Here is a 58,238-nt window from a genome sequence, read left to right as displayed (position 1 = left end):
CTTATTTAAGAACCAGCCACTTAAATTAAATGTCATTTTCATTCGTTGCAGCAGGCACACCTCCTAGCCAACTGCAGATGTAATCAGCAACAGATGAGGTGCACATGCCATTGGCTCATGTCCACAGCAATAGAACTACGCACCTTCACCTGGCCGAGTTGACACCTGAACCTAACTACTACAGCTCTTATGCAGGTACTTGTATTAAACAACTACTTACAATGTAAAAACCCTCCTAGCTTGAGGCCAAAAATCAGGCCATACTTTGTCATCCCCAGTCCTAGTGTTTCTCAGGAACATGCTCCCCATTGTTCCTTCATGGATCCGTCAAGGGAATATGCTGGTGTTTTAAAACCCACATCACCACATGACAGTGGACACATTTATCCCCACAGGCGTAACCCTTTAGGGTTTCTGGGAACAGACTCTCTCTCACAGATCCTGATCCACATCATCTTCCAGGCCTTTAGCTTTTTCTAAAAAAAAATACTTTTAATATTTTGATATAATTATTTTTAATAATTTTAATATTTTATACCAGTCCATACATGGTATACAATGGCTCACAATATCATATAGTTCTGTATTCATCACCATGATCATTTTTAGAACATTTGCATCACTCCAGAAAAATAAAGAATAAAACAAAAAACTCATACATCCCATATCCCTTACCTCTCCCTCTCATTGATGGTATATTTCAATCAATCCAATTTTTTACCCTTTATCCCCCTCCCCCACTATTTTTTATCCTTATTTTTTTATTCATCTGTCCATACCCTAGATAAAAGGAGCAGCAAGACATAAGGTTTTCACAATCACACAGTCACACTGTAAAAGCTGTATTGCTATACCATCGTCTTCAAGAATCAAGGTTATTGGAACACAGCTCAAGAGTTTCAGTATTTCCCTCCAGTCACTCCAATACACCATAAACTAAAAAGGGACACCTATATAATGCATAAGAATAACCTTCAGGATAACCTCTCAACTATTTGAAATCTCTCAGCCACTGAAACTTTGTCTCATTTCTCTCTTCCCCCTTTTGGTCAAGAAGGCTTTCTCAATCCCATGATGCTGGGTCCCAGCTCACCCCAGGAGTACTGTCCCATGTTGCCAGGAAATTTACACTCCTGGGTGTCATGTCCCACACAGGGGGGAGGGCAGTGAGTTCACCTGCTGAGTTGGCTTAGAGAGGCCACATCTGAGCAAAAGAGGTTTTCTGGGGGTGACTCTTAGGCCTAATTATAAGTAAACTTAGCCTATCCTTTGCAAGAATAAGTTTCATTGGGGCAAACCCCAAGATCAAGGGCTCAGCCAGGCCTATAGCTTTGCTCTACCTCATGTTTGGCCAATTTGTAATTTACCCTTTCAGATTCAAATACCTACACCCAATCGCACTTTGTAATGTGTCTAAAAAACAATTTATAATGTTTGCACATTCAAGTAATCATTTACTAGATTTCACAGCTGAGTGGCAACTTAAACTAAGGTCCTCATTAAATAGATTATACCAAGACTCATAACTGAAGAAAAGTTGAGTACATACATATAACCAAGAAATCAGGATTTAAGGGATGATTTTGATTGCTGAATCATTATATAGCTATTCCCTTTTGCTCTCTTGTATACTGGAGTAGACAGAGGGAAATACCTGAACTCTCTAAATTGTAATCCAGTTGCCTTGAACTCTGATTGATTGTATAGCCCTTATCTTCTGCCCCTGGGATTGTAAAAACCTTGTGACTAACCTTCATTTGTACCCATTTACCCAGTTTTTCAACTTTAGAGTCTTGTAATCACTAGACAGCCCCTAATGTTTATAATGAAGGGTCGTGGGTCAGACCAGACCGAACCCACCTCAAAATTATCTTGATGATGGAGACTGGATCTAACCAAAGTGGGCCCACCTGACATGTGCAGTAGCTTAGACTAACCTACAAGTCACCTCTACCTCATTCTGCCATTTTCTTACATATCTTCTCTAAGCATGTAATCAATCTGCACATGCTCAATAATTAGATCACCACTAATTACATCATCTGGGGCCACTTGTGGTCATTATCCTAAACTCTGCCCATATTTTCACTAATAAAACTATCAGAATTAGGGAATTCTGTTCAGGGAAACAGATTTTAGAAACCTGTTCTACTACACACCTAGCAATAAACTTTCTCTCTTTGAAAACCCGTGGTCTCAGGAATTGGTTATTGAGCGCGTCAGGCAAAAGAATCCACAGCCTTTGTCTGGTAACACAGAGCTGAAGTTAAAATTTTATTTATGACCAGAGTGACATAAAATTTGTTTTCCATGCTTCAAAAAGGAAAAAAAAATAAAAGGGAGGGGGGTCTGCAGTAGTTCTCTGGCTTCTCTCTCACTCCCATCCATAAATTTCCTGGACTTTCCCTAAACCTGTGGGGAGCTTTGGTGCCATCAGTGGTGAGTGTCATAAGTCTTGGCAAGAAATGGCACCTAAGTAACAGCCTCTGAACCGGACACAGGCAGGCTTGATTCTCCCAAAGGGAATCCCCATTTAACATCCTGTGACATTTAAGAAGGGAACTTTCTGTTGTGTCAGAGACACTCCACAGGCAGAAGCACTGAGCTCCTGCACTGTTCTTTCTACCATGGGTAAATCCTGAAAACATTTATTAAAGTGTGGCAGGCTCTTGAAAAGTTCTGTCTGCCTCACTCAGTGCAAATCTCCTTAATTAGAGCCATGAGAAGAGAATCTTTAAGAGATAAGATCAGCTTTTTTTGTTTTTTTTGTTTTTTTTTCCTGACATGGGCAGGCTCCAAGAATTGAACCCAGGTCTCTGGCATGGCAGGCAAGAATACTGCCACTGAGCCACTGCTGCAGCGCCCAAGATCAGATTTAAGAAAACAGTAAGTCTAGACCTTACACTACAAAATAACGGCTTGTAAAACTTGGAACCTATACTGTAACTAAAAGTTTAAAACTTGGTCTTCTCCCCCCACTGTAATTTCTCAATTAACAGTCACAAAATGGACTTGTGCAACACTGAACTGGACTTTTTAAAAGGCCCTCTGGCTCTCTGTGAATTCATGCTTCTTATCAAGTTACACCTGTCATTTCTTTGGAACTGAAGTTACTAAAATTATATAATTCCAAAGAAATCCTATTTATCTAATAATACGTTTTAAAAGCAGGCCATTCTCACTAGCTGATTCAGTGGCTTGAGTATCCATTCATTCTTTACTTTTTAATAATGTAACAAACATACCTTTTAAGTTTTTTCTATAGTAACAGATGTTCCACACAAAAATAATAAAATGTATCTAATTTCTTATTTTCTCTCTGGCAACTTCTGTTGCTTGGAGAATCTTCACTCTCCCCCTTTTATCAGGAAGCAACCTTGACTAAAGGGGGAGTGTCACATGGAACTCAGGAATGCCGCATGGATCCCTTTCCCCTGACTTTGGTCCCTGAGGTAGTCGTCGTCCACAGTCCTTACAAAGTCTACCTGAAATGTGTGTGTTTCAGCACACAGAGTGGAGCTCTTCCACCCAGCCTCAGAGGGCCACACTCCCACATGGCTCTTTTGGGGTACGTGACAGTTCAGAATTGGGAGGTCCCATGGGGGGTTCTCAGTACATTCCTCAGTTTGTGTATGGCACTGTGGTTACAGAAGGCTGGTTTTCAAGTTGCAGGTTTTACTGGTTTTAAAGATTTCAAGACCCTCCAGCATGATCTGTTTAAACAAAAGAAAGGTTAAAGTTACACATTAAAGTTCAGCTATAAAGTATTCACACTAGGATTTCTACTTCAGAAACTGCTTTATATTTTTTCTTCTGCACTAGAGACTTTGAGTCCCATTCATAATGGAAACAGTAGCCATTGTTGAGAAAGGGCCCTGAGATACTAAAAAACACCATCAGGGGCAAAGAAAATTGTGAGATAGGGTTTGCAAAGAACCATGAGGATCTCAACCCATGAATCTGAATGCTCTTTCCACCCCTCTGCAGACTGGGAGAGGCAAAATATATCATCGGGGAAGGGCAGTTCAACATATACACCTTGGGAGCCCACTGGAAGCACCACAAGGGAAGGCTCAGGATACTCTTACAAAGGACTGCCCTGCAGAGGGGGGCCTGCCCAGCTCTACGCTCTGGTGTCTGCAGGTATGGCCGGCAAAACCAAAAAAGTGCACACAGTCCTCTCTCACCCCACGCAGAGCAGGTCAAGGCTTTGCTCAAAGCAAACACGGCTGCCGGGGAGAAGCAGGGCTGTGGTGGGTGCAGGTTTTGACCTCCAGAACTAACACTCCCAACTGGCACTGAAGGCGATTCCGACCTAATGGCTGACCTGCCCACTGCTCCCCAGCAAAAAGCCCGGTTTCCTGATAGCCAGCATGCCAGGATGGCCAGGCTTCCTCCTTGGGGCTGGCCCCTAGGGACTAAAGCCCTATGTATACACAGCAGCAGCAGGGGAAACCCCCATTGACAGCCTAGAATAATCACCTGGCCCTTCCTTCTCAGGTACTGGTAGACAGCTGAGGAGCACCAGACCTAAGGAAAACTACAGCAGGAAAGAGGCTAAATGAAAAAGAACCACTTGCCCTGGAAGAAACAAGTCAAAGAACGTATGTTTTCTTTGTTTTTGAGTTACAGGGGTCCCTACTAGTCGAAATCACAATCCAAATATTTGCTAAACTAGCAAAGATATATATCCAAAGCACTATTAAAACTGATTTCTCCCTCTAAAGATTCCATGTCTTCTCTCCCCAAAGCATTTTAATATGCGCAAAATCTAAGCTAGAGGCTGTAGGGTCTGCTGCAGTGTATCTCAGCTAATGTCCCAAAAGAATTACCAGCTCACTCTCTCCCCTTCACCCATCCCTGAATAAGAGAGACTGCAGTCACATCTGTCCTCTCCTTGCCACCAATCCTAACTTAGCAACAATTTGCTCTGTAAGGAATCATTTTTAAACTGTTTTATTTTAGTTAAATAAATGCTATTTGTAGTCATTATGAATCTTTGTGTTATCAACAGATAAATTCAACAGTACATGCTCCTGGTGGTATCAAAGAAAAATGTACCACACCCTACAACCCAAAATACCCACTAAGGATATTAATTAATTTAGATGTTAAAAAGATCAAGAACTGATATGCTAGATGCTTCAGAGCTCTCAGAAATCCTTGGTGGATAGTTACATAGGCATTTAGTATTATTTAAAGTAATCAAAAATAAACTACTGCTATTTGAAAGCTCTCTATCCCAAATGTTTTCAGGAATGCATTAGTCAGATGGCCAACAGGATGCTACAAGAGAGGATAAATCAGAAAACAAGAGCTCTCAGAATTTAAGATAACATTGTCAAACTAAAAATTTAACCCAAAAGTTAGAACATAATTTTGAGAATCTCATAGAAAGTTTTTTAAGCTCGAGACAGAAAATGAAAATTAAGAGACATCAGAGAAAATTAAGAGACATTAGAAATCAACCAGGAGGTCCCAACTAGTATGAGTATCAGGAAGAGGGAACAGAGGAAATAGAAAGAAATAAGGTAATAAATTATTCCAGAACTAAAGAACCAAAGGAAAAAACTGATCAATGTAAACAAAAAATATTTCCACCTAAATACATCCTCTTGAAATTTCTAAACATCAAGAAAAAGATCCCAAAAGCTTCTACAAAGGAAAGCAACAGGTTACCCATAAATCAAAGAAAATTAAATTGCCCTCAGATCCTCAGGATACTGAAGAAAGTGGTGTTCTGAGAGAAAATAACTCCCCAAGAAAGCTACACTCCAGTTATCACAGGCGAGCGTGAGGTCCAAGGCAAGATACATCCAGACACCAGGCTCTCGGGAAGACTATCATCCACGCCTGGTGTCAGCTGGACGTGTCTAAGGATGTTCTCCACCAGAATGAATGGGGAGCAGGAACAAGAAGACTTGGGCAATAACCAAGGAGAGAAAGGAAGTTCCAGGATGACAAATACACAGCAGTCCAGAATGGAGCAGGAGGTTAGAAGATATCTCAGAAAAAAATGAGGGATCGTATGATTGAGAAACTGTGTAAATTTGAGATTATTGTGAAACATGGTATCCTTTGGACATCAAGAGGAGAAGAGAAATTTGAAATTCCTCAAAAAATAAAAAGGAACACAAGTGTTGTAAAGTCCCAATAGGACATGCAAAATAATAAGCATGTCATGGGATGTAAGAAAAAAACACATCCGACCTCAATACCAAAAACGTGTCCTTCAAGCAGCACAGTAGTCGTGACACTAGACCTTTAACACAACACAGAGGCCGGCTCTCCAGGAAAAAGTATTTCCATTGTTTTCATAATGAAAGTGCTTTTTTGTTTTTCAACTTTTAGAATCAGCCTATTAACAGACTGAAGGTCTTACTTCCTTTGGCTCTGCACCCCTGGCTGTTAACACTGATGATGTAAAAGCTGGAGGGCAGGCTGAGGGGAGGGAGATGAGGAACCGGTAGGAAGAAGGGTCAGGGCCCATCACAGCCTCATCTTCCCAGGGGTAAGTCAGAGGTTTAAGTGCAATGTTTAAAGTTATGGAAAACTAGCAATAATCTGTCAGAATCTGGTTGGAGGAGGAGAAGGAAAGCAGAGGCAGGGGCAGTATGAGCGCATAGATGATCTTTCCTGGAGTCAGCAGAGATCATCTGACTTGTTAGTCAGTGACAGAGAGGTAACAAAAGCAAATGAGTGGGAGTGGCTTTCTCTGGAGATTAAGGTAACAGAAGTCAGAACAGTGATCGTCCTTGGTTGGTAATGTTCCATCTCTTAAACTGGGAGTGGTTATATGGGGGTGCTCCCTTTGTAAAAATTCATCACACTGACCTTATGATTTGTGCACTTTCCCTAGGTAGGTTTTTCTTTAATATAGTTACTTAAACAGAAATTTGTAAAAGTGGGTACCTCTGGGCAGCTGGAATGTGGGGTGAGGTGGGGTGGAAGATCTGGCTCCAACAGAAACCCTTCTGTACTCTGATTTTGACACAAAGTATCTACCAAGGGGCAAAGGGCATTAAACAAAAGCACCATAACTGAAAACACACACAAAGTAAGACAGATTTGAAATATGTTCTCAATAAAAAGAAAGAAAATAATACCAGTATCTGATTGTCTGAGTTTTTTTGAAACTTCTATTCCATTCTCTTCTAACTTCCTTTTTGCACAGTCTTGACATGCATTACCTAAAAGATAAAAGCTTCATATTAAAAAGTGGATCTACTCTAGGTATGTTTTCTAGGCCTGAATCTAGTCTCCATCCTGCAAAGTTTGTTAATGTGACCCTACTGAAGCACTGGCCAGATAATCCCTGCCATACATTACAGATTATATCTATCAAGTTAATGCTTTTTTCATAAGAAAAGGATGGTTTGGGGAGTTACAGCCACATGAGAAAGCAACTATAATAAATGAACCGTTGCACATGGAAACAGGGTTGAAAATAAAAGCAGAGAGCAACTGTTTGTAATTCCTAAACTGAAGCACAACCACACAAAATGGGTGACGTTCACAGGACCCACAGCGATGGGTCAGGCTGGGCCAAACAAGGCAAGGAAGACCAGGGCACACTCAGACCTGCTTCCCCAGCCAGAGCCCTCTGAACCCAACTGACTCAGGAAGTGGAAAAACGTGGTGCCAGATTCGCCCACGGAGAACTCTAAGGCTCCTAATCTCAGACATATTTTGTTAATTTAAAAATATGCAGAACTGACCCAACAAGAAGAGGGTTCACATTTCAAACCAGTTATTAGAGAAAAAAGTATTATATAAAAGATTAGAACTTTGCAGTTAAATTTTCTAAAGGGGATGGGTAACGTAAAGTTATTACATTTTACAGCAAGTAGTATATAATGTGAGTTGAATTTTATTCCAATCCCACCATAACTCTTGGTTCTAGAGCAAGAAATGATTCTCAGTTGCCAGCAGAGGGCCCATGTTTGCTTTTCATGTTTCCGAGTTCTTCCTCATGGCAGGGCATAATGAAGGCAGTGCTGTTTACTATCTCTAGTGCTGCTGTGCTTTAATTCAGGCTGAGTTTTTAATGTGAGAAACATACTTTTTGATTTTACAAGTCAAAGTGTAGCAGGAATATAATGGAATGTGTAAGCAAAAATAGATAGCCTTTACCCAATAATGTGGTGCTATCCACTCGATCAGCATCTGGAAAAGAGAAAGAGAAGCCAATCAAGCCTTCCTGTGCTCCTGCTCTTCCGGCCTGCAGTGGGGTCACCAACCCAGCTCCAACTCTGAGAGCTCCTGCCCCCAGTAACCAGGGGCAGGGACAGATGCCCAACACCTGCCCTCTCCTGGCCGCCTCTTCTCACTTCTCTTGCACTGAATGAATGGCGCCCCGGCCGGCCCAGCACACGGTGAGCACACCCCATTCATTAAACCTCCCTTCTCTGATCAAGGAAGGCACACTACAGATGCAAAGTACAAGTGTCCTTAATAACATTCACTGGTTCAAAGTCTCAACATTCTTTCAGCTCTCTGGGAAACTGCCACACCCACTCAGCTGCCAGGGCCTGGAAATGGGAAGCCCCTGCAGCCCACAGGCACCAGAGGGAGCCCAAGCTTGGCTTGAGGTTCAGGAGGTAAGCAATAGAGAAGAGAAACCGCTGCCTCCTCTCCAAATCCACACACACGTGCCCATCCTAGGACACACTAATGCGTGTTAGGATTCCATCCCAGCTTCAATTACTAACATTAACTGGGAAGTTATTAACCTCTTTGAGTTGTCTCATCATCATAAAATCATCTATTTAGCAGCATCTGCTGCTGCTACTAAACATTAAATAAGGTCAAGAATGTAAATTTCTTAGCAGTAGTATGGCACAGAGTAGTACATTGTGTTAGTTCCCTTCTTCTTTTAGTAAGAAACTTAACCACTAGCCTAATTATTATTTTATTAATGATAATGCAACTTAAATCAACCCATTTTGCTAATTATTAGCAATTCTTAGAAAAAAATTAAAAAACAACTAAGCTGCTGGGTTTTCTGTGTGTTCAGTTACCCATGACCTCAGTACTCTCTAGTCTTCAAAGTTCGCAGCTGGTGACACCCAGCCAATTGCCCTGTGGCTAACCTAATTCTGCCGTGAGGGAGTGTCTGGGTTTCCTATTACAATGAAATGATAGTCAATACAGACCTTTCCCAAGTTTGCCATCATCAATGTTTTATGATACCAAACCCAAAGCCATAAACTACCCCGAGGTCAGGATGACCATGTTCAAGAATTTCTCCATTATCTGGGCCATTCCTGGCAGATGAACAATTCCCCAAAAGAAAGTCAAAGGAGAATTCCTTTAAAGGCGTGCTGTATTCAGCAGAACACAAGCAAAAGATGTTATTTAGAAAAAGAAATTTAAAACTTTATAAAATCATTTTGTGCTTTTGAAGGGTTAATGTCTAAAATGTAGTGACAGGACCAAAGTGAGATACCTGCATTTTTCAGATTTTAAGTACACAACTGACAAAGCTAGCTTGGTAGTTTTCTTGCTTGGTTAAGGTAATCTGAAACATAGCAAGCAATCTGAAACATGACTAAGTTTTTACAACTATATGCTCAGCTAATATAAGTCTATAAATGTGAGGCTCTATTTATAGACTTTTACTGTCACCCTAATTATCCCAATCTACTATTTTCCAAGTTCAGAGGCATTAAGAAAAAAAGAGAACTAGAAGATTAGTGAATTTTATGGTTTGAGAGTTATATCTAAAAAAACAAAAAACAAAAAGAATCCGTGTACCTGGGCTTCTCTGTTTGCAGATCTGAGTGGTAAGGTCTTGGACATATCCTGGGAAATAATCAAAACAGCCCCCATAGGATACGACTTTAATTCCGTGCAAAAGCATGTCTGCTTGATGCTTAAAGAAATGATCTTCATTTTCCTTGAGCACAACCATGTAGTGTTCTAAATCCACCTTATTCGGCACAGAGTAAAGGAAGAGAGCTTGGAATATCTGATCACGAAGGGTCTCTCCACAGCCCACAAACAGAAAAGATTTGGTGCGGTATAAGTTCTGGAGAACTTCCTGTGAAAAAGCCAATGAAGAAATCTGAGTATTCACCTGCAGGACAGCATGACTGTATGACCACCACAAAGTGGCACAGCTGTGCTCTGAAGTCACTGCTTTCTCAGGAGACTTCTCCAAGAGCCACTCTTAGGAACAAAGTTAAACAGAGAGGGCAATCACCTAACATAGTTCTCAGATCAATCTAGAGCCAAAATGTTTGGAAACAAAGGCAGAAGCTGAGCTGGCAATCTACCTCCTAGCAATGGCAGGGAGGCTCTCCCCACCTGAGCCAGGCTGACGTCCGATGTAGACACACCTTAAAGTACGGATTCCTGGGCAGGCCATGGTGGCTCAGCAGGCAAAATGCTTGCCTGACATTCCAGAGGACCGGGATTCGATTCCAGGTGCTTGCCCATGTAAAGTAGGGATTCCATATCACTACCCCACCCCTCGCCCACCAAATCCTGTCAGTTCTGCCTCCCAACTTAAATCATCTAGAATTAGGTAAAATGTTTAAATATTAAAACATAAAATAGGAATTTAAAAATTTTTTCAGTTCCAAACTGTGTACATGCAAACATCCTGAAGTTATCATCTCCCTCCATTGATCATGTAAGTGAACTCTGCAGGGGATGAGGTCTCTGGAAAATAGGGTTTTGGGGGTGAGGGCAGGAGAGCTGAGGGGGGGAAAAGTGACTAATCCAAGGGAGTGGGTGCAGGGGAAAGAGATCACATGGGATCACGCAGGCAGTAGAGAGTAGGCAGGGAATCACCAACTCAATATCCAAACACCTCACGTTCAATATCAGCCCAGGTGTGTGTGTCTTATCACCAGCCAACATGTGTGTCTTATCACCAGCCAACAGCACTGACAGTGCAACTCTAAAGACTCACCCAATCATTCATGCAACTGGCACCCATATGCCAGTATCACTCAGGGCCCAGGGGTTACCAATGAGTGATACAGTCCCTGACATGCACTTACAAGTGAACTGATGAAGAGATGGTCATATCTAAGTGCTAAAACAGAACACTTTATAATGTGCTGGGAAGTACATTTTTCCATACCTCACTCTGTCCAGGGCATCAAGAAAATCTCTCAGAGAAAGAAGTATTAAAACCAGGCTTTAACCCCACTGCTCGTGAAGTATATATCCTGGAGGAGCTGAGTGTGGAGACAGGAATGGACATTTGCACACTGGTGACTGGCAGCAGTATTAGTGATCCACAATGAATGGAGGTAGCCTAAGTGTACAATGACTGAGGAATGGAAGAGGGACTACTGAGTTGCCACAAGAAGGAATAAAGTTGTGAGGCTTGCAACTAGGTGAATGAACCTTTGAGAGCTATATGCTGAATGAAATATCAGGAACAAAAAGACAAATATTATCATGCCTCAGTCATATGGATTAACTATAATATAAAAATTTGGTGAACTAAAGTCGAGAGCATGGGATATTAAGTTGGGGCATATTGTAAAGGGTCCTAGGTTGTAAGCTCTTACAATAGTCATATATATTCAGGAGGTGTAACTGTTAATTCTAAATTCTCAGATACTGAAATGTTTGTATATAACATGGCCTTTCCCAGAAACTTTGGGTATTTATATGATACCTGAGTTAGAGCTCTGAAGCTATGAAAGTCAGCAGTACCCCATACAGGAACTGTTTAAAAAGTTGAAAAAGTGAACGTACATTGAGTAGAGATATGAAGGAAGCTGTTCTGGATATCAGAAGACTAGGTAAAGGATGATATCATCTGTATTTTAAAACTTCAACTTCTGTGTGAGACTAAAGGGAGAAATGTCTATTTGGTGCAAAATTTATATTTTGGCCAGTCCATTTCCTAATTTAACTTGTACGGTCAGTTTAATTGAATACCATAAGTACATGGAATCTTGAATGGGGCATGAGATTTTGTTGGTTTGTCCAGGTCAGTGTGATGCCCTGAAAAATCCCAGAGTGATTTGGACAGTGAATAAAGAAGTTTTACAAATTCCCTTTGGGGAATGGGGAGAAAGGAGGAAATACCCAACTTCCCCATTTGGAGAATTTCTGATATTCTCGCAAGCAGTGGGTACAAACCAAATCAATAGGCTGAGCCCTCAATCTTGGGGTTTGCCCTTATGAAACTTATCCCTGCAAAGGATAGGCTAAACCTATCCTATTTAAAATTAGGCCTACGTGTCATCCCCAGAGAACCTCTTTTGTTGCTCAGATGTGGCCACTCTCTAAGCCAACTAGGCAGGTGAACTCACTGCTCTCCTGTATAGGGACACGACTCCCACGGGTGTAAATCTCCCTGGCAACATGGGACAGAAATTCTGGGATGAGCAAGAACCCAGTATCAAGGGATTGAAAAAACCTTCTCGACCAAAAGGGGGAAGAGAGAAATGAGACAAAATAATGTGTCAGTAGCTGAGAGATTTCAAACAGATTTAAGAGGTTATCCTGGAGGTTATTCTTATGCATTATATAGATATCCCCTTTTTAGTTTATGGTGTATTGGAGTGGCTGGAGGGAAGTACCTGAAACTGTAGAACTGTGTTCCAGTAGCCATGTTTCTTGAAGATGACTATAATGATATAGTTTTAACAAAATGACTGTGTGATTGTGAAAACCTGTGTCTGATGCGCCTTTTATCTAGGGTATAGACAGATGAGTAAAAAATATGGATAAAAATAAACAATAAGGGCAACAAAGATTAAAATAAATTGAGTAGATTGAAATACTAGTAGTCAATGAGACAGAGGAGAAAGGGGTATGGTATGTATAGTTTTTTCTTTTTTATTTTTGTTGGAATGAGGCAGATGTTCCAAAAAAATGATCATGGTGATGAACACACAACACAGGTGATGATATTGTGAACCACTGACTGTACACCATGTATGGAATATTTGTATGTCAAAAATGTATGTTTGTTAAGTTTTACAATAAAAATATTTAAAAAAAAACAAAACAGGTTTTGGAAGCTAAACACTGTTCAGTAGAGGAAGGGGGAGGTAGAGAACTCTGACTGGAAGATGCCTGGATGGACACTGAGAAATGAACATTCAAGATGTGAATAAGAATAGGGATGAGTGGCAGGAGAAAAACATTCACAATCCTGCAGGACCCTGTGTGTCACCTGCATCCTTGGACAACAGGGAATCAATGAATGGTCGGGGCCAAGTAATGCACAGAGTGAGAGCAGGTCTAGGCTTTTAAAGGAAATCATGCTGCCCCTCTGTGAACAACCATTTACTGAGCATCTATTCAATGTGCCAGGCCCTGGAGAGTCAACAGAGACAGAACAGACATGTTCCTATCCTCTGGCAGCAGTGTGGAGGGCAGGCCTCAAGGGCAGGACTGCCTGGAAGCTGGGAAACCATTCCAGTCACATGATAAGACTTCCAAAGTTATGAGTCAATGCCTTATTAAAAATGAAATGTACCATTACTTCTGGGTCTTGAGTAACATCTTTATATCCTGATGGATCTAATACCATCCCACAAGGATCTGTGTATAAGCCATGGATATGAAGAACTCCATATTTTATGTGTCCTCTTGCCCACTGAAGGACCTATCAAAATCAAGCCAAGATGGGGGGAAAAATTGTTATTATTTAAAACAGATAAAAGGAAAATATCTAAATCAGATTCATGGTTTTTCAAACCTAACTTAGTAAATTAAGAGAGATGTTTTCAATTTCTAATTATACCTTCAAAACATAAGAGAAACTCAACTATTGTTAGAGCTAATTATTCCTGGGATATTATATCAGAAAGAACTTTAAAGACAGGAAAGTGATAAAAGAAATATCTTTAACATCTGAGACTACACCTAACTGTTAAGAGCAATTACTTTAAGGGAGTTCTTGGGCCTTTCACTTCAAAGTTACATGTTATATTATAATTACTGCTATTTACGTATTTTTTTAATAATAAGTGTATATATATGTATGTATATATAGATAAGGAATGTATATACATATAAGGAATTTATCAAAAGGCCAACTGTATTCATTTCAGTTCAAGAAGTAGAATAAAAGACCTTAAGCTTCACATCATGTATATTTACTTTATGCAAGGGGTTTTTGCATCTATACACAGTACTCACACAGACACACACCAAAGCTCTACTGATATAGTTAGCAGAATAACTAACTAGCATCTCTGTTACATGTAATTTGCAGTTTAGTTCTAGAGTTTATTTCCAAGATTTACAATACTGAGCAAGCCTAAGACTTGGGACTACCTTGCTCAGAAATGTACACAGTGTTCACAGATGGTTCAAGAGAGGGAAATACATGGCCACCGAGGTCTGAGGGTGCTAATTATGATTTCAAAGCTACTCTTTTCACAAAGTCTGGGCCCATGTATACGCTCACCTCCATCAGTCTCTCATTACCAAGAATAAAAAAGCTGTAACAATAAACATGTTGGGGTGGGCCACGGTGGCTCAGCAGGCAAGAATGTTTGCCTGCCATTCCAGAGGACCCAGGTTCGATTCCCAGTGCCTACCCGTGTAAAAAAAAATATGTGGGATTTTGAGCCAAAAGACCTGGGCATGTGCCCAGCCTCCACGTCACTCAACTGCCTTGTATAAGACACCATCGCCATGTGCTCCAGCTTCCCTGTGCACAGAAAGGGAGTAACGCTCTCCCTCACAGACCGCACCAGGTGATATGGGTAGCATTACTTATTAGTAATAACCTAAAACCTCGGAGCAAATACACAAAGGATATGTACAAACCCTTCACAGAAGAAATACAAATAGCCAATACAATGAAACTATATTCAACCTACAGATAAAGGAAATAAAAACTTTATAATTTCACGTATCAAATGGGTAAAGTGTATTTTGTTTTGTTTTTTAAGGTAACATCATGTGTTGACAAAATATGAGAAACAGGTACTCCCACCACAGCTGGGGGGAGTGCAAGCCAGGAGTCTTTCTGGGACACACTTTGGTAGCTTATCTCATCAGTCTTTAAACTTTATCCATGTTTCAACCCTGAAACTCTTCTAGGAATTTATCCTAAAGAAATAAACAGAGGGACAAAAAAGTATAGGATTTTTGTTGCAGCATTATTTACAATAGCAAAAATATGCTAATCGCATCAGAGGAAAAGTATCAATTATAATTTAGATTTTAAATTATATTGCCATGGATGGGGTATACGGTGTTTGAATATATCTCAATAAAACTATTTTTAAAAAGAAGTTTAAGGGCAACAGTGGCTCAGTGGCAGAATTCTCACCTGCCATGCCGGAGACCTGGGTTCATTTCCCAGTGCCTGCCCATGTTAAAAAAAAAAAAAAAAAGAAGTTTAAAAACTATATTATCATTTAAAATCATGCTTTAAAAACAGTTTAATGACAGAGAAATACTCACAGTATAATATTAAGGGAAAACTCAGGATAAAAATGTTATATATAATGTAATTCCAGTTAGTTAAAAAAAGACAAAAAAACAAATTAACCAAAACTTAACAGCAATAGGATTTTGTGCAATTTGGCTTCTTGTTGTTACTTGTTTCACTTCCACATTTTCTACAATGAATGTAATGAGTGAATACAGATGGAAAAGCCTTGCAAACCTATAGGAGAGAATGCAAAGAGAAAATGAGAGAAGGCAATAAGAAAAGTCTTGAGAAAAGACAGCGTTACCCTACCAGTTCCCAGCTGCTCTGAGGAGCTTATGGCCGAACAGCTTCGAACTGTCCAGTATCTCTGACTGTGGAGAGGAGCACCCAAGAGCAGACAGATGAGGACCTTTCCTCTCTACTAATTTCCCCTGCTGAAAATCCACAGCATTATAGACCCACTCCAACAACTTCTCCTTTACACCCACCTCCTGCCCCTCGACCCTACAGTCCACACCTTAGTCTTATCCTTCAAATCCAAAGATTCCATCGGCTTTTTCTGTTGCTGGCCAAAGATCTCCAGCAGGTTGTCATAGTTGGTGGTCAGCACCATCGTGCCCCTCTCCATCAAGCTGAGGATTGACTGCAGCACCAAGGGGTTCTGGATGTGCTGCTCCAGGTTGTCAAAAATCTCCATCAGGCAGTCCTGGAAGAAGTTGGGCTTCGTGTCCCCTGTGCGCTACAGAATGGTGGAACAGGAGTTACAAAAACATCACCTCTCAATAAGTGCTGAGCAACTAAGCAGGTAATACTCTGGTTGCAGCAGTAAAACAAAAAAACAAACAACAACAACAAAAAAACAAATCCCTGATCTCATGGAGTGATTAACACTCTAAGAGGAGGGCGGCTAATAAGAGCAGGTACAGTGGATGGGGACAGATGATATGGGAAAATCAGGTAGCGTAAGCGGGCTGGGTAGTGCTGGGCTGAGGGCCAGATGGATAGGAGGGCATTTGGGGAGGACCTCTCTGAGGGGAAGGAGCTTCCAGAGAGAGGGCTCTAAGCAGAGGAGAAAGCTAAGAGGGAACGTGAAAGGGAAGAGTACAGCTGGGGGGCCCACGTGGCAGGAGAGAACTGAGGGAAAGTCACAGGAGGTGAGGTCGGGGGCACCTGCAACCACATTGGGGACAGCCTCCTGACTGAGAGCTACAGCTGTCTTTCTCTTTCTTGGTGGTATATGAAATGGTGTGCTTTAATCATGGCACCTTAAATTAGAAGACAGACAGTGCTTTATATCCTGCTGATAGATTAAAGATCAGAGCTCAGATTTGGCCTCTGACAGGAGGTGTGCCAGTGGAGCAGTGGGGGTTAAGCCTGCTGGATCAGGGGAGAAGAGAAAAGAGAAAAGCAGAAAGGAATGGCGACAACAAATATACTCTTCTGAGGAGTTCTTCTGGAAAGGGGATTAGAGAAATGGAGGTGGTAGCTGGGAGCAGGCGGGCAGGCACATAAAGGTCAAGACTTCATGTGTCCCCAAGACCACTTGGTGCCCAGCCTCTGCTCTGCAGGGGACAGGATGGTGATGGAACCTGAGGGGTGCATTCACTCAAAATACCTATACCCACCCTGCCCCACTCACAGCCTCACTGGTACCTGTGCCCTGGCAGCCATCCATCAGAACCCACCAACACCCATCAAAAGCCATCAAAATCCATCCCATCATGCCCTGTGGCCCATTTATATCAGTTACACAGAAGTCCCAGACTCCTGAAACATCCTTCATTCCATAGGCTCTGGAACCCCCTCTTCTGACACTCTCCCACTCTCTGTGAATCCAAAACCTTCTGCTGTTCCTAAGGCAGGGGCTCAAGATCTGTTAGCAGAACCCCCACATCCACATCCTCTCCCGTGAATGCCCACTTCCTCCCCAACTCAAATCCATCCCCCCACATGCCTCTCCCGCAGGGGATCCCCACACTCCTGTTCCTCCAAACCTACCATGGGATCCTTCCATCCTTCCCCTTAGTTCCACAGGGACTGCCACCCCCTCACTGCAGTCACACATCTTCAGGCCACTCCCCTCCTTTCTTTGGGACTTGAGCTCCTAGCTCACTGTTATGTCTCTCCTGTGTACTTGTCATAATTCAAGGTGGTTTTCCTCTCTACTGCAAGGATCCTTCTGGTATCATGGTTCTAAATCTCTTTTCACAGCTACTAGCTCCGCCTTCCCTCTCCAACTACTCCTTCTTCTGTACCCAACTCTCCAGAACTCAGCTCCCTGGAAAAGGTCATCCGCATCAAAGCCAGTAACCTCCTGTGTTTTCACAGTCTTCCACTCCGATGTCCTCACTTCTCCCTTTACCAGCTTAACTTCATAATTTATCATTATAATTACTCCCTTGAATACACTTTCACCTCCATCATCCTTCTCTTGTTTTGTTGGAATTCCCTGGCAAAGTTCCAGCCCTTGTAAGTCCAACTACCCACCTGTTCCACACCTGAACTCAAACTGCTGTCCGTGGCTGGGGAAAACAACCATGCTAACAGACTGACTGGCCTTACTTCATCTCTTTTTTGCAGAAGTTTCCAAAAATATACAAAAGCAGAGAAACTAGTAGAACGAAGCTCTAAATACCTCCCAAATTACATGGTTATCAACCTCTCTGGCCTTTCTTCAAGTGACCTTGCCTCAAAGGGGCCCCGGGGCTGCCTATTCTTCCTGTGACAGGCTGACAAACTTGAGAAGGGGCTAGAGAGTAAATATTTTAGGCTTTGTGGACCATATAAATAGCAACTACTCAACTCTGCCACAGAACAAGAAAGCAACCACAGACAGCATATAAACAGATGGGCGGCTGGGCGCCAACAGAACTTTATAAAAACTGGCAGCGAGGGCAAGCCACAGTGAAAGGCAGAATTCTTGCCTGCCATGCCAGAGACCCGGGTTTGATTCCCAGTGCCTGCCCATGCAAAGAAAAAAAAAAACTGGCAGCGGGCCACATCTGGCCCTCATGCCAAAGTTTGCCAGCCTCCGCCGTATGATAATGGCTGCCCCCTACATAATAGGACACCACATTTGGCAGTCACCCAGCTAAAAGCATTTCCCAGACTCTGGTAAGTTGGCACAGCCATGTGTAAAACTGGCCAATGAGATAAAGACAGAAGTGGCATAGGCGACTCCAGCGGAAGGCTCTTACAGGGATGAGGCGTGACGCCCCTAACCCCCATTTCCTCTCTTCGCTCCCCACTGGCAGGAACATGTGTGTTATGGAAGAAGCTGGAGCAGCCAGCTTAGCTCATGAGCAACACTACTGAAGCCTGGGCCCCTGGCACGGTTAAGCTGCCATGCTCTCCTTGGACTACCCAGAATTTTATGTAAGAAACAGAAGCATAATCATGTTTAGGTCTCTTTTTATGGCAGCCTCACTCTCCCACTCTTCCTGACAAGTTTCTACTATTTTCCTTGCTTTCTCCTGTGTTCAAACCTCTGACACCTCCTGCCCATCCTGACTCTCAGGTGATGACCATGCACCTTTAATAAAAACCTACGTCATGAGAAAAGACCTGCCACAGCCTCTGCCACATTGTCAGGCTTCCCAGTATTGGGACCTCCGCCCTTATACTGACCCAACCATGCACTTGTCTAGGGCCAATCCCCCCGTCGGCACCAAATCCCACCTACTCGAAGGCCTCACTCCAATAACAGCCTCATGCATCACCAAATGCTTTTCTTCTCTACTAGATCATTTCCAAGAGCAAAGAAGTTATAATTCCTCCACTTTAAAATATTTTCACAGAACAAATCGCCATTTGAAGAGACATGGCTGGCCTGCTTAGACCAAAACATACCTAAAGGCTACCCCTTCACTGACTGAATATGAGCCCATGAGGCTTATCCCCATTCCAGCCTGATGTCATCCCAGGGGCCATCTCACATACTCTGGATCCACTGACTAAGGGCCATTTTAGATACCACATGACAAATCTGGCATCACCTGTTTAAAATGATGTTCTAATAGACTAAAGGTCTTCTGTCTCATCAGCCTGGCTATGCTGAGAGCCAGAGAAAATTCACAAATTCAGAGATTCCCCAACATGGTCCAGAACCAAAAGTTACTCCAGTGAAACCTGAGGTGCCTATAGGGAAGAGACTCACGGGGGACATCTTCCGGATCAGATCGTGGGCCACCACCAGCAAATCTCGGTCCTTCATCACTTTCCTGCGGAACTCAGCAATGTCCCCCGGGTGCAGCACCTCCAGCTGCTCGGCAGCCTCGATCACCGCCTCGATGCAGCTCCTCCACGAACAGAGAGCTGGGATGCCGGGCGCTACCGCCGCGCTGACGCCCGTCCCAATGACCAGGAGCAGTTCCTGGGGCTGTTTCCTGATGAGGCTTTTTAAGAACTTTCTACTTCAAGACAAGGGAGGGAGAGAATGAAAATCCACATCAAGTACTGCAATACAATGAAAAACAGTGAATTGTTAGGTCACATTTGGCCTTGCATATGCCCTGTGCTACTTACGAAGCCTGTGTATTATTCTTCTGCAGGCATTTATTTCACATGTTCTATTCTCATTCCATAAAGGATTTGGGGCAACTGTGTCTTATTCACCTTGAGCATGTAATTATTTGTTGCCTGGTTAAGAGACTAGACTGTGGGGTACTACCTTTGGCAGAAAATTGCCTTCTAAAATGTTTCTTTCATTAAAGCAAAGTATAGTAAGTAGCCCTTGAGGTTCCCTTCTGACCCATGGATTCCAGAGAAATGCTTATATGTCACTCTGCCTTAACTGGAACTAAGAAACATAAAACACTTGTAACAGGCACTATAGAAGTCTATGACACTGCTCAGAGGTACAGAAAATGTATTTACCTGGACTTTTGTTCACTTCTCTTTGTTGTCTTTTCCACTGAATCCATCTGTGAATCCTAAAGAGAAAAAACTGGTCAGAAGCAACTTCTATTTCCCAGATAAAGGTTCTTTTACTAGTAGCCTGGAAGAGAGTTAAGTCTGGAGTTAAAATCAAAGGTCCTGGATCTTTAGAGTACCTGAAAAAATATACATTCAAAATGATTCCTAAAAATAGCCAAAATGTCCATCAACAGACGAGTGGCTATGGTATATATATACATACGATGGAATATTATGCAGCTGTAAGACAGAATAAAGTTATGAAGTATATAACATCATGGATGGACCTTAAGGACATTATGCTGAGTGACATTAGCCAGACACAAAAGGACAAATACTGTATGGTCTCACTGATATGAACTGACATTAGTGAATGAACTTGGAAAATTTCAGTTGGTAAACAGAAACCATCAGGAGGTAGAAATAGGGTAGATACTGGGCAATTGGAACTGAAGGGATACAGGTTGCACAACAGGACTGATTGTAAAAATTCAGAAATGGATAGCATGATATTACCCAACTGTAATATAATAATGTTAGAACACTGAATGAAGCTGAATGTGAGAATGATAGCGGGAGGAGGCCTGGGGGCACAAATGAAATCAGAAGGAAAGATAGATGATAAAGACTAAGATGGTATGATCTAGGAATGCCTAGAGTGTATAATGATAGTGACTAAATGTACAAATTTAAAAATGTTTTTGCATGAGGAAGAACAAAGGAATTGCAATGAAATGTCAATGGCTGAGAGATTCCAAACTGAGTCAGAGGTTATCCTGGAGGTTATTCTTACGAATATAGATATCACCCTTTTAGTTAAGGCATAATGGAAAGGCTGGAGGGAACTGCCTGAAAACGTAGAGCTGTGTTCCAGTAGCCATGTTTCTTAAAGATGATTGTATAATGATATAGCTTTCACAATGTGACTATGTGACCGTGAAAACCTTGTGTCTGATGCTCCTTTTATCTACCTTATCAACAGACAAGTAAAACATAATTTATTTATTAAAAATAAATAAATAGGGGGAACAAATGTTAAAATATTAACAAATGTTAAAAATAAATTTAGTAAATTGCTGATTGTATATGTAGAATGGAATGATATGTTAATATTGTTTGTTGTTATTTTTAATTAATATTAATTAAAAATAATAATGTTAATTATTTTTAAATAATTAATAAATTAAAAATTAAAAAAAATCAGTACTAATAAAATAAATTTAGTAGATTGAAATGCTAGTGATCAATGAAAGGGAGGGGTAAGGGTTATGGTATGTATGAATTTTTTTCTGTCTTCTTTTTATTTCTTTTTCTGAACTGATGCAAATGTTGTAAGAAATGATCATGATGATAAATATACAAAAAAAAAAAAAACTTTCCTAAACCACCATTCCTAATCCTGTGTGACTTAACAACCTTAGGCAAAGACTCAGATTCCTATTCTCTGCTGCCCTGTCAGACACCGAAGAAAGGAGAAAGAGCACACGGTGTGTGCGGCCATGTGGCTGGCTCAGCACCAGCCACTTCCACATCATGATACTTTTTGGGAAGAGTGTCCAGTCCGCTGTGGAGCTTTCACATGAACACAAATGAGTTATCACATATGGAAGAAAGTGGCAAGGGGCATAACAAAGTCAAGATGGATGCTGTTTTTCAGAGGATGTGTACATGCTCCCTAGGAAGGTGGAGCATGACACTGTTCAGCCAAGTCCTAAAACCAGCTGCCAGTCCTCCCCTCAGCTATACTGAATCCAGCCCAAGGAAACAATGAAGGCAAAAAGTCAAGTCTTAGCTTCTCTCAAAGAGGAATCTCCTACCAGCAAGGTCTTTATCACCAAACTATCTCCATATTCTATAAATTTCAGAATCATATTTTTAATATCTAATTCTAGAACTAACATTTTATGGGGACAAGGAAAAAATACAGAATAGTTTTTAAAATTTTTTAAACTTTAAACAGTCCATATTCCTACTACCATGAACAACTACTGTTGTATAAGTTTGAATCTATTATGTACCCCAGAAAAGTCATGTTTTAATACTGATCCAATCTTGGGGGCAACCATTTATTTCTTCTAATCCTGATTCAATACTGCAGGACAGAAACTTTGATTAGATTATCTCCTCAGATGTGGCGCGCCCAATTGTGGATGTGATCTTTTGGTTTAGATGGAGATGTGACTCCACCCATTCAAGGTGGGTCTTGATTAGTTTACTAAAGTCTTTTAAAAACAGGAAACATTTTGGAGAGAGTTGAGCCGATGCAGATGCTTAGAGAACAGTTACTTCAGAGACACAGATGTCTGGAGATGCTTGGAGTGCTGTTCTAGTTTGCTAGCTGCCAGGACGCAATATACCAGAAACAGAATGGCTTTTAAAAAGGGGAATTTAATAAGTTGCAACTTTACAGTTCTAAGGCCGAGAAAATGTCCCAATTAAAACAAGTCTATAGAAACGTCCAACTAAGCATCCAGGGAAAGATACCTTGGTTCAAGAAGGCCGATGAAGTTCAATGCTTCTCTCTAGTGGAAGGGCACATGGTGAACACAGAGTTTCCCTCTCATCTGGAAAGGCACATGGTGAACGCAGTCAGGGTTTCTCTCTCATCTGGAAGGGCACATGGTAAACACGGCATCATCTACTGGTTTCCTATTTCATGAAGCTCCCTGGGAGGCATTTTCCTTCTTCATCTCCAAAGGTGTACTCTGCTTCTCGTGGTTGTGTTGTTCTGCTCTCTCAGAATCTCTCATTCTCAAAAATGTTTCCTCTTTTATAGGACTTCAGACACTAATCAAGACCCACCCAAATGGGTGGAGACATGTCATCACCTAATCCACCTTAACAACCACTCTTGATTAAATCACGTCTCCCGGGAGATGATCTGATTACAGTTTAAAACATACAATGCTGAATAGGGATTAGAAGAAACAACTGCCTTTACCAAAAGGGATTAGGATTAAAACATGGCTTTTCTAGGGTACATACATCATTTCAAACCAGCAGAAGTGCCCACAGAGAGAGAAGACGCCTAGACACAGGCAGAGCCCAGCAGATGTCACCATATGCCTTCCCATGAGATGCTACACAAGCCCAAACCCAGAGTTGTGTCCGAGATGAACTGAGTAAAGGCATATAATGTTTAGAATCAGAAACTGGATACAACAAACTGAGCACAAGGACCAGCAGATACCAACCACATGCCTTCCCAGCTGACAGAGGTGTTTCAGACAGCATTAGCCTTGAGTGAAGGTAACCTCTTGTTGGTGCCTTAGGTTGGGCATTTTCTCAGCACTAGAACTATAAACTTGTAACTTATTAAATTCCCTTTTTAAAAGCCTTCCCGCAGCTTAGCAAACTAAAACTATTAACATCTGTGTATTTCCCTCTAGACTTTTAAAATCTTTACATCATTTAAGATTATAGTCCATATTCCACTTTTCATTATTGTAATACAAGCATTTCCCTTATATTATTAAAATCTATGCACAAACCTAAGTGCAACAGCTCCTTGTAGGGAATTCTGTTACTGCTGGGCTATCCTTTACCTCCATCCCTGAGGCAGGACATCACTCTAAGAACTCTGAAAAGAGTGTACAAGCTCTTTTCAGCTGTATTGAAATTATTTATTTAGAAAAGATTTCCAAGAAGCAGAGTGGCTGAGTTACAGAATGTGAAGACAGTAGAACAGCTCAGCACGTGCTACCACAGCGCTTTCGAGAGCAGCAGTCAGCACGGTCTGGGCTGCCTGCTTTACCATATCCTGGCCAGCACTGACTGAAAAACACTTTTTCACATGGGAAATCTTTTTTTTTACCCTCAGTTAGAATAAGGTCACCAAAAATAATTTCTCAACATAGGGAAGCAAGGTTTAATCAGTGTCTGAGAATCATTAGATTTTAGAGCTCAATGGGACCCCGAAGATTACCCCCCTGAAACTGTACATATAACTTGGTGTAAGTGTATTTGTCTCCCCCCCCACCCAGAAAGGGTTCAGAGTTTCCATCAGTCTCCCAAGGGTACCTGTGACCTTCCCCAATTGTTCAGAAACCACAGGCCACACGCAGGGAACACGAGGATCCCAGAGGAGTCAACCCAGGGGAGGCTGCAGCATTGGGCTGTGTCAGTCTCTTGGCTCCTATCCCCCTCCTTCTACAGTGGAGTTCCTCCTAGAGCCAGCCAGGGTCAAACTGTGCATTTTGCTTGTTTTTGTTTTTTACCCTGCTAGATCTTTTCTAAGGAAGCATAAACAACCCTGAACCCCAACCCAGTGAGTTCATCAACTATCAACTACTCACCAATCCTGAGTTTTACCAAGTATAAAATATTCATTCTTGCTAACTGACAAAGTTTTGAAAACTTAGGACTCTCATATGAAAGGTAATCTGGAAGTTCATATTGCTAATTCAAAAGGCTCAGGCTCTCTCTCTCCAGCCAATATGATGAGCAGTCTCACCACCCTCCCCCTCTCTGCTTGGGACATGACTCCCAGGGGTGTGGACCTTCCTGGCAACGTGGGACAAAGATCCTGGAATGAGCTGAGACTCAGCATCAAAGGACTGAGAAAAACCCTAGAATGAGCTGAGAATTAACATCAAGAGGCTGAGAGAACCTTCTCGACCAAAAGGGGGAAGAGTAAAATGAGACAAAGTGTCAATGGCTGAGAGGTTCCAAACAGAGTCGAGAGGTTATCCTGGAGGTTATTCTTACGCATTAAGTAGATATCACCTTGTTGTTCAAGATGTAGTGGAGAGGCTGGAGGGAATTGCCTGAAAATGTAGAGCTGTGTTCCAGTAGCCATGTTTCTTGATGATGATTGAACAATGATATAGCTTTCACAATGAGACTCTGTGAATGTGAAAACCTTATGTCTGATGCTCCTTTTAGCTACTATATCAACAGAAGAGTAGAACATATGGAAAAAAAATAAATAATAGGGGGAACAAATGTTAAAATAAATTCAGTTTGAAATAGTGGTAAATGAAAGCGAGGGGTAAGGGGTATGGTACGTATAGTTTTTTTTTTCTCTATTATCATTTTATTTCTTTTTCCGTTGTCTTTTTATTTCTTTTTCTAAATCGATGCAAATGTACTAAGAAATGATGAATATGCAACTATGTGATGATACTAAGAATTACTGATTATATATGTAGAATGGAATGATTTCTAAATGTTTTGTTAATTTTTTTTAATTAATAAAAAAAAAAAAGGCTCAGGCTCTGGCTGGTCAATGAGGCTGCCCCAACACACTCACTTTTTTCTAATTAGCCTCCCCCACAGGATGTACAGGAGATGAGGTCAGCAGACTAACTCAACTGCCCACCCGGCTCTCAAAAAGCATCCACATCACTTTAAAAGAGCTGCCCCTTCCTGCCTATAGGAAGGCATCATTCATCTCAGCCTTCCCTATTCAACACTTTAGAATATTTGTTAAACAAATAATAGTCAACCAATGGCTATTAAGAAATCAAATGCCCAAAACTGTTAACCATGATAAAAAAAAAAAACCTTTAAAAATCAATTTCAAGTTCATTTGGTTGTTGTTCAACTATCTTCGATTCTCTATGTATTCATGATTATAATTAAAACTTCAAAAACTAAATATCACCTTGCCACAGCTGCAAAAAGAAAAAAAAAAAGACAAAATTAAACTTTTGTAGGCTGGACCTAACTCCAAAATTAAGTGATTTCAAGATTTTCCAAAAGAACCAGTTATCAGAACATTTATATAACAGGTCGGAGCTTGGGCCCTTGTCTATTTTGTTGCTCAAAAAACCTCCCTCAACCTGAGACTGACAAAGGTCTGGAAACTGACTCCTCAGATGGTCCCTCAAACAGAATCACACCAACTCCAACCTCAACAGGCTGATGGGCCTCTAGACTGTAAGACTGACGTGCTTTTAAGGATCAAAGCAGCCAAAAGAAGTGTCCAACTATATAAACACTCAGCACAGTGACTCCAATGATGAGCTGCACACAGTGCCCATATGCAGACATGTGCAGCTGATTGTAACACTGCAGGTTTAAAGACAACATGATCTCATTTCCTGTTCTTTCAGCAGCAGGCACATTAGAGCCAAATCTCACAATAACCTAGAAATTACCCCAAATCTCCCCTTTTTCTTAAACCTAGGTCCAAGGAGGTGATTTCCAAAGCAATTAGTACCCCTTCCAGAAAGTTTCAGTAGCACACCAAGACTTTTTGGCTTTCCATCTAAAACACTATTCTTCTAAGCCAATCAGATTCTAGACAACAGTAATAAAACCTTTCAGAGGCCATGAGAGGCTGCGTCTTTTGGTTTCCTTGGTGATGATGTCATCACTACAGTTTGCAGGCTCAAAGCCAAGTCATCATCATAGCAACCCATTTTTTTCTCAAATTTTCTCTATCAGCATTTTCTAAAAGCAAACTCAGGCTCTGACACAGATTCTTATAAGCAATTCCTATCCTTTGTATCTAAAGTCATGAATGCCTTTATTCATGTCTTTCTTATTCTAAAATAATAAAAAATAATAATAGTGCAATATCTATTACATAAACGTCCCATCAGACAGAGTCCAATGTGAAAAAGAATAAACTATAGAACATTACAAAAACTAAACTTGTTATTTACAGCTAGCAAAACAAAGTTCCCCAGTTTGCCCCCACCCTCCACCCCCAACTCCATCCCCACAGACAGACTGGTAATGACCTTCCCTCCTGCCCTCCTGGTACCCTCATCTCTCACTCAAGAGGCGGGGAATGGTCACGTGACTCCTCTTGCCAGTGGATCTCACCCTCCTGGAATGCAGCCTTGTACAATCTGGCTGAGCTTCCAGGGAGGAAGAGGGACCACATGGTAGAGAGCTGACAGGGGCCACTGGCCACCCAGCACAGGAGGGAAGCTCGACAGGCACTTTGGCCCATCCTACAGCAAGATGACTGCAAATGCATGAGACCCAAGCAAGACCCCCAAGACCTGCCCACCAGGCCCAGGTGCTGATCCACAGAGCCAGCTGTTGATCTGGGCACTACAATTTGAAACACTCACGGCCACAGCCATTCTGAAGTGCCATGAAAAACAGAGACCAGAAAGGAATGAGGCCACACTGGTAAAGGAAAAAAGCAAATTAATGAGTAAGCGTCCATAACATTTTGATGGGGGGTAGGATAAAATGTGTTTGTCAAGAACAATCATTATTAAAAGCAGCATAACAAAAAGCTCTAATTGGACGGTGGCTCAGTGGCAGAATTCTCACCTGACATGCCAGAGACCCGGGTTCAATTCTGATGCCTGCCCATAACAAAAAAAAAAAGCTCTAGAGTCTTCCAGAGAAGATGGCGGCTTAGTAAGACGCGCGGGTCTTAGTTCCTCCTCCAGAAAAGCAACTAAAAAAACAGAAACAATAAAAAACAGCTCCCGGAGCCACGACAGAAACCAAAAAGACAGCGTACCCCATTCTGGAACAGCTGAATGGGCAGGGAGAATCCGCTGCGGTGAGATACCCGAGGGGCGTGCGTTTTCCCGGCCGGGGCGGCTGGCGACTGGGGTCCCCTCCACGCACGTGGCTCCCCGGTCTGACTGGGAACGTTGGATAGCGGGGCCCTCCCGCCACGCTTGGCATCTCGGGCCAGCTGGGCAATTTGGACCGGCACTCCCCCCAAGCCGCGGCGGCCGGTGACCCCCCCCCTCCACGCGCGGTTTCCCAGGCCAACTGAGATTCGGATTGGCAATTTAAAGGAGCCACAGCATCTTTTACTGGTGGGCCCCGCAGACAGACGAGCGCCACAAGCGCCACCTACTGGGCAGGAAAAGAAAAACAGAGCCCAGAGATTTCACAGAAAAACCTTTCAACCAGCTGGGTCCCACACCCAGGGAAATCTGATCAAATGCCCAGACACCAGCAGAAAATAATGGATGACACTCGGAAAATTGAAGATATGGCCCAGTCAAAGGAACAAACCAATAGTTCAAATGAGATACAGGAGCTGAGACAACTAATGCTGAATATACGAACAGAAATGGAAAAACTCTTCAAAAACCAAATCAATAAATTGAGGGAGGACATGAAGAAGACATGGGCTGAACAAAAAGAAGAAATAGAAAATCTGAAAAAACAAATCACAGAACTTATGGGAGTGAAGGACAAAGAAGAAAAAATGGAAAAAACAATGGATACCTACAATGGTAGATCTAAAGAGACAGAAGATACAATTAGTGAACTGGAGGATGGAACATCTGAATTCCAAAAAGAAACAGAAACTATAGGGAAAAGAATGGAAAAACTTGAGCAGGGGATCAGGGAACTGAATGACAATATGAAGCGCACAAATATACGTGTTGTGGGTGTCCCAGAAGGAGAAGAGAAGGGAAAAGGAGGAGAAAAACTAATGGAAGAAATTATCACTGAAAACTTCCCAACTCTTATGAAAGACCTAAATTTGCAGATCCAAGAAGTGCAGCACACCCCAAAGAGAATAGACCCAAATAGGCGTTCTCCAAGACACTTACTAGTTAGAATGTCAGAGGTCAAAGAGAAAGAGAGGATCTTGAAAGCAGCAAGAGAAAAACAATCCATCACATACAAGGGAAACCCAATAAGACTATGTGTAGATTTCTCAGCAGAAACCATGGAAGCTAGAAGACAGTGGGATGATATATTTAAATTACTAAAAGAGAAAAACTGCCAACCAAGACTCCTATATCCAGCAAAATTGTCCTTCAAAAATGAAGGAGAAATTAAAACATTTATAGACAAAAAGTCACTGAGAGAATTTGTGACCAAGAGACCAGCTCTGCAAGAAATACTAAAGGGAGCACTAGAGTCAGATACGAAAAGACAGAAGAGAGAGGTATGGAGTAAAATGTAGAAAGAAGGAAAATCAGATATGATATATATAATACAAAAGCCAAAATGGTAGAGGAAAATATTATCCAAACAGTAATAACACTAAAAGTTAATGGACTGAATTTCCCAATCAAAAGACATAGAATGGCAGAATGGATTACGACCCAGCAATACCACTGCTAGGTATCTACTCAAAGGACTTAAGGGCAAAGACACAGACGGACATTTGCACACCAGTGTTTATAGCAGCATTATCTACAATTGCAAAGAGATGGAAACAGCCAAAATGTCCATCAACAGACAAGTGGCTAAACAAACTGTGGCGTATACCTACGATGGAATATTATGCAGCTTTAAGACAGACTAAACTTATGAAGCATGTAATAACATGGATGGACCTAGAGAACATTATGCTGAGTGAGTCTAGCCCAAAACTAAAGGACAAATACTGTATGGTCCCACTGATGTGAACCGACATTCGAGAATCAGCTTGGAATATATCATTGGTAACAGAGACCAGCAGGAGTTAGAAACAGGGTAAGATAATGGGTAATTGGAGCTGAAGGGATACAGACTGTGCAACAGGACTAGATACAAAAACTCAAAAATGGACAGCATAATAATACCTAAGTGTAATGTAACTATGTTGGAACACTGAATGAAGCTGCACCTGAAATATAGTTTTTTGTTTGTTTGTTTGTATTTTTTGTTTTTGTTTTTTTCTTTTTCCTTTTTATATATATATATTTTTTTATTAGTATTATTATTTTAATTCTCTCCTCTATATTAACATTCTATATCTTTTTCTGCTGTTTTGCTAGTTCTTTTCCTAAATCGATGCAAATGTACTAAGAAATGATGATCATACATCTATGTGATAATACTAAGAATTACTGAGTGCATGTGTAGAATGGAATGATTTCTAAATGTTGTGTTAATTTCTTTTCTTTTTTTTTGATTAATAAAAAAAATTTAAAAAAAAAGCTCTAATTAAAATTACCCACTTCCTATTACAAACCACACTTATACTTAACAAGCCCACACCATAAGTTAGAAGTTTTAAGTCTGTGGGGTCCTCAAAAATAGCCTTAGGAAAACCCCTTAATTTCTTTCTATAAGTAAGTTCTCTGGCTTTTGAGCAGTAAAGCCCCCCAGGCTGTGCAGGCGGCTCATTGATTGCTCCACTCCAAACAGATTCCTCTTAGTGGCAGGAAGGTTGGGGAGGGGGCAGAATTGCATTTATTCGGCAAGAATTCACCAAAGTTTCCAAACATTGATTTTTAACTTCCCTGTAGTAGAGTGAGATGCCCCAGAATTTGTGGGAAAAGTCAGACAGCAGTCACTGGACCACAAATGCCATGCTTCGTGGGAAGTCCTTAGCACAAGGCCTGGCCCAGCAGGCTGTTAGTGTTCTAGTTTGCTAGTTGCTGGAATGCAATATACCAGAAACGGAATGGCTTTTAAAAGGGGAATTTAATGACTTGCTAGTTTACAGTTCCAAGGCCTAGAAAATGTCCCAATTAAAACAAGTCTATGGAAATGTCCAATCAAAGGCATCCAGGGAAAGATACCTTGGTTCAAGAAGGCCGATAAAGTTCAGGGACTCTCTCTCAAATGAGAAGGCACATGGTGAACACAGTCAGGGTTCCTCTCTAATCTGGAAGGGCACATGGCGAACACGGCATCATCTGCTAGCATCTTCTCCTGGCTTCCTGTTTCGTGAAGCTCCCCGGGAGACATTTTCCTTCTTCATCTCCAAAGGTTGCTGGCTGGTGGACTCTCTGCTTCGTAGTGTTGCTCTCGCTGAATCTCTCATTCTCCAAAATGTTTCCTCTTTTATAGGACTTCAGAAACTAATCAAGACCCACTCAAATGGGTGGAGACATGTCATCCCTAATCCAGTTTAACAACCATTCTTAACTAAATCACATCAACCAGGGAAATGATCTCATTACAGTTTCAAATAAAAAAACTGTAATGTAAAAATGTAAAAAAATTTAAAAAAAGTATTGAATAGGGATTATTCTACCTTTAAGAAATGGGATTTATATTAAAACATGGCTTTTCTTAGGGGGCATACTTCCTTTCAAACCAGCACACTCAGTATTAGTATTACTGGACTGAGACTACCACTGCTACTATTACAAAAGTCACCCCCGCTAAGAGATGACTGATAAATGTACGCTCCCAGGAGACTTGGACATACTCAAGTCCTATCCGTGTACGCAGTGGGGGAGCCAGAATCCACCAACTGAATCATGATCGCATCAAGGCAGGTCTGAATATGAGGCCACAAGGCAAGCACTCTCCAGAACATACCCCCAACCCCCGGTGGATAACAATGGAGAGAAGCTAGCTACATAAGCCTGGTGACAGGATGCTGGGAAAGTGCATCATTGTCCCCCTTTACTCTGACTGGATTCTCACAAGCAGCCTTCTCCGTAGCAATGAGCTCCCAATGTAGACTCGGGGCTACGAGGCATGAGGGGAAATCTCTGGGAAGAAAGAATAAGCTTTGAAGTAGATCTGGCAGTTCTGTTTCCAACCACAAATAATCTGGGATCTGGTTAATGGATGTGTCTCTCATGAATTTAATTAGCATGACTTAGTTCATCTGAACTGGAAACAAGGGACAAAGGGACAAAAATTAAACTTTTAGAACTACAGAGACGCTTAGCCCTGAAACCGAAACAAGACTCCCAGCTCGGGGAAGCAGCACCTGGGGATGTGGCTGAGAAAACACAGGCTCCAGAGCCAAGGTGAGTCCACCACTGGCCTAGTCAGGAGACCTCTCTGAACCTCAGTTTCCAAATCTGCTAAAAGGGAATTCCACCACAGAGTTAAATGAGACTAACATGTGAAACTCATAATAAAATGTCTGTCTATTAGTTACAAGCTGCCTCAGCACCCAGCTGGTCTCTCTTACCATTAGTGGGCTTTACAGTGAACATGGCTTTCTCAAGGCATCACGACAAGTCCATGTTAATTTAACCACATGTGGTACAACTGAAGCTCAGTCATTGCTAAAAAGGGATCTTCAGGATGAGCTGCTTTTTTTCAACATACAAAAAAGCAAAACCTTAATTTGAATAATACTACTTAGAGGATCACTTTTTACACACCTGAAATGAATTATTACCAGAAATTGCTTGTTTCTTAATGATCAAAATGCATTAATTGGCTTCTTGAAACCAGTGCCTCTGAACAGTTGCCTGGGCATATATGCCCAAAATAAGGAAACAATAAAACCCAACGCTAATAAAAATGTAAAGGACATATTTCAGTTCAAAGGCAGTATTAATTACTGCCACCTTTTTGAGCCCTCATTATATTTGAGGGAAAGTGCTAAGTACTTCCATGAGTTATCTCTTTTAATCCCCTCTGCAACACTAAGAAATATACTATAATCACCTCTCATTTTACACCAAGGGTTAGGCATTTAATATGAACCTTTAAAAGCTTGACAATCATAGTATATAGTCCTGCACTGTTCCTAACATCGAGGCTGCTCAGAATGGCAAATAAACATACCTGATATTTTCCTGCAGACCTTGCCATTGTTAAAGCTTTGCCCATCAGATGTGACGTGTCACCCAACTCAAATAAACATGTCACTTAATGATAAGCTAATAATGGTGAAACACCAAAACAGAGGCCAACAGCATGCTGACCCACCAGCATGTATCCACCCTGAGAGGAACAGGAGAAATTCCAGGAAGCAACCCATGAGGAAACTTACAATCACAGAATTTTAGATCTGAAAGGATCTTGAGGTTATACAGTGCCAAATACCCTAATTTGGTAGAAGTGGAAACTGAGACCCTAGGAGGCAACGTGACTTAGTCTAGGCTCCCCAAGGGCTAGGAGTGAGCTATAAACTAACTCCAGGCTCGTGCCCCACCCTCCACCACACCAGTCACTACCTGGCAAGTGGGAGTTCAAAATTCAGCTTAGACACTCGTTTACATCTCTTTGGCTGACCTGCAGGTCCACCTTCTCTCTTACCCAACTAGTTCTCCAAAACTGCAAAGAGAAATGGCCACCTTTAGGAAGCCTAAAGGCAGGAAGAAGCCTCAGGCCAAATGACCAGCGCAAAACAGTTTTCTTTTTGGTCTGTGCTTGCTTATCACACAACTGTCCCAGTTAACTTTACAGGGAGCAGATAAGGCAGGCCTTGCAGGGGAAACATCACCACCACCCAGATGGCCCCTGGCTCCTGGGGAAAGGAACACAGATATAGTGAAATGAGCAGCCTGAGAAGCTAAACCGACTGGGCACAAGTCTGTGTTCACCACTTAAAACCTGGGCACATAATTTACTCTTTCTGAGCCTCCACTGCCTTTACCTGTAAGATAAGAACAATGCCTTCCGATATAACTTTTACAACATGACTGCATGATTGTGAAAACCTTGTGTCTGTTGCTCCTTTTATGAGTAAAAAAAATGGATAAAATATAACCAAATAATAGAGGGGACAAAGGGTAAAATAAAGTGGGTAGACAAAGATACTAGTAGTCAATGAGGGGGCAGGGTAAGGGTTACGATATGTATGAGTTTTTTCTTTTTACTTCTTTTTCTGGAGTGATGTAAATGTTCTAAAAAATGATCATGGTGATGAATACACAACTATGTGATGATATTGCGAGCCACTGATTATACACCATGTATGGAATGTTCGTGTGTGAAGATTTATCAATAAGAATATTTTAAAAAGAACAATACTTTCACCTCCCAGGGTTGCTGGAAGTGTTCAGATGGGGTAACATTTAAGTACAAGCCTGGACCCGCAAGGGCATGTCCTAACTGGATTTCATTCATTAAAATTAAATAAAATTTAAAATTCAGTTCTTAGTAACACTAGTCAGGTTCTCAGTGTTCAAAGTCCCTGTGGTGGGGTGGTGAGGCAGTCACAAAACATGTTCAGCATCACAGAAAGCTGTACTGCACAGCGCTACGCTAGAGTCTCTTCTCCCTCACCCAAACAGAAATCCTGTAGATTTTCCTTCCAAATGTCTTCTGATCCACACTCTCTGCCACTGCCTTAAAGCCCTCACAGCTTCTTGTCTGGCCTCCTAAAACCCACTGCCTTCAGTTTCAGCCCCTCTAATCCCACACGGTCTCCAGAGTGATATTTCTAATGCAGCACATCTAAACTTGTCTCTCCTCAGCTTCAGCAGCTTTCCCTTTCCTGCAGGATACTGGCATCCAGCATCCAAACCCTTCCTGATCAGGTCACATCACTGGGAACCAGCCTCTGTTCACCGCACCCAGCTGTGCTGCATGTGCATCTCCTGTGGGATGTCTGGCTCCCTGTGACACAGACACTCAGCTGATAAGGCACAAAGGCTCTGAGCCCCGAGGTGAGAAATACAAAGACCTCGCCTAAAAGGAAGTACAAAGTACCTACGTCAATTTCCAGGCAGGAAACTGTAGGCTCAGACAGGAATGAGCACGTCTTTTGGGTCTGGACTGTAAGCTTAGCTATGCTTGTGGAAGTCATGGTCCCCACTGCCACCACCTGGGCCAGGTTCCCTACACTATTCACATGTGGCCCTGCTTCCCCCAAATAGTGAGAGCACTTCTTCAAACACACACACCACTCCTACTCATAGTTATACCTTTTAATGGCCTCCCACTCCCTTCTTCAAATCAATCCTCTACGTGGCTTCAGAAGCTCATATAATTCGGTTCCATCTGGTGGGTCCAGCCTCTGTGCTGGGCACACCCCTTTCGGATCCAACACTCGGCCCAATTTCCCAGATTCTCCCATTCTAGTCTACTCATTTCCTCGCTCCTTTCCACTGACCCACCATCTTCTTTCAGTCTCAGCTGGGATCTTCAGTGACTTGGGGCATAGGAGTAAAAGTGGTAACTCTAGAAAGCACCAACGGCACGGGGTGGGGGTGGGGGCTTCAGGAAACAATTCCCTCTCATACCAGCCTTAGAAAGTTGGGTTTGATCTTCATCAGGGAAACAACACATCTCCAGCCATCCCCCAGGATTTCTCTATGCTCCAGCCACATTTTTCCCAATTCCAAAACCTGATGGGCTTTGGCATGCCTCTCTGCCTTTGCCTGAGGTGGCCCTGGCAAACTTGTCCTCAAGCTCTACCTCCAATAGTCAGTTTTCCTGTTACCTATTATCTCTTTCCCTCCTAGAAAGCCTTCCTAACACGACCCCTTCCTGAGAATCCCACCCCCCACCCTGCTGGCTTTAATGCCACTATATTGTTATTGCCTTACAAACCACCTCTTGTCCAACCTACTCGCCCCACTCCCCTCCAACTAAGCCCAGAGAGCAGGGACTATGCCATCTCCATCTTCAGTGCTAATTCCTGGAGCCAACTGGTGTTCAGAAAAACGTTGGCTCTAAGAACGACAACCTCAAGACCTGCATGGACACAACCTGAAAGCATCCTGGTTTGCCCTGACCCCTTCAGCAACTTGGTTCTGCCTCCCACTACCACATCCAAATCTCCTGTCCTCTCCCTCTAGACTGCTCTCTGTCACCATATGAGTCTAACCAAAGAGCAGTAAAAGTTACACACTGTCCCTACTCTGGTTTCAATAGTATGGACACATGTAAATACACAGACACTGAAATCACAGCCAGTACCTGTTAGAAGAACGTGGACATCCGGGTGACCTGTTATATGCTTGCACTTCTTTTATATTATCGCTAAGGATTCACAAACCCAGGGAACTCCCTGGACACCGCACAGGTCCAGCGACCTCAAGTGTGAGAACCCTTGCCCTAGAGTTGGGCGCGGAGGGGAAGCCAAGGCAGACTGCTAAGCCTCAGGGTCGGTGGTCGACAGCTGCGGGCCAACAAGTCCAAAGGTTGGTGAAGGCGCTCCAGGGACTTCCCAGGGGCAAGGAGAGAAGGGGCCGGGGTCCTCCTCCGGGAAGGGGGTGGAGTCTCCGGGGCCAGGGTCCCTGCAGGGTGGGGGTCAGGAAGGGGGTCTGCGGGTAGGGCATCCTGGGGGGAGGAAGTAGTCCCATGGAAAAGGGGATTATGAGGGCTCGGGACCGGGTGGGGTAAAATCTTCAGCGGTCTCAGGGCTCGGGGGTCCTCAGTGAATCTTGTCGGGGTCTCGGGGCCCTGAGGCGGCTGGACGTCCTCAGGGAGTCTACGAGTCTAGGGACAATCGTGGAGGGTTTCGGGGTCCGAGGGTCCTGAAGGCTGTCAGGACTCCAAAGCGGTGGGGACCCAAGAAGGGTCTTGGGAGAGGAAGGGTCCTGAGGGCTCTCGGCCAGGAACCCCGGCCTCCCCCGACCCGGGCCCCTTACCTGCGGCGAATCCAAGTCGCTGGTCTCTGCTCGCACGCCCGCCTCCCCTCCTCGGCGGCTGACGACGTCTGCGCGCGCACCAGCGGCGAGAGCGGGAGGCGCAGCCCGAGCCCGACTGGTACCGCGTTCAGCCTCGCCTCCACGTTTGCCCGCCGCGGCGCCGCCGCAAAGCCTTCCTCCGGGGGCTCTCGGTCGCCGCGCGAAAGTTCCGCCTGGAAACCAACGGCTTATCGTGGTCCCGGGCCCCTCGCCCCGCCTCTCTGAGGAGGGGGCGGGGCCTGAGGCCACCTGCGCTCGTTCCTGCGTCTCTCTTTTGCATGTGCAAAAGGCGGGGGGGGGGCGGGCGCGCTCTGCCGGGCCCTGCTCAGCGTTGAGCAGGATCGAGGGCCCTGGCAGCTGCGGCCCGCAGATCACGCAGGCTCCGGCGGGCCACGGGTCCCTGCTTGCCGAAGCCGCCGGTAGCTCAGTGGCCATTGTCGCTATCCGGAATTCCGTCCCTTGATCACTGTCACTTCCCACTGGAACGGAGGCTCCTTGAGGCCCGAACATTGTCTGCGTTGTTCACCCCTGGACCCCCAGAGCTGGCACAGCCCTGGGCACACGATCGATGCCCAAATGCTTGGGCATGAGTAATCTTTCTTGTGCTATTCTTTCATCAAGAAATACGTTTTCAACCCACAGAACAGGAGAAAATACTTGGGAACCATATATCTGATAAGGGCTTAATATCCAGAGTATATAAAGAACTCCTACAACTCAACAACAAAAATACAAACAATTCAGTTTAACAATGGGAATAGAACTTAAGTAGACATTTCTGCACAGAAGACATACAAATGGCTGTAAGCACAGGAAAAGATGCCCAATATCATCAGCCATTAGAGAAATGCAAATCAAAGCCAGAATGAGATACAACTTCGCACCCACTTCAATGGCTATTATTTTGAAAACAGAAAATAGCAAGCATTGGAGAGGATGTAGAAAAATAGAAATGCTTGTGCTCATGGACATGTAAAATCGTGGAAAACAATTTTGCACTTCCTCAGAAAGTTGAGTATAGAATTGCCATAGGATCCAGCAATCCCACTTCTAGTTGCATATCCAGAAAAATTGAAAGGAGGGACTTGAGCAGAAATTTTCCCACCAATCTTCACAGGGCATTATTCACAATTGTGAAAAGCTCAAAGAAACCCAAGTATCTATCAACCAATGAAAGCAAAAGCAAAATGTGGTATAGCCATACAATGGAATATTATTCAGGCATAAAAAAGGAATGGAATTCTGAAACATGTGGGTGGTAGTTAGATTCAGTTGTCAACTTGACCAGGTGAAGGCACCTAGTTCTGTTGCTGTGGACATGAGCCAATGGTACATGAACCTCATCTGTTGCTGATTGTATCTGCAGTTGGCTAGGAGGCGTGCCTGCTGCAATGAATGATGGTTTGACTTAATTGGCTGGTGCTTAAATGAGAGAGCACAATGTAGCACAGGCCAAGCAGTTCAGCATACCTCATCTCAGCACGCGCAGCTCAGCCCAGGCCTTTGGAGATGTGAAAGAAATTACCCCGGGAAAAGTTGTTGGAACTCAGAGGCCTGGAGAGAAGGCCAGCAGAGATCAGTTTGTGCCTTCCTGTATAACAAAGAACCTCAGTTGAAAGTTAGCTGCCTTTCCTCTGAAGAACTAATGAAATAAATCCCCTTTTATTAAAAGCCAATCTGTCTCTGGTGTGTTGCATTCCGGCAGCTAGCAAACTGGAACAATGTGACAACATGGATGAACATTGAAGACATTACATTGAGTGAAATAAAGCCAGATGCGAAAGGACAGATATTGTATTATCTCATTTATATGAAATAACTAAAATAGACAAATACATAAAGTTAGAAAGTAGATTACAGGTTATGAGGGGTGAGGGTTAATGCTTCATGGGTCCAGAATTTCTATTTGGGGTGATGGAAACATTTTGGTGATAGATGATCGTGAGGATAGCACAACATCATGAATGGAAATTAATGCCAACACATCGTATGCTGGTAGTTGGATTGTAAAATGAGAAAGGTTATGTTGTGTATATATATAAAACCTCAATAAAAAAGAAAAGGAAAGAAATACACTTCCCAGGAGGCTGAGCAGGACACTTGCTTGGGTCTGGAGCCTGGTCTACCACCTGAGGGCTGTGTCTTCTCATCCATCTGCACCCCAGTTTCTGCCTGTAAAACCATGGTGCTAGCAGTACCTGCCTCTCGGGGTGATTGAGAGGACTAAGTAAGGTCACACATGGGCAGGCTTGGCAGAGGAGCATGCACAGGATTAGTGTCCCCTGCTATTCTTATGACTCGTATGTCCCCCTATCCAAGTCCTTCTCTGCCACTGGAAGTCTTTCTCTTCTCTGAATAAGAACCGATGGGCTCAGAAGCTACTTCCCCTTCCCGTCCTTCCCAGATCCACACACCCACCCACACCCTGGCCAAGCCACATTTAATTCTTACTTCCTCTCTCTGTATATTTTTTCCTGTCTAGTGTTCAAGTTGGCTGTTAACATCCCCCGGCCCACAGAGAAAGCCTGAACTTGTCATCCACATGGGTCTTCTGAGTTTTAGCAGCTTGTGAAGTTTGGGGGCCCAGAGTCCATAACACCAAGTGGTGAGGCAGCTGTGGGTTTCTGTGCATGGCAGCGCCTGCCAAAGCGCTTTGCATGTGCTCCTTCATCTGCATCTTGGAACAAGCCTGTGAGGGCACCACCCTCGTTCTCATTCCAGTTGAACAGACAGGGATGCTGAAGCCCCTTGAGGTTGCCCAGGCATCTGCGCACCCCATCTCCCGCATGTGTCACCATCCTCTCTCCATTCAGCTCCTCCTCCATGGTCACAGGATGGAACACAGTGCAGGGCAGCTCATGAGCTACTTCCGGGTGCAGGGGACCAGGACCTGAGAGAGGTGGCATGGGCTTGAGAACCGGACTCTGGGCTGAGTGCTGGCGGAGGCCAGACCCTGGGTGTAGGCGGCCCTGGGGCAGACATCCTTGAAGTTCCTGGGGTGGTGGAATCCAAGAAATCTATGCACAGGGTAGGCTATGCCTGAAACCCTCCAGCCAAGTCGGCCCCATCCAAAACACAGCCTGCAGGTCTCAGCCCCTGCACCCCAAATCACTGCCTTGCAAAGACAAGGCCAGCAGGAGGGGATGCCTTAGGAACAAACTCCCCTAACCCTTCCCCTCCCCTGTACTCAAGAGAGATGTAGGTGCCCTGGGTCCTGGAAAAGGACTGAGTGGGGCACTGCTACCAAGCCACCTTGACCATCCCCAGAGTAGATAAGGGATGGGCAGGGCTAGTTGGCAAGGTGTCATGGGAAGCAGAGGCGCCTATCCCGCCCATCCAGGTAAGCATGTCTTATTCAGTGTGCAATGGGCAAAGGATTGACTGTATGCATGTGACATGGCAAGGCTTGGCACCTCAAATACAGGGCCCAGATGCGAGTCCTCTCTGTGTTGCAGGTGGCCGTGATGGCATCAATGGGGGCTGCCCTGAGAGATGTGCAAATGGAAGTCATATGTGTGCTTGTATGTGTATACTACTATTTTTTAATTTCAGATTTCTGACCTCCAGAACTGTGAGAGGATACATTTTTGTTGTTTTAAGCCCCCCTGTCTGTAGTAATTTGTTATAGCAGCCACAGAACACTAATAGAGTTGCTATTTTAGAAATGAGGAAACTGAGACTCCAAGAGGCCAGGGAATTTGCCTGCGGTCCCTTGGCCAGTAGGTAGGTCAGTCAGACCTGTCTGCCTCTTTAGCTTCAGAAAGCCTGCCTGCTTTGCCCAATGCAGAGTCTTCCAGGAAGTAGAGAGGGTGCTAATACTCTCTGGGGCAATTAGAAAGTGCCACCCCAGAAGCTGAGTCCAGACCCAGCAAATGGGTAGAATGATTATTCATTTGTTCACTTACTCTTGGGTCCCCAAGAAGGTTTGCTCATCTTCCTTAGATCAGTTTGGTCCCTTTAGCTTTTGTATCAGGAGCTGTGATTAAGGCCTCTTATAAGCTGGAAGCTCCAATCTCCTGGGACCTCCATGAATCATGCTGCTGGAAAGAGGGCTGGACTCTACTTCTTTCACCTATGACACCAAATGTGGGAAGCAGCTTGTATAGGAAGGGGGCTCAAGCCACCTGTAAGACCTGCTTTTCAAAGGGGGGGTGGGAAGTATCCAAGCCTACAGAATGAGCATGCATGTGATTTTCTGTAGTGTTCAGAAAGTTTGATTATCTTAATAACGTTTTGCAAGTTGGTTTCCTTCCTTTGTCTAAAGATTTGAATTTACTTGGGTTTGCATTAAAGGTCCCATTTTGCAGTTGGTTTGTCAGTAATTCCCCATTAAAGCAAAGCCTGGATCCCATATAGGGGATGTAATTCTACTTAAGGGTCTTTTAAAAGCTGGGCAGGAGTGCATGGGTATTTCGGCAGCAGAGCGCCCGCCCACCATGCGGGTGACCCGGGCATAAGTCCTGGTCCATGCACCCAAAAAGAAAAAAAAAACCTCAGCAATAGTAGTCCCTGAATCTAGAAGGAGACACCCCAAGATATACTGGGTATGAACTCAGATGTATGCCCACAGAAAAGAAAGAAAACAAATAAATAATGAAATAGAAATAAAAATAATTTTAAGAAATAAAATAAAATAAAAATTAAATAAAAAGACAAACCTAGGCAGATAGGGAGTTTGCCAGACTGCACTGACTACTTCTTCCTAGAAGATGGTGCTCTTGAGCCACGTCCTCCTCCTCCCCTCAGGCTCACCTGGAATGGCCAGCTGGGCAGGATGGCATGCACGGCAGGACAGCTGGTCCCAGCACTGGGGACAGGGCAGTTGATCACAACATCTGGCAGATCTGCCGCCTGTAGCTCCTGACAGGATGGCCACTCCTGTGGGTGGCTGGCATGCCCCTGGGCTCCCTACAGGTACAGCCAGCTTCAAGGTTACGCAGGGAGTTCTCCCCAGCCAGCTGCTGGCACAGGCTAGATTGGAGATTGGTATCCTATAGGGAGGGACAGTCTTTTTCCTTGGATCTGCACTTCCCCATGTGCTGCCACCTGCCCCTGGTGGGGTCACAAACTAACAGATTCGCCTTGTTCTCCCCATCCCGACCCCCTTTCCTCTCTCTACCAGGACCTCCCTATAGAATGCTGAAGACCCTCCTTGATCAGTCACCCCCTGGGTTGCAGTCCCTGTCGTCTTTTCCTTCCCTTCTCTTGTTTTCCCACGGAGCAGGAGTGAAATCAGCCTACCCTACTCTGCCATCTTCCTGCATCTTGCATGAGTTTTTAACAATGGCAGACCTTGCAGAGGTTGTGCCCTCTCTGCTTCCCTTGGGGATTGTGCTGGTTTGAAAGGATGTATGTCCCCTTGAAAAGCCATGTTTTAATCCTAATCCCATTTTGTAAAGGCAGCCATTTCTTCTAATCCCTATTCAGTATTGTATGTTTGAAACTGTAATCAGATCATCTCCCTGGAGATGAGATTTAATCAAGAGTGGTTGTTAAACTGGATTAGGTAGAGGCATGTCTCCACCCATTTGGGTGGATCTTGATTAGTTTCTGAAGTTCTATAAAAGAGGAAACATTTTGGAGAATGGGAGATTCAGAGAGAGCAAAGCAGAGCGACATAGCCACAAGAAGCAGAGTCCACCAGCCAGCAACCTTTGGAGATGAAGAAGGAAAATGCCTCCCAGGGAGCTTCATGAAGAAGCCATGAGAAGAAGCTAGCAGATGACACTGTGTTTGCCATGTGCCCTTCCAGATGAGAAAGGAACCCTGTCCGTGTTCACCATGTGCCCTTCCAGATGAGGAAGAAACTCTGACTGTGTTTGCCCTGTGCCCTTCCACTTGAGAGAGAAACCCTGAACTTCATTGGCCTTCTTGAACCAAGGTATCTTTCCCTGGATGCCTTAGTTGGACATTTCTATTGACTTGTTTTAATTGGGACATTTTCTCGGCCTTAGAACTGTAAACTAGCAACTTATTAAATTCCCCTTTTAAAAAGCCATTCTGTTCCTGGTATATTGCATTCTGGCAACTAGCAAACTAGAACAGGGATACTTAGGGGAAGTGATCGAGGTCAGCTTTAAAGAAAGCAAAGTTCTGGTGAGAATGCACAGGGAGGGAAAGCAGCGGGAAGTCCCTCATGGGGCTGAAAAGAGGGTCTGGGGGATTGGGGAGGTGGTCCAGGGCACACACAGTCCTAGTTGTATCTAGGAGGCAGCACCCACCACTCTCCCCTCCTACCTGCACTACCCAGGCTTCAGCTGACCCTGCCTTAGGCATCCCCTTCTCTGGCTTCTGCTTCCCGACTTTTCTGCTTCTGACTCCTCTGATGACAGTTGCTTTGGATCTCCAATGTGTGCCCTGGAGCAAAGATCTGGTCTGCTCTGCGCACGCCACCAGCCTGCCAGGCTTCTTCCTTGTGGCAGTTGAGTATGAGTCCTGCTCTATCCAATAAATTCTTCTTTCCATGATGGGGAGTGGGACTGTGACTTTTGCTTTGCACATCCCAAGGGGGAAATGGTCTTCCTGCCTGACTTAGAAGGGAGCATTGAATCCTCCAAAGGAGACCCTAGACTGGGGCAGACCCTGTGCCTGTGTCCTGCAGCCGCTATGCTCACCTGCTATGGTATTAATGTCATAGATGTCATATCAGCTTCATGCATCCCCTCGTCTCCCTATCAGACAGGGAAATCTTCAAGGGAAGGGGTCGGGCCAGCGTGTTTGTCTCCCAGTCCAGCAGATGAATCCTGGGTTCTCAGGGAAAGCTGTGAAGGAGCCGAGGTGTGCAGCGCCTTAAAAAATTAAACATTTCCACCAGCCCATTTTACAGGTGAGGGAGCTGAGCCCCAAAGAGGAAGAGGCACCTGCCCAAGGCCACCGGATGAGTTGCCAGCAGAGCCCCAACCCATCTAACAACTGTCCTTATACCCCCTTCTCACAGAAATGATCAGGGATATTCATTTCTCCACTTCACAGGTGAGAAGCCCAAGACGCAGGGGGGCAAAGCAACATAGGCATCTGCCTCCAATCCTGTTTTCCTAACCCTTCCTACTTTAGCTTGCACAGAAAATTAATTCCCTACCCTTCCCTCCAGAGAAACAATCCAACCCCTTAGTATGACATACATCATTTTATTCATTCATTCATATACGTACTTGTTCCTTCTGTAGGACTTATTGAACTCAAGATCTTGGAACGATTTTCTTACACATTTCCCTGCTGTTAGGTCAGTGTGTTTCATCTGAGGGCGTGAACAGCCCTGGACCTGAAGGGACCCCGAGCAAAGCTGGTGGGAGGGAATGGCCACCCGGGGTGTGGCACTCAGGCTCAGTCCTGCAGCTTGCTGGAATACACTTCGGCCCTGTCCAAGGGTGGCCCCCGGTTCACAGATGTGTATGATGGCTCTGAGGTCCCCAAGGACTTGGGCACCGCCTCCTGCGTGATCTGGGAGTCGTGGGTCATTTCCCCATCAGAACTTCCCACATCCCTGGCCAAGAGAATGAAGAGAAGCAGGGTTAGGGGAGCAAAGCAAAACCAGAGTCCTTTAGTCGTCCAGAGACTTTATATTTAGACACTGCTTTCACGGATGTTGTCAGCATTCGTTCATTAACCCATTTTTCTGGAGCACCTTCTATGAGCCAGGCCCCGGAAAGTTATCAAACCTGGTCCTCAAAGAGCTAAAGCAGTACGGGAGATGGACCACAGCAGACAGTGACCACACAGCATGTCGCATATCTTGATTGACATGGCACAGTAGGAGCCATAGGAAGGCTTCCTGGAGGAGGGGGCAGTTAATCTTGGTCCTAAAGGATGCATGGGAGGGCAAGGGCAAGGAAGAGCATTCTGCGTGTGAAGTCAGCATGCACCCAGGCATGAGATGGGATGGGGACGGGAAGTCTGGGGAATGGTGGAAAGTTCAGTGCAGCTGCAGCCAGGACTTGTAGGGACTGTGAGAGGGATAAACTGAGGAGCTAGGCAAAAGCCAGATAATAAAGATTCTGATGCCAGATTAAGGTGCTGCACAAAGGCAGGGAGGGACATAAACAAGTCCTGACTGTTCCCAGGTCTAGCCAGACACACTGATCCTTTGACAGCACTCTCATCTATTAATTCCATTTTTATTAACTTAGATGTCAGGTTCAACCTGATTTCCAAGTTCACTGCTCCCCATTCCATCCTCCAGCTCACCCACATATTTTTCTGTCTGACTAATTTCTATTTATCTACTTCATTTCACCCACCCTAAGAAGCTTTCCTGTCTGCACCCTACCCCCAAAATGGGACAGCACCCCTCCTGAGCTTCAAAGCCCCTTGGGTCTCACTCCCTGCACTGGTGAGCATACTGCTTTTGACTTTTTTGAGTCAGAACTGCCTTGCAAAGCATTTGTTCATGCTACTCCTTCCTCCAGGAAGCCCACCCTGATGTTCCAGGTAGAATCTACGCTTCCCCTCCAGAGCACCTGCTCGCTCCTCTGTTCAGTACCTGCTGGCAGGCTGTGGGCACCTGTCTTCCCACCAGGCAGCCCCTTCTAGCTGCTCCATGACACCCCATGGGGGACCATGAGCCCCAATACAAAGCAGAAACAAACCAGAAGGCATTCGTGGAGTCTGGGGACCTGGGTTTAGTCCGAGCCCTGTTTGAACTGACTGCATGTCCTTGGGACCATCCTTTCCCCCATCTACACTTATGGAGAATGTTTATCATCCCAATTACAACGACAATGAAACCTAATATTTGCGTTCCCAGGCACTGCCCTAAGGGCTTTGCAGGGATAATATCACTTAATCTTCTGAACAGCATGGGAGGGACAGTATTTATTATTACCTCCATTCCGCAAGTGAGGAAACTGAGGCATAGAGAGGGTAGGCTGCTTGCCCAAATTGCACAGCTGGTTGCACAGGCCTGGGGTCTGAACTGGGCAGATCCCAGCCCAGCTTGACCTTGAACTGCTTGACCCTCAAGATGCTCATCTGTGAAACGCTGGGACTCTATACCCCACCCCCTGCCTCCAGACCCCACCCCAGGACTGGAAGGCAGTTTCCCCGGTCTCCAGGGCTCTCCTGTGTGCTCCCCGGCCACAGAGGAGCCACACCGGCCCTCCCTGGGCGCCAGCCCTCCCAGCCGGGGGGACTCACACAAGGCTGAGGACAATGGCGCCGGCGAAGCCCACGAGCAGGAAGAAGGGCAGGGAGCCGAGGATGGAGGTGATGACGATCATGCCTCCACTCCGCCTCCCCGGCCACGTGTCGATGGCTGAGTACGGGGTGACTGCGGGGGAACCGCCACGAGTTACTCCCCCAACCGCGCACCACACAGCCAGCTCCCCAGGGGTGCGGCAGGCCCCCCACCTGCCCAGCTGACCCAGGAGCCCAGTTTTGCCTGGCTTGCCTCCATCCCAATTCCCAGCTTTCTTTTGTGTATTTTCTGGTCTCTTCCTCCTTAATAGTCTTTTGCGTAAACTTAAATTATACGCTGCTTCCAGTCTTCCGTGGTGCTGGGTGGGATGAGGCCAGGCACAGGGTCCACTGTGGCAAGGTCTGGCTCTAGCTGTCTCTGGCTGATGCCACCGTTCTCAGAACTAGTTTACTAACAATTTATGGGTCCTATTATGAGCGGATAACTTGTGTCCCAGGTAGATCTACAAAGGCCCCAGTTTGCAGATCGGATGGCGGCAGCTCAGGGAGATCCGGTCCCTGAGAACACGCGGTGGGGTGGGTCTCAAGGCCGGGCCGCCCCAGACCGCACCCCTCCATACACAGGGCCCCGGGCTACCGCCGCAGGGAGCCGCCCCCCCTTCCCCCGCAGGAGAAGGGTGCTTGTCGCACGTCTCAAAAGAGGAGCCTGAGACCCCGCACGCAGGGCTCCCGCAGCACCGAGGGGTCAGGTTGGGTGAGAACTCAGGACCGCAGGTCCCGGGGTGGCGCTGCTTCACTGGGGTGGCACGTTGCAGCAGGGGCGGGCCGGGGACACTGATGGGGAGGAGTCGCCCGAACCACACACGCACACCCGTGTTCACACGCACACACACGCTGAACACAGCGGGGCGACCGTGGGCAGCCGCGGGGCCTCCTGCCGCCCCCTGCGGTTGGGGAGCACCGGCGGGGGCAGCAGGGGTAAAGCGTGCAGCCCTGCCACGTAGCCTCCTCTTGGGGGTAGCCTCTGCAACCTTGCCACAAGTGAATGGATGTTTGTTTTCGTGGGGATGAAACAAAGGGGCTGGTTAGAATGGCAATTCAGGAGAAGCCCGGCTTGCCCTGTGGGACTAATGCTCTGTACCTTTGGCTTTGACTTCAGTTGCAGCCTGGGCTGGTACACCTGCCCCTGTTATACCTGCCCCTTTCAGGCCTGCTGTCCCGGAGGGAAGGGGCGGCGGGGGTGGGGTGGGGTGGGGGATGGAGTTTCAGCCTAAATCATCTTTACGAGGCATTCTACTCATCAGCCCAGTAGTTTTGCAGACTGACAGGATGGACCTTTGTCCCCAAGGCCTTCAGAGCCTGCCACTGCCTTCTTGGGTTCCCCTGCAGATCAGCCCCCAGCCCACCACTTACGCCGGCTGGTGCAGATGGGGTCCGACCACAGCGTCTGGTCCTGTACCAAGCCCGTAGACACATTGACAAGGACATACTTGAATCTGGAAGAGGACAAGGCAAGAGTGACTCCATCCCACATGCCCAGCCCCAGGGAGGCGGGAGATTTTGGGTGTCCTGGGGCTGGGAGGGGTGGACTGCCGGGACATGAAAGCTGCCACGGCCTCCGGGTGGGTCCTGGACCCTGTCCCCAGTTTAGAAGCCACCTCCTCCTTCAGAATCAATGACCAGGTGCTCTGTTTCTTTATGTCACTTGTAGAATATATATGTGTTGAGCATTAATTTATTTGTCCTCCTTGCTTTTTTGCCTTCTACTATTCAAAGCCAGGTCCTTGGTATCAAAAGGAGACTTAAAAAAAAAGGGGGGGGGGACACTATCTCCATCCCCACTGCCCTTAGACAAGTCACATTTTAAATGCGGGAAATTCCAAACAACCAAGTGTTACTAACCACAAAGGAAGGTCTGCTACAGGATGTGAGGTGGCCACAGCCTATTTAAGGTCTTAAACATGAGGTAGTTTAAATGATGGATGTTCTGTAGCTGCAGTTTAACACGTTTTGTTTTATTGTTTTGTTTTTTCAAATCAAAAGTCTGAAAATATCTGCAGCACTCAGGTCATGTTTGATTGCCTATTTCTGGAGGATTGAAGATGAGGTCTCCAGAGCCCGAGCTGGTGTGCTCCACGACAGGCAGGGTAAATGCTGGCTGTGGACAACAGAGACGTGCCTTTGCCATCAGGGAGGAGGGAGAGATTGCCCCATGTTAAGATCAGGTCTGGGGTGACGGGTGGGGAGGCAGAGCGCAGGGACCCTTGACCTGAGTGGTGCTGAAACCAAGGGGAGGGGCTGAGCCCTCCAAAAAGTGGGGGCTGGGGTGACTGCCAGGCCCAAAATGGGTCCAGGAGTTGCAGAGATGACCAGGTGTCTCCGGGGGGTGCTCCCCACTACTTGAGCACCAGCGAAGACCCCTGGCCATAGGTCAGGGCTGAGCCCTGGGCTCCAAACGGAGCAGACGCTGCAGAAATACGGGTGGAAAGAAACTGGGGAGGCCACTGTGGTGGGTGGGGGCCAACAAAAGATGCACTGGGTGGGGGGGGCGGCAGAAAGGCCTTTGACAGGACTGCAGTTCACACTGGGCTACAGCTTATCGCCAGAAGACCCTCCCCTCTCTGGGCCACAGTGTCCTTCACTGTAGAAAGAAGGGGCTCGGGAGGGTGACTTCCATGGCCGCCATGGGAACAGGACCCAGTGCAGAACAAAACTGCAGGTCCCCTGTTCAAAATTAGTACGAGTTTTGAAACCGTGATGGCAGAGCATTAAACCAAACAATGGAAGGACGGGGGGAGGCTTCTTGCATGGGTCACACACCCAGGGGGTTGGCCCCATTTGGAACTTGGGGCAGTCCTGGCACATAGTAGGCCCTCTAGAAATGTGGCCTCTCACACTCCCCCCCACCCCTGGTCTCCCAGACTTGGGGCTGGGGCAGCGCCGCCCTCCTGTGGCTGTTCCTACCCACCTGTATTCCGTGGCTGCCGCCAAGGGTGGGTTGCAGAGGCCCTGGTAGTTGGGGTCCAACAGACAGGTCCCGTTGTCCCCCACCCTGACCAGGTATGCACTCAGGATCTCCGAGGCCCGGGACACATCCCCCACAGCATCCAGGCTGGGCAGATCCCCGCAGGTGGTCAGGTCAAAGACCACCGCCTTGTAGGGCCCCGTCTGCCCACCGTCTGTCTGCTGGAACGTTGCACTCAGCGGCTTCTTGGTGCTTTCCTGCACAGAGGCATTCCTGGAGCTGGCTGTGGAGGCAGTGTTGGGAGTGAAGCTCCTGCCTCTGCAGCCCCCAGTCACTCACACAGTCATTCATCAAACACTGTGCTTGGGATTGAATCATGTCCCCCACAAAAGACATGTTCAAGTTCAAATCCCCATTCCCATGGGTGTGAGCCCATTTGTGAATAGAGTCTTCAAGGATGCTATTTAGTTAAGGCCAAATTGAATCAGGGTGGGCCTTAATCATGAAGACTGGAATCCATTAAGCAAAGGAAATTTCAGACACGGTCAGCAGCAGCCAGAAGCCAAGGCCAGAAGAAGCCAGAAGTAATTGACACCAGAAGAGGCGACACAAGGAGAGAGAGAGGCCACATGACAAGGACTGCCAGCACACCCACAGTCCCAGGAGCAAGCAGGCCCGGCCAATTCCTTAACATCGGACTCCCAGCCCCCAAGCTGAGAGACAGTAGACCCCTACTGTTTAAGCCCACTGCTGCGTGCAATCTGTCCCACGCCAGCCCAGTGTGGGGCACAGGTGGCTGTGCCCACTCCCCGCCTTGAGGGTTCCCAGGGCAGTGCAGGACACGGGCCGGGAGCGCCCTCTGCTTCAGTGGCTATGCCCGGCTCTCACCCAGCTTGTCTTGTTACCTTCCTATAAGCTCCTCGTCCCACAGACCTTTGTCACTTCTGGGCTGAGAGCCCTTGTTTCCCTCTTCCATAAAATGGAAAAGGAGGGAAATAATTTGGAAATAGAAAGACCTATATCAGGTCCTGGCTAATGTAGCTGGGAGACCTTGGGCAATTCACTTTACCTCTGAACCTCAGTATTTTCATCTGTAAAATGGGAGGAAATGTCCCACAGATGGGGCATAGGTAGGAGGCCAACAAATGTTTGCTGGAGATGCAAAACAATGACCCTATGTGAGCTGTTATAAAGGACTAGTTGCTAGAAGTGTAAGGGGTTGCCACTGGGCTCGTCTCCAAGACCAGGATTCCTGTCAGCAAAGGTGGAAGGGCTGGCCCTGAGCGGGCAGGTCCAAATACCTGGCTTTACCTGACCAGCATCCCTCATGAACCACCTTGGGAAGCTTTGGGAAGGAGGGGGTTTGAGGACCAAGAAGTCTGGATTCAAATTTCAGCTCTCAGAGCCCCAGTGAGTTATTCCACTCAGAGCCTTGATCCATCCTCTGTAACCGTGACCAAAGCAGGCTGCTTGTAGATATTGGCTCTGAGGTGTGACAAGCACCTGGCATGACATAGATCTCTGTGCCTTGTGCTGTCATTATCTCCCCCCACCCCCAGACTAGATGCTGCCCCTTGAGGTCAGGGACAGGTGTGTGACCCCGGCACCCAGCCCAGGGCTGGCACAGAGCAGATGCCAGTGAAGGCGGTGGTGCAAATGGGGCTTCCCTCTACCGTGGACAGGTCAAAGCCCCTTCAGAGCAGCCCCCTGGGTTCTTCCCCAGCAGGACCCTTACCTGAGTCGGCCAGGACGTAGAGGTGGACCTCGTAGGCGCCACGGAGGGCGGCTGAGCTGTCAAACATGCACAGAGGCTTTTCCAAGGCCACGGTAGTGAGGGTGGGGTTGTTGGTAGCAAAGGTCACACTGGCCAGTTGGGGCTGGAGGTTCACAGCTGGAGGCGGCAGTGAGGCTGGCAGCTGACCCGCGGCAGAACTGCCCACACTCGTGGGCACTCCCTGCCCACGACCACACACAAGCATGTCTACGTGCCGTTACCAAGTACCCTGGTGTGCCGGGCAGGCCTCACCCTCCTCACAGGCCACCCTAACCCCACCCAGGCATCCTGGCAGAGACCTGCTGGCCAAACTGCTCCCCTTCCTCTCCCCCCACTCCCTTTCCTCCTGTGGACATTCAGTCTCGGAGACCCATCCTCTCCTCTCCCTCCAGCTTGGCCTTGGTCCCCACCCTCCCACCTGGACCCAGGTAGCGGCCCCTCCTGGTCCATCCTCCATCCTCTAACAGATAACCTGGCTAGGCCAGCGCCTGCTTAGAGACGCCCCCCGCCCCCAAAGCCCCCTACTGCCCTCTGGATGCTGCCAGCCTCTTTGCAAAGGCAGTGAGATCCCAAAGTCCTGGGTGTTGCTTCCTGGGTCTCCAGTTCACCCCTCCCCAGCTCCAGCCACACTGACGCACGGGTTCCGGGGCTGCCTGCCGCCTGCCTGAACTTGCCATGCCGCTCCCTCGGCCCCGCGCTGACCCTCCATCTGGCCCCAGTCAGGCCCCCCTCGGATCTTCCGCAAGCCCCTGTGTGCGCAGCTCTTGCAGTAGCTACCCTTGAACCCTCTCGTGCCCACCAGCTGCTATCATCATCACCATGATCAATATCCGGGACCCCAGGACCTGCCCAGAACGGGCACCAGCGCCTACCCCCGAAGCGAATAAATGAAGCTCTCAGCGCACTTTCCACCCAGGCTGCTCTCGGGCCTCTTCCGCAGGGCCAGGGTCGGCGCGGCGCTGGACAGAGGTGCCCCCCTCCCCGCCGCCCTGCTGCGCGGTCCTCTCATCCGCAGCTTACCCGCGCAGCCCCGCAGGCAGCTGAGGGCTAGCAGGGCGAGGAGCGGAGGCATGGTCCGCACGAGCCGTGGCGCGGGGTGGGCGGGCGGGGGTCGAGCGCGGGCAACTCCGTGCCCCTCTGCCCGCGCCCTGCCCAGCTGGGCCCTCGGCGCGCCCCGCCCCTGCCCGCGCCGGCCAATCCTCGGGCTTCCCGCGGGTTATTTGCATACGCCCCGCCCTGACACCGAGACTCGCCGGCCCCGCGTGGTGCCCAGGGCCCAGCCAGTCGCTGCCAGTACCCGCCAGCCCTTCTGGAAGCCCGTGCCAAAGCGCCTACTATGTGCTGGGGGAGGGGAGGGGTGGGTAGGCGGCAACTTCAGGGCATCTCTCTCCTAATGCGACCTTGGGAACAAACCATCCCTTTTCTGAGCCTCAGTTTCCGTACTACAGAATTCCCTTTCTGTGTATCGAGTGCCTACTATGTGCCAGAGCTCTTGGCTCTTGTGACGGTGAAACGGGCTGAGCTGTGCAAGTGCTGCCATGGAAACCTCGAGATCCAAGTGTGTGAGTTACCCGAGACCATCCTCAGTGCAAGGGCCGCCAGGGTCAGGATGGAGACTTGCCAAGGATACACGCGACTTCCGGGAAGCCTGAGGTTGTGGAAGCCAGGTGTAGGGCTACCCAGCCTAAGACAGTTCCCAAGGGAGGGGACAGGGTTTTAACGCCTGGGGAGTACTCATCTTCTGTGTGCTTTTCAGCATCTGGAATCTGTGCACTTATCTGAGTGTATCTACATAGAGCTTTTCCTTAAAGATAATAAAAGTAAAGCAATAAGGTTGGAGGTCTCTGTATGGGATTTGTGTGATTTTGCAACTGCCCCATAAGTTTGAAATGATTTCAAAATAAGATTTTTTTAAAAAGTAAATCAGCAAGAGTGGGGGGAAACAAAAATTGAAAACCAGCAGTAACAAATGAATCTAAGTGCATATGACACTGACAACTATAACCACATGCAGAAAAGAGAAGAAAAAGCCTATATCTGAGTGACTTTAGTGCCAGGTGCCCTGGCTGTAGTCCCTCCGTGGAGGATATTCTTAGGACAAAAACAGCTGCAGTAGAACCAGGAACTTCACTAGCAAGGTTGTTATTGGCAGAGGGGAGGGTAGAGCAATGTGGAATCCTGTAGGACTGGCCCTGTCCAGACTAGGGTTCTCTATAGAATGAAGGAGATTTGGAGTAAGGAAGTAGAAGAACTATGTGTGTTTGAGGGATATCTGTGTGGGTGTGTTGTTGTTGTTGTTTAGTTAGTAGTATCAATGTTGGGGGTGGGGGGGTTATTAGCCCTATCCTCTGAAAGGGCCAAAAAGCAGTGACACTCCATTTGCAAGGAGCAGACTTCGCACTCCTGGATTGTAAGTTCCATTCTCCAGTACAAGGTCCCAGGGCTCCTTGGGGAGGTGGCTGACTCCAAGTCCAGGACAGGGGAAGTCAAGGTGAACTTGACACATTTGATCATGCCACAAAGTGAAGAGGTGCTCAATTTGGGAGCATGTCAGAGGAGCTGGCACAAGGAGCCAAGCTTGAAGAGGCTCCCTCTGGCCAGATCTGGGAAAATATGAGCCCAAGATTAAGTTCATTCAATAAAATGAATCCATGGATCAATACTGATGTTTTAAAAAATATTTTGAAAGAGAGGGGCGAGGGAAGAACTCTTCTCTAAAGCATACCAACGAATAAATAGTGAAGGGATGCAAAACAAAGTCACCATTTTACAGACACCCTGTAGCATCTCAATGGATGCTAAAACCATGGGGTAAGAAATTTTGGAGGAACAAGATACATAGAAATCTGGGGGATACCAACTTAACCAAATAACCAAACTTAACATCACCCGTAACAGGTGGCCGGCTCCATGCTCTCCCTGATGGCACCCACTGAGAAGACTCAGCGCCATCCGTATGGTTTTCTTACTCTAAAAGTTTAACCCAAGTCAAATCAGTGGGAAACAATCAGATAAATCCAAATGGAGGGACTTTCTGCAACCACCTAGTCGGGATGCAGTGAAATGTCAATAAAAAAAAAAATGCAAAGAGTCTCAGCCCTGCTGTATATTGCAGGAGACTAAGGAGACATAACTAAATGCAACAAGTAACCTTGATTGGTTCTTGGATAAAAACAAATCCTATAAGGAATACTATTATAGGTGCTATAACAATGAGAGAGAAAATGAATACGGAGTGTGAATTAGATCATAATGTTGATTAAGCGTCAAATTTCCTATGATAATCGTGGTGATAGGAAATTTGTATGACCACAATGCTGAAGGATTTGGGGTCACTTGTATGATCTATGCAACTAACTCGCATATATATGGAGTGAAAGAGAAAGAGATAAAGAAAATGTAGCAGAAGATGAAACATTAGTGAATATAGGTATTCAACATACTGTTCTTGAAATGTTCCTATAGATTTTTAAAGTTTTAAAGTAAAAAAATTGGAAGTGGAGGGGAGATTCTATGCAAAACTGGCTCTGCCACAAGCACCGTGCTAACCTCTTTGGGCCTCAGTTTCCCCTCTGTGAAAACCTCCTCTGTCACAAAAGTTTGATTGCCTCTCTGCTCTGACATGCCGAGATTGGATCAGCTTTTCATCTCCAGCAACAGGAAATGCCCTAGAAATGAGGACTCTCGTGTGCTGGATGGAAGTTTCCTCCAAGAGTTTTATGAGCTGACATTTCCGGTCCAACAGTTGTTTGTGAACCTGGAGGTTATCAGAGGATGACAGAGCTGTTGATCTTGAAGCCTCAGCCCAGAAACACCGTGAGAAGGTGGCTCAGGAATCCACTGGTTTGTCCCAGACACTATAGTTTTTATGAGAAAACAAACAAAAATGTCCTCTTGTCTTTTGCTTTGCCCAAATACGGAGAAAACATCTGGGAAGAAATGTTAAAATAATAGTCTGCAAAGGCCCAAAAAGTTCTAAAAAAAATTTTCTTGGATTTATGACCGAGTCTCCACTTCAAAGACTGTAGGCTTTTGTTTGTTATTTCTGAAGAGGGGAGAAATTCAAGAGGAATGAGTCACAGGTGGTAAATTTGTTCAGGAGAGACCAATGCTGGTGTCAGTGGAGGGGAAGAAGAGTAGAAAGGAAGACCCAGCCACCTGCCAACATCCCTCTATTCCAGCCCAATGCCCTGTGTGGACATTCCAAAAAATGTTTTCCTCTTTGATCAGATGAATTCTGGGGCACTGAACTTCCATCTGACTTTATCTCTCAATCCATCAGCCCACTTTCTGAACTTTGGTCCAGGGGATGTGTGCTCAGCTTGTCCAGAGAGCCTGAAGCAGGAAGTCTTGTGATGTGAAAGGTTAAGCAAAGCCCGGCCCTTTGCAGGCCTCCTTTGAATGTGAAACATGGGGAATTTATGGGTTGGAAATTCTTGACCCAGAAATGTTTCTACAAGCACCAGAGAAGACAGAGCCGGTTTCCTTGACTTTTCTTTAAAAGTCACAGAAAGTTGTGGGAAGCCCTCTCACCACAGCAGGCGTTTGCTTTCAGCATTTGTACTATTTCCAAGATGTCCTGGAAGCCAAGGTTTTTTTTTAATGTTTCAAATGACACAAAACAAAACACAAGCAAAGAAACGGAAGTCTCCAGTCATAAGGAGCTCACCCATCCAGCCCCCAGCCCCCACTTCCAAACACACGTTTCCAAGTACCTGTCTTGCAGAACATCCCCTCCTTGTGATCCTCTATCCAAGGGGCTGCAAAGAAGCTCAGAAGATTCGGTTTGGGACCAGGGAACCAGGCTCTGGTTTTCACTGGGATAACTCCCTGCCCCTCTCCAAAGCCTCAGTACTGTATCTGCTTCAGTAAAATGGAGGTAATTAAGGCGCTCCCTCGAGGAGCCCAGAGATGAGAAGCCTTAGGGAGTTGGAGGTAGGGGCAGGCAGCACCATGCTTTGGGATGGTGGCAGGCTGTACAATGCCGGGGGACCCCACACTTGACCTCCACCTCAGGCCCCTCAGACCTGACCAGTCTTCTCCAAGGCCATGGTAGTTAACAGTGTGGCCAGTGTTTGCCCGGACACGATTCTCCTTTCCTCCCATTCAGTTCCTCTCGCACAGAGTTCAACCTTACTCAACAGATCGTTACTGAGTGCCGGCTATGTGCTGGACAGCCAGTTCCCCAAAATGACTCCAAAACTTATTTCTTCCTTGCACCCTGCCCCAGCTCTCTCCATGACCTCTTTTTTTTTTTTTTTTTACTATTTTTATGGACAAAACAACATACAAACACAAACATTCTTAACATACAAACATTCCAAAAATGATGTGCAATCAATGGCCCACAATATCATCACATAGTTGTATATTCATCACCATGATAATTTTTTAGAACATTTGCATCACTCCCGAAAAAGAAAAAAGAAAAAACTCATACATCCCATACCCCTTACCCCCTTCTCATTGACCGCTAATATTTCCATCTACCCAATATATTTTAAGCTTTGTTCCCCTACTGTTTGTTTATTTTTTTATTCATATTTTTACTCATCTGTCCATACCCTAGATAAAGGGAACATCAGACACAAGATTTTCACAATCACACAGTCACATTGTAAACATTATAGCTTTATACAATCATCTTCAAGAAACAAGGCTACTGGTCTCCATGTCTTCTTGCCTGGACTGAGAAGCTAACTAGTGCTGGCCCACATGTCAGGGTCTATGCTACGTGTTCTATGTGTGTTAATTCATTTACCACATCTAGTCTTGGAGGCAGGTACTGCTATTACCTACATTTTACAGATGAGAAAACTGAGGCTCAAAGGGCTTGAGTAACTGTCCACCGGAATGTAGGTTCTGGGTGGAAAGGAACTGTGTCTCTGCACCGTTCTAATGCCAGCACCCAGCTCAGTGCCTGACATGTTATGATGTACAGATGGATAGAAGTGCCCAGCATCGTCCAGGTAGAAAGTAGGGAGGCATGTTTGAAACCCAGGTCCTAGGACCACAGCGTCCATGCTCTAACCACTGCACAGTCCTGCTTTCTCTGTGACCTCCTTGTCTCATGTGTCACCCTTGAATGCATTCTCCACCCAGAATCTAGAATGACATTTCTAAAATGCAAATCTGGTTGTGCCTTTGCTCATGTAAAGCCCTTTGGGGTGCCTAGTGGTCTTTAGGGTAACACCCACACTTTTTATCCCAGTGTCCATGGCCAGTCCACTCTCCCTAACCTCTGCACCTCACCTCTCCGCTGTCTCCTCATATCCTGGCACTGCCCCTGAATGCTGGCATCCCCCCAAATTCACCAGGCTCTCTCTTGCCCTTTGGTGGCTTCAAAGATGAGGGCTTTAGCAGTGCTCCCCGACTTTGATATCAACAATCAATGCTTTCTCAATCACCCCCTTCTGAGATTGCTCTGAAGCCATTTGTGCACAAGCTGTGCCTGCTCCTAGGACCGCCTGCACCCACATGCCAAGGCCTACCCACATCCCGCTTGTCCGGGAAGTCTTCCTTCCACAGCCCCCCAGCATAGGGCCTATGCAGTCAGGACAGCACTGCTATGCTGGAGGCGTGTCTCTCTCCACCAACACCCCCCGAACTACAGCCCCCACCCCCAGGACACCAGAAGGGTTTTCTTTGTCATGATGACTCCTGTGCCCTGTGCAGGGTGCATGTGCATCAGTGTTCAATTGACAAATGAATGAACACACAGAGCTTTAAATTGATGGAAAAGAAGGGCCATTGAATCATGCCAGGCAGGCATGAGCTTTTCTGGAAGGAGGAGTAGCACGGCAAGGGCCAGGTGCATGGGCTGGGAACCCTGCCTGGCTCCACTGTTGGCTTCTCATGTGAATTTGGAGCCTCAGGGTCAGCAGCTCTAAAATGGGGCTATTAAATCCCTCCTTCAGTGGAGCTGCTGGAAGTTTCCAGATTAGAGAGAGCAGCTGTAAGAGCAGATGCAAGAGCGGGTGCCAAACTTTTACTTTCCAGTATGGTGCACTGAACAAGCTGAATAACGCCCACACGTGCACAGCACTCTGCAGTTTGCATAGCACTTTTGCACCCATTAGCTGTGCAGTAGGTTCCATTCATTCAACAAACATTTCTTGAGCCCTCGCCGTGCGCCAGCGCTGCCCTGGACCCTGGGGTGCAGCCGTGCACAAAGCAGCAAGGACCCTGCCCTGCTGGTACCAACGTCATCCAGAAAGATGTTACCCAGAGAAGCAGATGTGTACTGTGGCAGGGGTGTGAAGAGCCAAGATGAGACATGAAGCAGGGTAAGGAGAAGAGAGAGGGATGAGGAGAGGGGCTATTTTTATAGGGTGGACAGGGAAGGCCTCTCTCATGAGACCTAAAGAAAGGGAGAAAGGAGCCACTTTTACTCAGTGCAAATTGGGGCAGCACTTTGCAGGTGTGGGAATGCCTAAGGCAAAGGCCCCGAAGACAGCATGTGCCTGACCTGTTAGGGGAGCAACGAGGGGTCCTGTGGGCAGGAGGAGAGTGGCAGGAGAGGCTGAGAATAAGTGAGAGGCAGATCAGGCAGAGCCCTGAGGCCCAGGCAAGGACTTGCATTTGCGCTGAGGCAGATGGGAGCCATGGAGTGCTTGAAGAGAGAGACATGACCTGCCTTGAGTGCTTTGTTAAAAAAAAAAAAAGAAACTTTTTTTTTTTTAACATGGGCAGGCTCCAGGAATCGAACCTGGGTTTCCAGTGCAGCAGGTAAAAACTCTGCCACTGAGCCACCGTTGCCTACCCTAAATACTTTTTAATAGACTACTTTTAGATCAGTTTTAGGTAAGTAAAAAAACTGTGAAGTACTGGAAGTTCCCAAATGCCATCTCCCCCACACCCACAGTTTCCCATATTATTAACATCTTGCATTTGAGAAGTACATTTGTTATAATGGGCGAATCAATATTG

General features: G+C 45.7%; 2 protein-coding genes across 9 annotated transcripts; both read right to left on the bottom strand.

The window, feature by feature from the left end:
• Positions 1–545: 545 nt before the first annotated feature.
• FAM118A (family with sequence similarity 118 member A) lies at positions 546–36,589 on the bottom strand. 8 transcript variants are annotated; one of them, XM_077169154.1, is made up of 11 exons: positions 36,400–36,462; positions 22,769–22,891; positions 20,246–20,301; positions 19,527–19,782; positions 15,888–16,109; positions 15,266–15,301; positions 13,457–13,585; positions 9,757–10,042; positions 8,134–8,166; positions 7,107–7,190; positions 546–3,713 (listed from the first exon to the last, which is right to left on the bottom strand). In XM_077169154.1, exons 3-11 carry the CDS (start codon positions 20,290–20,292, stop codon positions 3,694–3,696), a joined length of 1,113 nt encoding a protein of 370 aa, XP_077025269.1. In that variant the 5' UTR covers positions 20,293–20,301; positions 22,769–22,891; positions 36,400–36,462; the 3' UTR covers positions 546–3,693. The 8 variants fall into 8 exon arrangements, with proteins under 8 accessions (XP_077025269.1, XP_077025272.1, XP_077025268.1 ...); XM_077169157.1 differs by having other exon boundaries at positions 19,527–19,779; XM_077169153.1 differs by lacking the exon at positions 22,769–22,891 and adding an exon at positions 35,726–35,927 and having other exon boundaries at positions 36,400–36,457.
• A 6,960-nt stretch (positions 36,590–43,549) lies between these two features.
• On the bottom strand, positions 43,550–51,400 carry UPK3A (uroplakin 3A). Its single transcript, XM_077167855.1, has 6 exons — positions 51,330–51,400; positions 50,271–50,426; positions 48,539–48,818; positions 46,984–47,066; positions 45,571–45,703; positions 43,550–43,921 (listed from the first exon to the last, which is right to left on the bottom strand). Exons 1-6 carry the CDS (start codon positions 51,379–51,381, stop codon positions 43,762–43,764), a joined length of 864 nt encoding a protein of 287 aa, XP_077023970.1. The 5' UTR covers positions 51,382–51,400; the 3' UTR covers positions 43,550–43,761.
• Positions 51,401–58,238: the final 6,838 nt, after the last annotated feature.

Source organism: Tamandua tetradactyla, chromosome 7 (assembly GCF_023851605.1).
Source record: "Tamandua tetradactyla isolate mTamTet1 chromosome 7, mTamTet1.pri, whole genome shotgun sequence".
NCBI lineage: Eukaryota > Metazoa > Chordata > Mammalia > Pilosa > Myrmecophagidae > Tamandua > Tamandua tetradactyla.
Note: the sequence above shows the minus strand (reverse complement) of the source record. Positions and strands in the feature narration are given on the sequence as shown.

Bases quoted from the DNA above. Each gene is read 5' to 3' on its own strand.
- FAM118A (XM_077169159.1), bottom strand. From the start codon at position 20,292: ATGGATTCAGTGGAAAAGACAACAAAGAGAAGTGAACAAAAGTCCAG. The intron at 15,302-15,887 runs GTGTGGACTGTA...TAACATGGGCAG, and splicing joins ATTTGAAGGATAAGACTAAG to GCACTGGGAAATGAACCCAG. The intron at 8,167-9,756 runs GTACACGGATTC...TCTCTTTTCCAG, and splicing joins CTGCAAACAGAGAAGCCCAG to ATGCTGATCGAGTGGATAGC.
- UPK3A (XM_077167855.1), bottom strand. From the start codon at position 51,381: ATGCCTCCGCTCCTCGCCCTGCTAGCCCTCAGCTGCCTGCGGGGCTGC. The intron at 50,427-51,329 runs GTAAGCTGCGGA...TGCCGCCTCCAG, and splicing joins CTGCCTGCGGGGCTGCGCGG to CTGTGAACCTCCAGCCCCAA. The intron at 48,819-50,270 runs GTAAGGGTCCTG...CTGCCTCCACAG, and splicing joins CTACGTCCTGGCCGACTCAG to CCAGCTCCAGGAATGCCTCT.